This window comes from Parasteatoda tepidariorum, chromosome 8, assembly GCF_043381705.1.
Source record: "Parasteatoda tepidariorum isolate YZ-2023 chromosome 8, CAS_Ptep_4.0, whole genome shotgun sequence".
NCBI lineage: Eukaryota > Metazoa > Arthropoda > Arachnida > Araneae > Theridiidae > Parasteatoda > Parasteatoda tepidariorum.
Window position 1 is genome coordinate 15726545 of NC_092211.1, and position 72089 is coordinate 15798633.

Here is a 72089-nt window from a genome sequence, read left to right on the forward strand (position 1 = left end):
TCAAAGAAGATGCTCTTTTTTGAGCAGCCATAACCCTTATTCTTTTCAAATAAATCAACTGAACTGGATCAACATCATTTTGACGTTCTAGCCAATTCATTGCAACATCCAATGAATTGCATGCTTCTATATGAGAAGGTCCACTATCTTGAACTTGACCACCAACTTTTCTGTCTGCGGAGTTCCGATTTTCATTCAAAATTTCAGCAACAATTTCATCCTCATTTAAAATTTGAAATACTGGGCCGTTTTCAGTGTCTCGACATCAGTCTTCTATTTCTTCTGCTGTATAGCATGACCTCTTTACATCAGGAAAATCTACTGGTTCAGAAACATCAGTTTCGTTTATTTTACTCTTAAGAATTTTATTCCAAGATTTAAGATTCCAAGCACTGTAATCACTAATCATTAACCATAAGTAACAACTACCCATCCCCTAATTGTAGAACTTCAGAACATATCTATTCCTAAACTCCTTCCTCATTCCAACCATTGTAGATAATTTTCTGTTGAAAGGGGTATGTAGGTTTAACTGTATAACTAACTACAATACATGTATGCATTGCTTGCTATAAGAAAACTGCTAAAAAAGGTTTTAAATTAAATATGGTCTTCAGATGTAGTGGATATTATTTATTCCTCTAAATTTAGCAAAATTGTAGATAAGTTAAAAAAAGTATTTTAAACTTTAAAAAAAAAAAAAAAAAAAGAAGAAAAAAGAAGGAAAGAAAAGAAGCGAATTCGGACGTAGTTCGGATAATTGGACGTTCGGATAATAAGGGTTCGGATAATCAGCGCTCTGCATTATATTTGATATTTTCTAGGAAAATAAAGCTTTATCAAAGTGCAGATATTTTGTTTATTTTCTCTCCTGTTGCTGGTTAATTATTTCAAATTTATTATTTTAATGTACATTTGATGTTTTATAATAGGATCGAATTACTTTTTTGAGTTTTATATAAAAAAAACTTTATTTTGTACCTGTCCAAAGGGAAGCAATAAATGTTATGATAAAATTTGACTTGGAAGATTTTCTATGTAAGACAAAGTTAGAAAATTTGCGCACATTCGACAAACAAAAAAAAATATTATTTTTTTCTAAACTTGCTCTGAAAAATGTCAACTAACTGAAAAGTGCCAATTGTTGTTGTGTTTCAATATTAAACAATAACATGTAATAATGCAAAGATGGCTCTTTTGGATCACCAGTCTTTACGGGGTAGGAGAGTAAAATAATAATTGTACTTAAATAACATTACTTAAAGTTTTTTTTATTTTATTTTTAAGACTTTTTCCTTAAGTGATTAAAAGGACAGAAAAATTCCAATTTCTCTATGTTAAGTAATCGTAAGAGCCGCCACTTCTGCTTTAATTACATTGCGTTTAATTTTGCTCAATTTTTAACTAACTATAAACTAAACTTGAAATTAGGAAGGTGTAGAGGATATGTACAGAAAGTGTGAAGGAATAAAAAAAAGTATAGTTAGTTCGAAATTAGTAAACTGTTAAACTTGTTTTGAAAGTACAACACTCTGTAGGTCACAAAAATGCAGCTACAGAGTTGAAATTTGACGTGTTAAAAGGGATATTTTTACTTATGAAATTAACATCATTGTTCAGCAAACTAAGAAATTAACATTTTACTTATATATTTTTTTTTCGAAATCCTAATTTGTTCAAAGGCAATTACAGTTTTAAATGCTTTTCAAACAATTCTTTCAAACTTTTTTTTTTTTGCGTCATGTTACATTTTGACTAGAAAATGCATAGATGTATAGATGATTGTCCTAAGAGGAATTAAAAAATAAGTTTCGATACTTAGTTCGAGAATTATCAATTATTAAGCTTGAAGTAAAAGAAAATCAATCCAGAAGATAGAAATACCTTGGAAGATTACCACCTATAGAAATACAACAACAGATTTATCTTATCGTAGTTAAAATTATAATCACCAAAGCAATGAGACTCAATAATAATACGCTTGCCATAAACAAACTTATACATGCCAAATAATATTTTTTCACAGTTGTTGAGACAGACTTTTGTTAGACTTTTGTTATTCGTAATTACAGACATTACTTAGAACTTTTTCAAGACATTCTTTAGTGTTGTTTAAATAATTTTCGTCTTTTTCTTAGAAAAAATCAGTGCATGAGCTCTATAGCAGGAAAGAAAAAATGGAAAAAGTTTTAGTATTCTTTGCATGTAATTATTGCACATATACTTTTTATTGATACATATAGATAAGTTAAAAAGAGCTGTGGAAATTCAAATTTGATCTCATATTATATCAAATCTCACTATATAACTAAACTTAAATATTTCTTGAGAATGTTTAATTCTTTCTATTTTGAGTTAGTTTATAGTTAAAAAAATCTCCATTAATCCATTAATGCTGTGATTAACTTTGCATTTCTTTGATTTCATATTTTGATTACTGGGTAAATTTCCGTCAAATACAATTGGTTTATTTATTACATATTTCACCAATGCTAAAAAGTTGTTCTGGCTAAAAATTTTTGCTGGAAACAATTTAATCATATTACTAGAGTTGGCAAATTGTTTGGAAAGATAAAATTCTTGTTCAGTTTATTTTAAATACTTTAGATAGTATATTTTGAGAATTATATTATTCAAGTTTGTTTCTTACATTTTTTCAATTCTAGTTAGAACCAATGCTAAATAGTTGTTCTTACTGGGGTACTTTGCTTCCAAAAACTATAATTCTAAAAGGAAACGATTTTGTTGAATCAAATTTCAATATCTTAGTTATCTTCTTTTCAGAGATCGTATTTTCAGTATTTGTTCAACATATTATTAATTTTAAATTGTACCAATTTTAAATAGTTGTTCTGTCATTTATATTTTGTTCTGTCTTTCATATTTGTCTGATTATTTTGGTTCAAGATACCAAAATATACAAATTTATTAGAAAGTCAAAGTTCTTTTTGACACAAACTTAAATATGTTAGTAGGGAGACTCTCTACTTAACATTTTCTGATTTTACGGCATTTCTACATAGCTATGGAAGCTAATGGAAATGCCGAATTCTTAGAAAGGGGCAATAAATGATGCGAAAGTTCGGAGAGAATCAGCCAATGAGGATGAGGAATGTGGTATACTTTACGACTCAGCATCATCGAAATCCCGCCTACCAGGACATCGTAAAAATTTTTTCATCCCAACACATAAATCACATGAAGTTGACGCCAAAGTAACTTTACCAGAAAGCTTTGGGTTTCTTCCAAAAACTGCTGAGTCAACAAAAGGATAGGAGGGAGGAGAAATTTCAGGGATTTTTCATCCTCCGCATCCCTTTTAAAATCCCAAAATAAATCAAAAGAATGCTGCAGTCATACGATAAGGTTCTCCAATGATTCCCAAGATTCCCTTCTTTTCCTCTTGCAACAGATTTATGGCATTTTTCTCCTATTTCTTCTGCCAAAAAGCTATTTACTAATTGCTTTGTAGTGCAACAACGACTCTACAGCGACTACGCTATTTTTAAGAATTTCACAAATTGAGACGTTGGAAAATGCAATGTGCATTGTAAATTCTCAACAATACATATTGTTGACAGCTTGAAGTACTTATTATGCTTAAATGCTTTTAAATATCTATTAACAAAACTTTTTATAGCAATATTCAATTTTTAAAGTATTGCATTGGACAAAAATACAATGGCGTCTGCTGCTGGACCTTGCCTAGTTGCTGGACACGCAATGAATAGACTATTGCAAGAAACCTTCTGTTATATACATTGTTGACGGCTAGAAGTGGCAATTATACTGAAATACAATTTGATATCTATATTAAAGTAATATATTACAATCTAGGTTGGGTTATTTTCAACAAAATAAAGCGTAGCTTTCAATTGGAAGCAGAAGTTTCTGTAAAACTCAGTATACTACAATAATCTGAGTATTCAGGTTAAAAGCAATTTTAGTACATAAAACTTTGAAAATTCCATTTGAAGACTACATCATACTTTAAAAGCTATTTTCAAATTTAAAAGAAAATAATTTTATTTGCTGTCGTAAAAATCTATTTAGTTCCTATATAAAGATTTGAAATGTGATAATGGTTTGAAAAGGTATATTTAAGGGATCTAAATTTAAAAGCATCTAGCAATTAAAAATTTGCAATATAAATGCAATGGTTTTAAAAAATCTTTATAAGTCGTTTCTTCCCTGAATTATCAAGGTTTTAATACAAAGGTTATATGTAGTACAATGATGTGTGGTGTATTACAATTTATGAAGCATTGAAGCAAAATTAAGAAAAAATTGCCGAATTTCACAAAATATAGCATTCAACAAATTAAAATATTGCCGAGTGAGTTATGTGTTAGGTTGCACTGAGTGAAAAAATAGCCAAAATCCGTAAAATGTTCTTCAAAATTTTAACTGAACCGTTTCCTAAGCTAGACGAACATTTCGTCAAATTGAGAAAATATTATTTTCAAAAAGTGAAGATTTCGTCGAAGCGTTAGGCTTAATCATGTATATTAATTAACATAATTTGTTAAAAACAATAATAAATAGCTTAAGAGCGAATAAGATATCAGTCATCAGCAGAAATTTAACCCTTAACTAACATGTTATATAATGCTGACTGTTTTAAAATACGATGAAATCAGATTAAAAAAATATTCGAAAACTCCCATACTCTAAGTTAAATGATGAGCAAGCAAGTGGTTTTCTCAAATGCATCAGAGTTCAAAAATCACTTTAATTAGTGATGAAATGCTTGTGTAAAATAATTAAATACAGCAAAAGAATTGATCATGGAGAGTGGGATTACGACGCTACTCAATTCATTCGGAAAAACAATTCGGGTTTTGGCAAAAAATTGATAAAAAATTTGGTAAAATAAGTAAACATGAGGAAAAAAAATTCAACTAGTTACTTTAGTTTTATTTTTGATTTTGAAAAGCTAGTTATAACTCAATAAATATTTACAACTCAAAGCAAGATTTTATAAATTAAAGCTCTATTTTTATCGTGTGTTGTTATAATATTTCATAAATCCGAAAAACAAACATCTATATCTTTTATAGCATAATTCTAGGGTAAAAATATCTGTGGTTAGAAGAGCGGTTTCTTTGAATCTTGTTTTATGATTCAAATAAAGCCTTAAAGATAAGACTTATTTACAGAGATTATTTATATTAAGAAATAAAACCACGAAGTTTCCTTGAAAAGTAATGAAGAAATATTCGGCAAAAATAACTTTTTTTTACTTTCGGCACAAATAACTGAATTTGAAAATGAAAATGTTAAGCTACTCTTTTACAAAAACGAAATTAAAAGTAAATATTCACTTTTATTAATTTGAACTTTTGAAAAATTATTTTACGATATTTTCAGTTTTTAAATAACTTGGTTTGTATTGAGAGCTTTTAATCATACGTCTATGATTACACTAAGTATTATCTAATAGATTTCAATTCAAATCATATATCTTAAAATCGCATTTTGAAATTTTGTAAATTTATCATTTTTGAAATGTGATTGATTACCATGCATTTATAAATGAAATAAAGTATTTAAAAATTAAATTTTTAAAAATTTTTGAAAATTAAAAACTTTCCTAAAAAGTAACTATAAAGTTTTTATACTTTTCGCTTATTAACACTTAAAACATAATTAATATCACACTGATGTCTAAAAGTTGAGCATACTTATACATACACGTCCGGTGTAAATGTACACTTTACTTTCGAACGTAAATGTATACTATCTTTATCAGTAAATTTAATTATTTACAATAAACATTACCAAGTAGAAAATGAAAAAAGGAGAGTTTCATTAAAAACATAGATGAAGCTAAAGTTTTAGAAAAATATAGTTTAATGCTTTATTTTTAATGTTTATTCTTTAATTTTACTGTTAAGCGATTTGTGGTTAATAATAAAAATATTATCGAATGCCTCATGAGAAAAATTGGAAGGTCAGCCGAGTAATAAAAAATTTTACATTTTAGAAAAAAAATATAGATTTATTCATTATTTAAATTAAGGTGAAAGAAATTAAGTGATTCATTTAAAAACAAGATTTTAGAATTTTTTTTAGAGAATAATAAATGTTTTATCTATTTCTAATATATGCATACCGTATGTATAAATACATGTTAATTGAAAATGTATACTGTAGGATAAAAACAATTTTGATTACTTTTGCATGAAATTTTTTTTTATGTAGCAAATTCTTGATTTAAAACTGTCTACATTGCAGCCTACACTGAAGTTCCTTAATTCTAAATTAATAATTACTATATACTGTACTTGAGTTTGTTGTTTGAATCTAGAACATTTATAGCGAATCACGAGAAACAATTAATGACAAAAATGAATAATGTTAATGCTAATAATTTATATACATGGCAGGTACTTTGATACATAGTGAAATTAAAAATATTATATTTCGTTTAGAGTTTACAATTTGCATGACAACAGATCTGTAAAAACTATTGAAAACTTCTATTTAATTCAATATCAGATTTGAGTTAGAAGATAATAGTTTTAAGTTACAATTAAATCTGCAGAAAAATAATCTTTAGCATCCTTAATATTATGATTTTGAGAAAATTTTCCTTGAGGAGCAAGCATTAAGCCTCCTTAATAACATAAAAAAGCAGGTTTTTTTAATGAAACAAAAACATTCTAAAGTTTAGAGAAAGGTGGAACTGAAGCTCATGCTATACAAATTGAATTTCATTAATTAAGAAATGGGATAAACATAGAAAAATTGATCTGATAAAAGTATTTAAAAACAAAAGAACGTATTATTTTAAGACTTTCAGAAACACTTTTGTCAGCTTTTGTGTAAAATCATATAGTTATGACGATCTATGAGCTATATTATGATTTTTCTGCACAGATAAAAAGAGTACAGTTTCTTTTGTAAGAAAATATTTTTATACTAATGCTTATTTTGTTTTGTTATTAGTTCTCTGAATGAATCATGAAAGAATGATTTTTATTGATGATCATCAGTAAATGAACTCTGAACGAATTTGAAAGTCCTTCGATCATCTGCCAAATCTTATTGCTGTACTGCTACTACTCGTCCTCCATAATTGGCTTTGAAAATATCAATGAACTTATTATTGATCAGAAAAAAACTAAAGGAGCCAGCTACGAGTTATCGAAAACAGCAAGAATACATAAAAAGTAAGCATTCTCACATATAAATATAGTAATTCATCTGTATCGATGAATCATCTGTAACGTAATATTTCTGCATCGAAAACTAAATACGATTTAATTTTGATACAACCCAGAAGACGAGTAAAAAGACTGAATGAAGTTTTAAATTGCGAATAACAATACTGAAAAGTAAGTTTTTAAATTCTGATAAAGTTTAAATTAATCTATTATCAATACGCCAGTTATTACATAGCTTTTGTATAGAAATAAAAATAAAGGAAAATCAACTGAAGCACTGCAAAAAAACTAGAAATTTTTATTAATTTCTATCTAAGAACTTTTTGTTTAATTTGAAAAACGCTAAATATCTATATATAAAAATATTTTAGAACTTACTGCAAAGTTTCAAAAAAAAATCATAATGTTAGATTCTAACGTAAGATGCTTTTACATTATATTTACTATGCTCAAAAATATTTTTGCGTTTGAATTACATGAACATATCAGTTATTTTAAACTAAAAAACTTCATGTTTTATTTAAAAAAATTAAAAATCAGTAAAATTTTAAAACAGAACGCCAAAATGGAAAAAAATTTAATATCAGCATCATTAAGCAATAATACATTATCCTTTTATTTGTATTCAGAAAATCATTACACTATCTTAACGCATTTTGCTTCGCAAATCGAAATTCAAAATTAAATGTGAACTACCTTAAGCAATTTAAATAATAAGTTAGAATAAAAAAACAAGAAAAAACGCAATTCTAAAGATATGTGTGTTAGCAAAAACGGCACTTCATTTGGAGTCACACTGTCAGCAAACAAATTGGAGCTTTTCTGCAGTCAGTGGTTAAGCCAAACTGACACTGATAAAATTTAAAAGAATTCGTCGAAATTATGTATAAATTTTTTTTTGAGAGTTTAAGTTGGAATTTGAGAACCGCATTTAAAAACAAACCATAAAAGGGAATAAATTGAACAATATTTTCGATCGAATCGTGATGATAATATCGTGCATAAAAGTCGCTATATGATTTTTAAATTAAAAATAAATTACAAATTGAGTCAGAATTTGCAACAAGTTTGAATACAGTCATAAGTAATTTTTTTTTAAAATTATGATCCACTAATTAAGCAGAAACTCTGTTTAAAACACAGGTAAAAGATTTTCAATCCTTATACTTAACTAAGAAACATTTAATTGCAAAATTAGAGTTTTTGAATTAATAATTAAAAGAAATCACTCACTCTTTCTCAAGAATATTCTTTGGTGGCCGTCGAGGAAGGCAAATGATAAGACAGGATGTCCGACCTTTGCTTGCGTATTTATATCGGCAACACTCTTTTACGATTATTTGCCGAGTAACTGACACAGGAATAACCCTGGAACGTGATAAAAAGGGAATATTATGAAAGTGTGATAATAATTTCAGACTTCATAAAATATATCATATTAATGTGTGTTCTTCTTCATGTTATGAGTAGTAAAATCTAAAGGTTCAACACCCGACTTCCTTAAACACCTCATTTTAAACCTCCAATGATATTGACGCGAAAATTTCTCATTGTTAATTAAATGTTCAGTTAATGGTTTTAAATTATTACTCATACAACTCTTTTTACTAGTACTTTTCTCTTATCATGATGATGTTTGATTGAGAGTGTGGTTGAAGTTGGTTTAAAACTAAATAAAGAAAGACAAAATAAAACATTCCTCAGATCTATGTTGATAATTACTCAATTCTAGATAATTGCTGATAATAAGATCAATTACTGCCATTAATTTTAGGGATAATTTATCCTGAGAAGCAAAAACAGAAAAAAAAAAGAAAGGAAAAAAAACTGCTCAAACATACATTGTTCTACGTCATGTAAAATCCACAAAAAAGGTTTATATACGCTAATTTTTTTGCTTATCTTTTTTATTATTTTGTGTAGAATAAAATCAAAAGTGTATGCGTTATTTTTCTTCATTTAGTAAATCGTCGAGGATCAGTTGCTTTTTTTTTTTTTTTTTTTTTTTTNTTTTTTTTTTTTTTTGCCTGTTTTGTTCTTACCTGTTGCAATTTCTCCTGCTCTCAAGGTTAAGACATTCTGTTTACAGCTCCGATTTCAAGTTTTCCTGTATATTTCGTACCTGCTGGTTGAACATTTTCATTATTCTCAAAATTAAGACACACTGCTTACAACTCTGATTTCACGTTTTCTTGTATGTTTTGCATTTGCTGGTTAAAATTTTTGCTGTTCACCAAGTCAGTACTTTCTTATGACTGAATACTTTAATCAAAATAGTGTAGGGTTAATTAAAAACTGTCGGTTTTACATTTTTAAATATTTATCTTTGTCATTTCTCTAGCATCGGTTGCTTTGTTTTTTGCCTATTTTATGCTATCATTTGCAATTTTCGTAATTCTCAAAGCTCAGTCATACTGTTTACAACATTAACTGTAATTTTTCTTGAATGCTTTATGCCTAGTGTTTGTAAATTTTGTTGTTCAAAAAGTTCATTTATGCTGTTTAAAAGCACTTATTGCAATATTTCTTGCTCGCCTTTTACTTATTGATTGCAATTATTTTTTGTTTATAAAGTTGCACTACTTTTTGCAACAATGATAGCAATGCTTCTGGCAAGCGTCACTTGATTGTACTTTTTATTTAAGTGGCTTCATTTCCGCAATATTCCCTTCGAGTAAATGTGAATAAGGTCAGTATTTTTAACAAAATGTGGCTTACTTTTCTTTAAAAAAAGCATTAAGCTTTTTAAAAAAACAAATACATTAATAATTTAAAAGTATTTCGATTTGGAATTGGGTTTTAGATTTTTGGAATTTAGATCCAAAAACAAATTTGTTTTTAAATATTAAAAAATCATAATAGTATTCTTTTAAATATTTTATTAATGTAACTTACGGATGTGTGTGTTAACTTCAATAGTTACTTCACGTTACTTTATGTTACGTTTCTTATATTACGTTATGTAATTTACTTACTTTATAACGTCTAGTTTCCCATCATCTTCTAGGAGAATAAAAACAAAATTATAATTAAAGTGCTTATTTAAAAAATCATAAGCATCATTGCTTTGGTTTAATCGAGTCTGTCACTAATTAAAAACTATTGCAAAGATTTAAATTTAGTTGAGATTAGTATCAAATATATAATAAATCATTTTATTACTTTTAATACATTTATTGTTGTGGGAAATAAGAATATGTTGTGGGAATTTTCGGATCAAAATCCTTCGGAACTAATACTCGACCAATGCGGCTCCATCCAAGTCATGTTCCGGTCTTTGCTGAAAATGTTTGTTCTTCTCACTCAAGTTAAGTTCTCGAATATGTCACCAGTTAATTATCGATAAAAAAAATTTAAACAGTCAAATTTTAATTCCGCTAAAAATTATTAACATCCACCTAAAATATTTTTCGAATCAATAGATTTTGAGTTTTTGAAATTTAAAAAAAATCACAGTATTTTAGATAGTATTTTGAAAAAATATTCAATTTTTTATGTGCATTTATGCTTATTAAAAGTTTTTGCTGTGTGATTAAGAAGATATTATTCTCATTTGCGTCAATATTATGGCTTGCTTAAATACAGTTACAAAAAAAAGAAAAAAAACTAACGTTATATTCTTGTTTCCTTTTTTTTTTAAACAAAATGTATCAACAAGATCTTCCTTGTGACATTTTTTCTTATTCTCAGCGTATTAAAAAACCGTTATAAATGAAAATTAGATATGGTTATTCAAACTGTTTGGCTATTCTAACTGTAACTTTTTATAATGAGATATAGTTATTCTAACTGTATCTAAATTTCACCGTGATTGTGGATCATGTTCTCCAATCGCAGTCAGAAAAAAAATAAACTTCTTTTTGGAAAATTTAAACTTTTTTAGGCAGATTGTTTTCTTTTCCCTTGTTTTCAGAATTGTTGAGTTCACAATTTAGAGCTTTATAGTTCAATATTGTTATGGCAGCAAATAAGGAATTGATTAGCCCTTTAAAAATAGTTATGCATTTAAAAACACGTTTCATTATCAAAATTTATATATTTAAATATTGTTTTGAAGAAAATAACTTCATAAATTCGTTTAATGAATAATTGAATTCCGAATTCTGTTGCTAATAAAAAAAATCATGTATCTTAAAAACGTGCGAGTGCGTAACTATGCATTTTTATCCGCTTTCTAATATATTCTTTAAAGATATCAAACATTTAATGTTGTTTTGTCTGTATGAAAACACTTTAGAGCAAAGTTTGAACCTATTTTTTCAGTGTAACGAAGAAATATCTGCTTTAATCAAATTTTATCTTCCATTCAGTCAACAAAACTGATAAAATTTAAAACTTAATTTGTTTGGCAGTGATGGTATTGAGTGTTAAAACATAGTTTTATTTTTTTAGCATATTTATTTATTATGTTTGTGATTTTGGCAGAAAAAAAGTTTCATTTTAAGAATTGCTTCATGTTTATACCAAAATGATACACTTGCCACTCATTATTCTCTGAAATAGTTACACGCTCGAAATACTCTTACAAATTATAATCTAGTCAAAAATACCTTTGATTCGTCATAAAATAAAATACAATAATAAATAATATAACTTTTCTCTTTTAGAAATATTTAGAACTATTATATAGCAAGATTTATTTCTAATTTCAGGATGATGCGTTTAAATTAATAAAACAGTAAAAAAAGCAAAGAATCGATGTCATAAAATTCTAACATAAGTAATATTTTTAATTATTTCTATTTAAAAAATCCATAATAATAATTTAATTTGGACTACACTGGCCTAAATCAATTAAAAGCCATAAAACTCCATATTGTTAAAAAGACATTTGAAAATATAAAGGAAATGATTTGAAAATTTACGGTTTGCAACGATTTGAAAATTTAAGGAATCTAGGTATTACCACTGATTCAATCATGAAAAATGTGTAAAGATTTATCAGTTTCAAGATCATCATTTGTATGAATTGCTACAATGACACGTGTGAATTTATACACAATTGGTGCATCAAAATCTTTGAAAATGAATAAATGAAATTACTAACCTGTTTTGACAACTTACATTTTTAGAAAGTTTCAGGTATATTTAGCTTTGTCATTGAAATTTACTTCAGCCTTAATACGTTACCTATTTAAACTATATTATCGTAGTTATTAAATTGATAGTAAGATACTATTGTAAACTTCAGAAAATTTGAGTGACAAACTTGAGTGAAATTTGAGTGACATAATGCTTACGAAACAATTCATTTAAGAATGTAGTTAAGACACTGCATGATTCGAATATTAGATTTAAGACTTTAAAGTTCTCTAAAATGATAAACTATAAATGAAAACGTACAAGACACTTTTTTGAGGTTCTTTCTGTTGTATATTTTTTATTTTGGGAACATGTAGCTCTGTTTAATACAATTTCGATCAAAACTATTAAACAAAGTAAATATAAATTTCTTTTGTCATGAATTTATCTATAGTAGAAAAATGTTATCTTTATTTTTTCAGGGAATAAATCTGCTTCATTGTTCCCTAAGCCACAAATGATTGAAAAGCATAGAAGAGATATGAATTTAATTTGTAGTCGGCTTCATTTTCAATAACGAGTTTAAAAGGTAAAACTTGCAGTTCTATGTAGCTTATTTAATAATAACTAGCAAAATATTGTAATGAATGTTATTACCAATTAAAATATTTTGAACTTTTTTCTATCAATTTTCAAACATATTTTAAATTTTTTTCTGCTTTGAATAAGAATTCAGGAAACGCTAGAAATGTAGTGAGGTTTTAAGTTTGTAAATCACTGTCAAGAATATAATATTAATGTGTGTGATATAAAAAAGCGATTGAAATATTCACAAAAAAAGAGTGCAATATTTGGAAAAAGGAAAAAAAAATATTTTAAATTATACAAGAAAAGGTAATGCATTTTATTCTATAAAACCCATGTTTTAGTATGTCTAGAGTATAATCAAGCCCATTTCAAGAGTATAAACAAATTTTTTAGCAATTAAATTGTATTATTATCATAATTTAAAAAGAGAAAGCAAAAGAAACCAAAAAATTATTCGGGATTTGTCCAGAATAATCAGTTTTACATTTTCCTGTGCTGCGTCAAAAATTTCTCATTCTTAATTTATTTCTTTTTATTTTTTAGATATTGATTAATTTCATCATAACAGACGTACAAATTTCCACAAGCAAAAATTTATAAGGTTGATGTATCTAATCATTTTATTTACTAACAATTATAAACTTATTATAATGTATCCTTTATTTGAAAAATAACTCTGTAGAAGTGTTTTATGAATTGAAAGTTTTTTTTTCCACATTATACATGAACAAATATTTTTACTGTTACATGTAGTTTAAAACTTTGTTTCACTCTCCCTATTTTAGAAAAAAAAATTGGTTGAGTACATTTTATTTTCAATGCATTATTTAATTTTATGAATTTTATTTATTTATTTCTTTTTGTTAACATTTTCTTGTTTGTACTTGCTGTTTAATCTACGTATAATACTGTATTTGAAATATAAGAAGAACTTTAGATAGCTTTAACACAAATCTGTGCACAAAAGAATATTCCCTCAGATTCGCAAAATGTAGTTTTATAAGTTTCTTCATTTTATTGATAGAAAATTCAGTTTTCACACTTTTTTAATGGTACAAGAAAAATTTGAAATTTGAAAACAGGCTTTATAATTTTAATTTAAATTATGTGATAAAAGCGTGTTTTAAAAGCATGTTAAAATAATATTTTTTTATTTAATGAGCGTTAAATTTTAAATGGAAATATGGAAGAAAATTCATGAAAATTTCGATAAAATTAATGAAAATGTTTTGTATAAAATTTCTAAAATGGTAAAAACGTTTATTGTTCATTTTGTTCATTTTATTACAGTACGTCTTTCAAAAAGAAATTAATTATCAAATATAGTTAATCTACTATGTATGACTAAAAGCATATAAATTAAACTGTGTATGTTGCAATTTCAATAAGTTAATAATAGTAAGTAATAAAATTTCAATTTCAACTCAAAAAGTTTTCTTCTCAAATTGAGACATAATTATACTTTTCTTTAATTTTTAATAAAAAGGGTTGTCAATTGGTAAAGTTTCAAAGATTTTTATATAGTTATTAAACTTTCATTACAAACTATGGATTCAGAAAACACAATTAGTAAATAACACTTTCTTACAATTATTTATTGAAAGATTCAAAACATTTCACTTTCCTTTAAATACTAAGGTATTGAAGATATTTTATTTCAATACCTTCATTGAAGTGTAGTATAAATTCATAAAATAAGTTGCTTGTAAAGCACTAACAACTTATTTTATGAATTCATCTTTCATTTTAATTTGATATACATTGTTATTATCAGTTAATTTATCTTTAGATTATTATTATTATTAGATTCATCGATTTATCAGTTAAACGGTCAAACTTTATTTATGGATTTTTCAACTGATCGTAATTAGTGTTTGTTATAATTGATTATGATTATCAGAATTGATAAAACTGTAATGGTTACGTTAAATGATTTTTTTTTCTATTTCAGGGTAATATTTTGGAATCCATTGAAATATGGCTCTGAAATTACAGACGTGATAGCACTTTTAAAAGAAAATAATGAAATCTGAGTGCACTTTATTATTATTGTTTAACTTTAACTTAAAATAAATATATTTTCATTGAAAACAATTTTGATAGTTCTATCTATTTCTCTATTGAACGTGTTATATTAAAAAAAATCAAGTCGTGAAATTTAATAAATTATTAATGTTTATTTTTATATTTGGATGTTTGTTTTCTTGAATGCTTATATTAAAGAAGTACTTCCTTAATTACTTAGTTAAAAAGTATTTTAAATAGCCGAAAATATTTTAATGTTTTCAAACTTAAAGAAGCACTAATTGTTTCTGGCTTAAAAATAATTAAATATTTTATCCAAATTCTACATATTCATTAAATCTGTGATAACTATTCGAAATGTTTAGTTTTAAATAAACATCAATTACTAAAGAAGTTAATATAAAATCTCCAATATTTAGAGAAAACATAAATTAATTAATTTATCATATAAGTTGAAAATTCTACATTTCAACTATATTTAAGTAAAGATATGCTTAAAATAAATATAAAATTTTATGAATTAATGATATTAGTTGTAGAAATATATACAGAGGAAATCAGAAAAGCATGCAGATTTATGAATTAAAATTAAGATGCAAAAAAACTAAATTATTAACCTAGCAAAAGCTTATTAAGCTAGAATTTAATTATTTCAGATATTTGATAAATATCTGATTTTTTCATAGACAACATTTCTTAATACATTTCTTTATCAACAACTGGTGTTGTAAATTATAAATCTACCATTATTAAATGTAAGCATTTTATGAAATTATGAAATAAATGACGTGTATTAATTTTACCTGGCGCATCATCTGCTGAAGAAACATTAACAGTTGGGGGTGTTGGTATCATACGCTTCATCACAATGACATACAATCAACAATACGTCACAACATTATTGTCTGTTGTATTCTTTGCTCCGATTGGTTGTTGGTGGCAGGCGTCGATATCTTTGGATCATTAAATTACTGATCATAGAATACATGTGACTAATAGCTGATGTGATTATGCCCTTTTATCGATTTTTTATAGTTTACCCCCCTGATTTTATTTATTCTTTTTTTTTCATTTCACATTGAGTTAACGGCAAATATTTGTTCATTTTTAAAATTGTTAGCCCAAGCAAAAGCTTCTTCTCCTAAAAAATGAGAAATTTTGTTTCCAGATTCATATGTAGTAAGTATTTTACTTAATATTGCTGTTATTTGATTTATAAAAAAAATTATAGGGAACTAATTAGAAATTCAAACTATTCCCTATGAAGTTGCAGTATAAAATATTTAATTGCAGAAAATAATGTTAGATTTAAATGAAAATAACATTTCTTAGCAAGTCAGATAAATATTAATTTTACTAATAACAGATAAATATTTTTAAATTGATGCAATTAAAATGTATATTTTTTATATTTCATAATCAAATATTATTATTATTTTAAACTACCAAAGTTACGAGATATTTTTTAATAGAAAATTCGTGTGATTCAAAGAAATAACGTTGATTTATTTGCATTTTGATAACGATATACTTTTCAATTTCTATTCCAGTTCTTTAAAATTTTTAATAGGTTCAGCTGTTGTGAACGCACACTTATGACATGCATTTGTAAAAAATATTTGTTACTGAATTTTTTTAAACGTAATAAGTAATAAACTCTTTAATAGACATCACCATAATACTAGAACGTTACTGAAACCCTTTAATATAACTTATTCTAAATAATTTCTAAAAGTAGCAATGAGCAAAACGAAATTTCAGTTCATTGATTCCTAATTTTCATGCAAATTGTTACTGACTGGAAAACATTTTTAACTCGTATATTATTGAACCTACTTTTAGTAACGTTATTTTCAACCTTATTAAAATATTGCTTTGTTCGAACTTACTTAATTGATTACTCTTCATAAACATTTAGCAAGAATAGCGCTTATTGAAAAGAGATCAATTTTTTAAAATAGATTCCACTAAAGCATTTAAATTATAGAAAAATTTAGATAATTATAAATATATTAACTATTCTTCATTATCCTTTAACATTTTTGAATGAATTGCTTTTTAACATTGAGTAAATCTGTAGCTGTAGTTAATTTCTAAGTGTACAAATTTGTGAAATTAAATAAATATATTGAGTTTAACAAATCTGAATGTATTTTCATTTAAAAATTAAAAAGAAATTAAAAGGCATTTCATATTTTTAATGAAGAAGTTAAAGGGATTATAAAAGATAAAGCATTTTTCTCACATGCATTGTACATTAAATGCTAAATTTGGAATGTGGGTGAATTTTGAAAATTTTGATTAGGTACTTTACATAATTTAGATAAAATTTTGATTTAATAATTTAGCGATAAAATTTTTAAGCCGCATGAATGCATGAAACTATTCAAGAATCATGTCTGTTGATACAATATCTAGCAATATATGTCTGACTGAATTTACAAATATAAAAAGTTTTTAAAACAATTTTTAAAAAAAAGAACGTAGTGTGTAAATTACGCTTTAAAAAATGAAGCGTAAATATTCATTTAATACTTAACTTTTAATGTTAAAACTGGAATATGTTAAAATGCATTTAAAAAAACGTTCAAAATCGCAAATGGTAAAATTCTTATAAAAACCTATACACGTTTTGGTTTTGATAATAACAAAAGATACCATTTGTTTCTTTAAACGTTGCTTTTTTTTAAATAAAAATAAAACATTGTGTAAAAGCTCTATATTTATAATTTATCATCCCAAAATAGATTTAAACTATATAAAATGACATTAGAGACAAAAAAAGTTTTTTAAAAAATAATTATTACATAATTATACATAATTATACATAAAATAATAAAAATTCACTTTTTGATTTTTTTAAACATTTTTAAATTATTTAACATCGCTGTAACCAAATATGATATTTTATATTGTTATTGCATAAAATGTAGAAATTACAACCTGTACACATGTACATGTAATTTCTGTAATGATATATTGTAATCTCTGCTCAAATATTAAGTTATGTGTTGAAGTATTATTTTATTAGTTTTCGTCAAATGATTAACGCAAGCTTTGACTGTGAATCTAAGTGCTTTAAATAACTTACAAATGGTTTAAAAATTCAATACTTTTTTACAGCATTTCCCTTTAAAATGAACTCATTTTTAATTCCATTTCCAAATTTATTATAAATATATATAGTTCATATTCAAAAACTACAATTATTTAAAAAATGTTAATAAGGTCTAAATTTATTGATACAATTTGAAGAAGATTAAAGTTTTCCTTGTGCATCAAACTTCAAAGAAAGTTTTATGAAAACTTGAAATCTGTTATTTTCAATTATTATGAAATTAAACATTTGTATAAAGGAATATGGCTATTTAATACATTTTTTTGTAAGTTTTGTTCTTTGCCCTGTTTAATTTAAAAACAAGCATTGATAAAAAAAAACTTTAAGCATTTTCTATTATCAAACAATATGTTGCTATACGCTTGAAGTTAAAATATCTTTCAATAAATGCAGATTTTGTAAACGTTGAGAAAAACTTTAACAAGTAGAATCAATATAAGTTGCTGCCAATAGCACAGAGAACAAAGTGTTAAAAGTTAATTCTAATTCAAATTTACCAGTATTCAAGTCAGGAAAGCTCATAATATAAAAATTTACATTAGCAACAGATATCTTGATATCACAGAAAGTTTACCAACTTCAGAGATACTGACAAAACGCTAAAAGAAGAATAAAGTCCGACGTAAAAATAAATTTTTGACGTTAAATTAGTTCATTTTAGTTTAAGGATCTTCTTCTTTATATAAAAAATTTGTGTTTAGTGAAAAAAGCTATTGTTTCGCAGAAAACGCTTTAATAGAGATGTTAAAAAACGTTTTCGTCAAATATTTCAAATCTATTAAAAAATAAAATCGTTAATGAATTATAATTTTGCTTCTTATTTTCAAATAACGAATTTTATAACATAAAATTCATTTTTTATTACTATTCCTCATCAGAAAATAAACGTAATCTATTCGTCTTATCAATTAATATATCTTATAATTAGAAAATTTAAAGATTAAATTCTAAGTAAACTTATTTAATCGAGAATTGAATAATGTTGCTAAATGCTAATCACTGCACTGAAACTGTATCAATTCTACAACTTAAAACTGCTAATTCTTCACACCAAATATTTAATTTTGCTGTTTCATTCATTTAAAGGAGTGAAACAGTAAAAATATTTTCTAAACGATTAAGTCTGGTAGTTTAATCATGCATGTTTATAATTTTGCAATTTTTTAGTTATTAATCTTCATTTTTTGATACACTGTAAAAAAATTCGAAATCAAGTTACAATTAAAAGCACATCAAATAGCAGTTAAAATGGATTTTATGGTAAAAATGTATCAGCACTCACAGTGCTGATACTTTTTACCTTAAAATCCATTTTATTGGAACATGTCACAGGACCAAAAATCTAATATACCCTAATTTTTACAGTAATAACTATCGTAAAATCACGAAATCACTCTTATTAAATAAGTACTTTATGGTAATAAAATAAGTATTATTTTACAAATATTTTACTGTAAAATGGAAAAAAAGTACCGGCACTCAGGGTGCTGATGCTTTTTACCGGAGGAACATGTAATGGAACGAAAAATCTGAAGTACCATACATTTTACAGTAATAATTTTCATAAAATCACTGAATCACTCTTACTAAATAAATATTTTATGGTAATTAAATAAGCATTATTTTAAGGTGAAATAGATTATATGGATAATGCACCAAAATTACCGGTACTTTGTACTGTAATTTTATACGGAATTTCTTACAGTGTAGTTGACTAATTTATTTGAATTTATACTTGTAGGTAATAAGATTAAAAGTAGTTGCTTCTATTAAAAAACTTTTTTTTGAAGTCTTTGTTGAATTATTTACTAGTTTAGATTACATTTTTAAGTTTAAATACTAGTAATTTTTAGAACTGAAAATTTCTAGTAATTTTTCATTAAAGCTTGTTAATATTTTTAATAACGTTAAATTACGTTATATTCAACAAAAAAATTTCTAAACTCGTTAATTATTTGATTAATATGTTTTATTTTCCTGAGATATTTTACTTAAAATTTTAATGAAATAAAAATTTATTATATTTTTTTTATCTTACGGTACATTATCAGTACATTATTCTTAAATTTATAATTAAAGGTTTTTTTGAATTATAATGCTAAATACAATTTCTAAGAGTTAATATCATTCTCTTTTTTTTTCGAATACATTCACTAAGTTTTGAAGATAATTGAAAGTATTTTAACTTTATTATATAATTATATATTAAAAATGTGTGCTATGTTTCCCTCTATAGTTTTTATATAATAATTTACAACTACACATTTTACAATGAATTTAAATGAAGTAATAGCTGTATGCCTGCAAACAATAGATTTTTTATGAAAATTGCTTTAGGTTAGGAGTCAGATATATTTAATTTCGCTTCACTTGATGCTGAAATTTTTCTTTGAAAACTTGAAAATCTCTCATTAAAATTTCAAGACCTGCTCTACTGTAATAAATAAAATCCACAACTATTAAAGCTGTAAAATTCTCCAGAAATTTAAAAATATTAAAATTAATTTAAATATCAATTCTCTATATGAGTATATATCATATGAATCAGTTATTATATAAAAATAATAATAAAACATGGAAGATATTCATTTCCCATGTACAAGGTTGTTCAAATAATTAGAATCATTCTTTAAACTCGCTTATCCTAGACGCACGTAATAAAGTTTTAGGTCTTGTTTCCTTTACTATAATAACTTTTTATTTTATTTTATTTCACTGATATTTATTCAAATGCTCAAAACAAACTGGATCATCTTTCAAACAGCAGAAAATATAACGAACTTGCTCTTTGAAAGTAATGTAAATTTAGTAATATTTTTTTTTCCTTTTAGACAATTTGGAGAGATTTGAAATAGCGAACTTTTTCTCAAGTAAATGTTTGAAAGTATTTAATTAGGAAATTCCAATAGTCTTCTTTGATTTAAATTTCAAATTAATTAAAGAGTATCTTTTGAAACTTCAAAATACATTTTCGTTAACTACATTAAACTTCCAAATATAATAGACGAAAGTTGCCTAATATGTTCGTTTCAAAAATTTTAGCAACGTCTTATTTCTGAAGAATTATAGACTGAATAAATTAGAAGGCCTTTTTCACGAATAAATTCATGGAGAAGTGTCAACCTACTGTGTACATAAGTTACTAGGCTTCTCAATTTTTCAATACACTTTTCGAACATCCTGCCTAAGGATATAACGAAATTAAAATTGTGCACAGTTTATTAAATAAATCATGTAATCTTTCAATAACTAAGGTCGGATCTCTATTAACGAAGTCACTAAATCCCGATAATAAGCTCGCTGTATGAAAAATTCGTTAAATGGAAAATAACCTTATGAAATACTTGAATAACTCAAAAAAGGTTTTAAATTCATAAACACTAGGCATAATTAAAATAGCAGTTGATGCACCTTTATTTTGTAAAGTAGTACAGTACAGAACCCATTATCCGGAAATCAGAAAACCGGAAACCAGAAATTCGATAAATTTTCCCGCCATTTTTCTAAAAAAATGTTTTTTTCCTCATAAGATTTTAGGATTTTTCTTTCTTTTTTGAAAGATGTTTACCTCACCATCATTTTGGAAATAATCATTAGTGAATTACTTCATCGTTTTTTCTTCTTTTTAAGATTATTTCCCAATTTATATATATTTTTTAGTTGGGTTTAACAATAAAAAAACAGCTTTTTGTAGCGATTCAGAAAACCGGAAAAATCAGTTATCCGGAATAGCGAGGGTCCCGATCGTTCCGGATAATCGGTTCCCTACTGTATTACTATTTATTTTATAAATCTTAACCATAAAAGAAACTTGCATGGAAAGCAAGAATAGAACAAAACATTATTCACTGTTACACTATCATAATACATACATTTTTAACTAAAAAACTAAATTTATGTATAAAATTACAGCTGCATTTATTATGAAAGTAATTTTAAACATACTGCATGCGTTCTTAAGTTTAATTGCTGCTAATAAAATCCGTTAATTTTGTCTGAGTTTTTCGTTTAAAATGCAAACAAAAAGGAAAAGGGGAAAAAAGGTAAGTGGCTTCGGCTTTCTCTAAAAGTTAAGTGACTTCGAAGATCAATTCAAGGTCGTTTCCACCATAAAATGCGTTAATAAGTTTGAAATATTCTGACATATTTTTGGAAGTAGAGAAAGTGGATCTCAAATAAAAACTCATTAAATAGAAAATTCATTTTGCTATTCGGAAGCTGTTTTACCAAAAAAATTTCCAAAATGTTCTTGGTTCCTAAAAAAAAAAAATTCGCAAATTAGAGAAATTCGCAAAATGGAAGTTAGTTAAATAGAAGTCTGACTGTAATTCTGTTATGTTCGATTTCTTTCTTTGGTAACGAATTACTGTTTGAAGCTTGGAATAACACTTTATTTAATACGTAGTAGCCAAAATCACACCTTGCGTGTTGTTTTAATCTTCTGATATGTTAACCTATCAACTCCTACTGAATTGTTCGTTTATTAAACTTTTTAAACTTAACTGTACCCAAACGGTGGAAAAATGGTTAGAATATTTCTGAACTAACTTTTCTCCAATATTAGATTTCTAATCTCGTGAGTAATGTTTATAATAAGTTGAACATAAGTTGAGAATACAAAGTTAAGAATATAAAGTTGAAAATAAGTTAACATAAGTTGAGTTAGCATAAGTTGAGAAACATAAGTCTGCTTAAAAGAATTTAACTAGTATGTTGGGTCAATATCTTTTTAAACTGATTTTTTGACAGCAGAAAACATCAAACTAAGCTTCAATTTATAGCAAAGAAACAATGAGACTTAATACCCTTACAATGAGACTTAGTTTCCTTTAAAAAAATAATGCCAAGAAACTGAAGTGGTAAAATATCACTTGATTGAAAACTTCCTTCTCTTCAAAAATATACAAATAGGACGTAACTGTCGTCAGGTTTCAAGCGCTCAAAAGCAGGCACCCATTTTCAAGATTCGCCAGACGAGAACTAGAAGAAACAAAAGTGTTTTGGAATATAAAACGTAAAATTGCCAATAAAAAAGGAAAATAAAGGTGAGAAACAAAACATATGTATATTTTTGAGGCGAAGGAAGTTTTTAGCCAAGTAATTCTTAGTTTCCATATTACCAGGAATAAAAAGGTGATGAAAAACATCTAAGAGTGGAACATTCTGGTTAATTAAGTAATGATATAGTATTGGTTAGCAATGTGATTCGTCTCAGGGGTGCCTTCTACGAAAATGCCTTCCATCTAATCATTTTCCCTATTTTTCAATCCCAAGAAGAAGAAAGTTATTTATATATATCCCAAAAAATACAATTTTAACAAGCTACGCTTGTAAGGGTTACACTTGAACTTTTAAGCACGTAACATCATGTCCCATTACATTTTACAGCCATATAATACTTACTGTTACTAAACTTGCAACAAGTTTATAATATTACATTTGTTGTAATGCTATTAAGCAATTATTTTGGGTTACTCATTGTTTACTTATTCACTTGATCATAAATGCTAATTATTTTAAGGTTATACGGTTTATGGATCAGATAGTATGAATTAGGCAACCAGTTCCAAAATTTTACCAAACCTTTAAAAAAAATTAATACCTTCTGCGCAAATATTATTACCAAAGAAATAAGAATACTTTAAGTAGCTGAATGTCTCTATTTCTTATTAATATTTCAAATATAATTTTCAATGATTTCTAATTAATATCAAAATTTCTTTATGAAAAAGTGGTAAGATTTAGGCGACTTTTATCCATATTACTCAAATATTGAAGTTTAAATGTCTGCTATATGAACTTCTTTATGACTTTAAGACATTTTTTGGTTTGCAAATTATTCTACTACAATAGAATAACTTCAAAAAATTTAGCATACTTTTAATTTTATTTTTAAATTAGATCCCTTACCACGATTTATTATTTTTTAGGACTTTATCCCCAATTTTCAAAAAAACTTTATCAACTATTTTACTTACCTTATTTGAAGTATGCTGAATTAATTTTCAGCTACCAAGTGATTCTCCAATATCCACTGTCATTCTACGTTTTGCAGTTTTTTTCAAAACGAAATTTGTTTTCAAACTTGGATGACAATAACAAACGTTTACTTTGGTTTTAAAAGAGTTTTATACAGCAAATAAACATTTTAATTTAGAATTTCAAACCGTGCAAAATTTAAAATGATGTTTTAAAAATAGATAAGTTAGAATAACAGCTATTTTTTTTAAATTTTTAAGAATATCATAAATAACAGCTATTTTTTTAATGTTTGAAAATATTATAAACTAGAATAATAATTATTAATTAAAATTTATTAGATCTATTTATGTTATAAAAATTTACAATAAATAAAAGAACGTTCGATATTTTGATTGGATTTACTTTGAACTGAATAATTTATCAGGAAGCACTCTTTAACCATTTGCGACTAGTCAAGATCAGAAACAGAAAACAAAATATGAAGTCAGTGTTTTATAAATCTTACATAATGTAATTGGATACGATTTATTAAAAAAAAGTTAAACAAAAAGGTGAAATGAAATAAATGAATATTGTAGTAAATATACAATAAAGACTATAATGAACACATTTTATATTATAGTTTTATAAATAATATAAATTAGAGAGTGTAATAAAAACATACTATTGTATAGCAGAGAAAAAGGCATTTTAGAATAAATTGAACACATATTAAGCTGAAGTGTTCTTTAATATTCTGATCTTAGAGGAAATTTACTTTCTAAATCACTAAAAGTTATTTGCAAATGCATTTTTTACGATTGTATTGTAGCAATCTCCTCGCTAAACAGGAAAACAAAAAGTTTTTTAAAGGTATCGAAAACTGAATATATAAATTATTTGAGTGTGAAATCTCACTATATCTTTTTATCTGTGTTTCCTTAACCATATTTGTTACAAGATCAAAATGCAAAGAAATAAACTCTCAAAATTGATTAAGATGACAAGCATTTAATATAAATTTAATATATCATATCCAGTATTCAATATATTATTTAATATATTACATATTATTTAATATATCACACAGTATTTATAATGTATGCACTCGTGGCTGCAACCGGTATGGAGGTTCATAAACTAAAACCGTCTCTGAAATATACCAGTGTTATAGCGTGGCCTTAGTTTAAAACGTGCCTGTTCTTGTTTCAAGGCAAGTACATCAGAATTATTCAATATAAATTTAATATAATTTAATATAAATAAATAATGCACATATAAATTATTCTTGCTTCAATATATATTTTAATGTAAATAAAAAAAAATAATTAAAAAATTTAATCTATCGCATCCCGTGACAGTATTTATAATGTGTGCCCTCGTGTCTGCAACTGGTGTAGAGGTTCATAAACTAAAATTGTATCTGAAATACACCAGTGTGATAGCGTGGCCTTAGTTTAAAACGTGCCTGTTCTTGTTTCAAGGCAAGTACATCAGAATTATTCAATATAAATTTAATATAATTTAATATAAATAAATAATGCACATATAAATTATTCTTGCATCAATATACAGTTTAATGTAAATAAAAAAATTAATTAAGAAATTTAATCTATCGCATCGCGTGGCAGTATTTATAATGTATGCCCTCGTGTCTGCAACTGGTATAGAGGTTCATAAACTAAAATTGTCTCTGAAATACACCAGTGTGATAGCGTGGCCTTAGTTTAAAACGTGCCTGCTCTTGTTTCAAGGCAATTACGTCTGAATTATTTTACATTCCCTTGGAAGCCGCTACCTTCACAGGAATCTGTGGCACACGCAGACTTTACGACGGCCGTATAATTCAACAAAATTAATCTACCGACAAATCACGTGCGTTACCAGTTAATCAGATGGCAAGCGCTAAAACCTATGGAATGTCCACATTAACATTACACAGTCAGCCACTCCGAGATACATTCCATAGAAGCAAACTCCGCCTTTTATAAGCTCTGAACCAATCAGAAAAAAGTAAGAATTAGATTTTATGGCCAAACTATAAAACTGGAGGACGCCTGGAATAGCTTTTTCCCAACAGAATTCGGTTCTGCAAGGAAAAGCCATTAAAAAGCCTAGGCTGGGAGAGGCGGACAATGGCATTGTTAATGTTCCAGGAGCCATCAAAAATAGGAGCGATACGTATCTCTCTCACGCCCCCCTTAACTCTAAAACACGTAAGCTTTTATGGCTTATATTTTTGATATAGCCGCTGAGTTTGCATTTTTGACTAAAGCCCTGGTCTGTGACAACCGCAAAATGCATGGCCTTCTTTCAAATTGAGACCGAACCTCTGCAAAGAAAAATCAAACTTTTATAGCTTACTTGATCGCCTTGAGGTTAAAATTACATCCCGTCGTTGTAATGAGATTTGGGCGTGAAATCTGAGATATAGTAAAAGTAGGGCGGCAAAAAAATGATACATTCTTCACGCTCCTGGGAACGAGGTTTTATTTTTTAATGCAAATCCTTTAAATCAATGTTTGAATTCAAGCCAGTTAGGGCTTCTTTTTTAAATAAGATTTGAATGTTTAAATTTAAAGCTTCAAGGAATAAAAGCAGTAAAGCCGGAAAAAAATAACTGCTTTTCAAATTTGTTCAACGATGCTGTGCACTCATTCAAATCTTTTTTAACCATATACTCCCATAAAATTTCTGCGGGATAACTTGAATGAGCACTCCTATGTCTTGAGCGTGCATACCAATTTGTGAGACATTTTACATTCACATGAATGCTTTATCTTTCATAATTTTTACGTGTACTTCATACGTGGTTTCATTCGTTTATAGTATTCTACTACAAAGTGCTACTATAATTATTCTACAAAAAAAACCTGACTCTCACTTTTCTGACAACCTGATTCTCACACTTAATACGTTCTTCGAACAAGTTTTTATAGTTTATATTTTTGGTTTGGCATTACCATCGTTCGTAATAATTGATAGTGTATTGCTTTTTGAACAGAGACCAAACCCTTCCAAATATATAGCATGTGGATCAAAAGTTTCATTGAACTTTAAAATTTGAGATACTTTGTAACTAGGTCGGTAAAAATAAGTATTTTTTATACTTCTGGGAACGAGATTTTTTTTTAAAACAAATCATTCAAGTGAAGGTTTGTATGCAATGAAATTTCAACATCTATTTTTTAAAAGGAGATTTTTATGCCTAAAATGTAAAGGTTTCATAAATAAAAGGAATTAAAACGAAAAAGCTATAGTTCAAAGGTGTGGTCCATCAAATCTTCTACATCCACATTCTAGGTAGAATTTTATAAAGCAAATCGCCCGAAGTCTTTACCTTGGGCATGAATAGCAACGTTTTTCATAGTGAATATCCGCTTGATAGTATTTGATTATATTTTTTTTATTCCTGCTTTAAATGCTGATTGACACAATTATTATATTCCTGCACAAAGTTATTTTTACTTTCTTTGAATATATGAACGCTTTCTAGAAGCAAGTTTTAATACCTTATATTTTTGATTTAGTCGTTGAGCTTGTTATTAACTAGATTTCTAATAGCCGAATATATATTTTTCATTAAATCCTTCCAATGAGATGGCATGTATAAAGAGTATTTTACAGGGCACTGAGTGAGAGAAAATTTAATCTAGCTAACACATTCAGAAAATTTTTCAGAGAGGAATATGTAACCACGTAATCCAATACATTGTCAGATGACTTCTTATTGTTAGGTAGCAAGCTACCAAAACCAATCAATCTAAATAAAATCTTTTAAAATTTTATTTTTAAAAAATATACATGAAATATTCATTCACTGTGATGTGTTCCTTCACTGGTTGGTTTACCCTACACGGAAAAATAATTATATCACTTATACGAGTTTTTATAGGTTTCTCTATCTGTAGTAATTTAATTTTAAAACATTTCGTATAGAAATATCGTACAACTTCGTCAAGAATATTGAAAGTTATAGCATTAGCATTTTTGCAATTGAAACTTAAAATTCTATTACTGTCTTATATTTTTCTTGGAAACTCTATCATGAAACTCATCGTGCTCTGATTCTTAAAAATTTATAAATATTTGAGTAAATTAATAAGCTCATAGCTACCGTACCATACCATAATTGAACATTGTTTAATTAAACACATTATTAGGGAAGTCGTAAATTAGCTTCGTATTCCGGTGCAATGTTTAACCAATTTTTTAAGTTGTCTTTACTGGTCAATGTATTGTTGACTTTATGTTCTCTTACTGTATATTTTCTTTGATATTCAAATAAAATCGATAATAATTAAGATTAGAAAGTATTCCCACAACAATCCTTTAGGGACTAGAAGAAGAATATTCGTAATTCGTGACCAACAGCAGGATGGGGACAATGTATTGTGCGACTTTCAGGTGAACTAATCTAGACATCGGACTCACGTGGTGGCGTGGACAGTGGTCAAAATGGTCACTTCGGTTAGGGTTGTGGGATGAATAGTTTTGTCTTAATCTGGGTATATAGTTGGGGGGGGGATCTTAGTTTTGCGCAAATCGACTCATTCGTTCCTCCAATGCACTACAGTTAGAAATGTGCTTCCTTGGTACCGTAGTAGCAGACTAAAAGTCTGGGCTGTCCTTAAAGCCGAACAGTATGCAGCATTTACTTCTGAGACAAGTTGACACCCATGAGTCTGAAACTGAGAGGATTTTGTGTCTCCATTGAGGTTTGAGCCCCAGATCTTTGCAATGACAGATTATGTGTCTTTAAGGATTGAGATACAGCAGTTAAATAAAGTTCAATAAATAAAAAAATAGTCGTGAGTTTCAAAATTAAGAAAGTTGCAGAATTTTGCATTGTTATGCAAAAAGCGAAATTAATGTCACCATTTTAGAAGGAAAATAAAGACGGAAACAAACTTGTTTTAAGGTTTATAGAAATATTTTAAAAGTTTCATGTGAATACAAAATGTTTACCTTGATTCATATAGATAAAAAAAAACATTAAGTTGATTTTTTAAAAATAATCAATTAAATTCTTAAGGACATTCTTTTTTTTATGCTTACATTTTATTTGAATTTTTATTTATTTATTCATAATTGCGAGTACCAAATATTAAAAATTTAAATTGCTTTCATTTTGATGAAAATAATTCAGTCATTAAAAAAAAGACGGATGCTATTAATGATGATCTGAACTAATGTCACCGGTTGAATTATTAACTAATTGCTTCTGTTAACAAACTTTTCCTCCTTTTTTAAATTAGTTGATGTTCAGTTTTCTGGTAGTTTAAAATCATTTCGTCAAAAACCAAACCTAATTATAAGAATCAATTCAAATAGCCCCAGTTAAAAAAGTTTTAATTCACCTGTTTCAAGTAGGCCTTGTTTTACTAGCAAAGAACCTTATTAGCAAATTTTCTTCGACAAACAATCATTATTTGCGAAAAGAACTAATTTGTGAACTATAATTGAAATTCAAAACTCGATAATAAAAGGAGGGGAAATATTAACACTTGAATTTGATTATTCAAACCTAAATAGATGAATGAAAAAAAAGGAGTTTAAAAATGCGATTGAAAGTGTTAGAAAATAACTGAATCTAAATTCAGTTATTTTCTATACTGAAATTCGAAATTAGCACTTCGGCTTTTATTTTTACTTCAGATTTCATCTGCTTTGTTTTCTTTTTAAAAAAAATTTAAGAAAAAGAAAAAAAACGAAATTTGTAGCAATGTTATTTTTATAACATCACCTTCTGAAACTTAAAATAAACAGCTTTTATCGATATTGTATGCGAAATATTTAAGATAGAAGAATGAAAAATGCTGCATAATAATACAAAATATTTCAGCAAATGATAAAAATAAAAAAAAAGCGTCACGAGAAAGCGGAAGGAGGGATTAAAAATATAACGTTGGATATGCAACAATCTATTTAAATTAATTTTTTGTTTTTAAATATTATTCTAGAATTATCTCTCGTAAGAAAATAACAATTTGGTTATTATTATACTTGCAAACTGAAATGCAAGAAATATACGATGGAAGTTAGTGCATTAGTGATCATCACAATGTGCAGAGAAACTTTCAATTTTACATTTAGAAAAAGAAAGATGCTAGTATTTGGTTAAATTTAACGGTTCCTTGCTTTAAAGAACTCCAAAAAGCTCGGTGCTTCCTAGCGAAGTTCCTTGGTAGGGATTTTAGAAAAAAGTAACAACAAAATAAGGTTTTATAATTTAAGATAAAATTTGTTAGTTTTATCATGATATCTCAGAGAATGGATCCATTCAATCGTTTAAATTTACTTTTTAGTTTCTCTTTACAACTTCCAACGTGATTTGTTAGGCTTATTGCCGTGAGCTTGCCAACGCATCACAAGAGCCTATTTTAAATAGTAGCAAATCTACCACATTTACGCAACTAGAAATTTTGGAGCGAGAGATATCATAATATCATTGAATTTTGCAGCAAAATTAAAGTGGTGCTAGGTTGAACCTATGGTTGAATTTGCCTAATTATATTTCATGAACTTGACTGCTCGAATTTTGTACGAGCTTTGAACACCTTATTAAGGTTGCAGAATATGTCCACCGTATTATTATGCTTCAAGATACTGATAATATGGTTTAATGTTGAAGTTATTTCTTAAGAGTATAAAGAACATATAGCCGGGTTACGGAAATAATCACATTTTTCTCAGTAAACTGATAAGAACTTTATAAGTTCCACAGATATACGGATGCGCATCAGTTCAACGCACTTCTGGGATTGAGTTCTATGCTTTTCATCTTCATAAAAATGTCAATTTTCAGTAAGCGATGTCTTTTATGTCTTCTGCTCCTAGAAGTGTGTGTAGTGTTTGCGCGACTTCATTGGTGGGACAATCCGCAGATGCGCTAGCTCATACCAACTCTTCAACTCTTTTATGTCCACTGTACTTACAGCATTTTTACAGCTATTATTGCACACAACCGATGGAATTCTGTTGAGTGCACCGAGATTATGACTCAAGAAAGCCTTTTTATTGGTGGAGAGGATCATAATATTAAGCGATGATAGGCCAGTTTATGAGCACGTACTTCATATGAGTACCTTCATCTAGTAAGCTCTATAGGCTCTTCATTCGATTGATTTTGGGCCATAGATTTGGCCATAACGATCTTCTCTGAGATGTTGTTAAGCAAACATTGTTACAGAGAAGAAGTTTATTTTTTTTTTATAAATTGAAAACCCGAAGGAGAAACTTTAGATTTTAAGTCCCCTCTTTCCTGTACATCTTGGATTTTAGGTTAAATATTTTATTTCAATGCCTTGTTTACTTTTTTTTTTCTTAACGACTTTTTGATAATAAAATACCATACGCCAGTATTAAATGATGATTTTTCAAAAGAAGGGAGAGATAAAGTCCACGATTGATTGAAATAGCAAATGATTACTAAGCACTACTCTCATCCCTATAAATGATTTTTTTTTCTCAGCGATAATAAGGAAATGTAATAAAACAACGCAATTTATTAGTTTCTGATAGATAATTATTATGAGTACGTCTACTTGTTTGCAGTTTATTTTGTTTGAAAAGTATGCTCTACTTTTTCATTAAAAGGCAGCAAAAATCAAACATTTGTTCCCTTATTTTTTTTTTCACTTTTTTTAATATGAATTTTATGTTGGCTAATGTTTGCTAGAACAAATCCGGATCTTTAGAGTTTCTTTCCCTCCCTAAGAAACTCCGTGAATAAAATTCTAAAATTTTCAATTTCTAAATTCTTAAATTACCCAGGAGAGTGAGAATGAGAAAATAGTAGCTCCAAAAATGAAAATTATTTAGTGCAAAAAATACATATTTTAGAGGGTAACTTAATTATATTTCACTGAGAAAAATACTAGTCAAAACTACCAGAATATGGTAAAATTTACCGTGTTTCTGTCCTTAAGGAAAAACCAGAAAGGTTCCGTAATTTTTACCGAGGAGGTTTGAAAATGATTTGGTAAAATTAAAAGTAAAATATGGTTCTTTAATACGTGATAAAATTTAGCAAATGTGATAAAATGTGATAATTTTATCATGATATCTTGTAGCATGATATAAAAACTATTTAATCAACTATCTTTTTTTACAAAAGATGCGATAATTGGAGCTATTATTTTGAAACCAAAATTAAGGGTTTTTTTTAGAAATGTGGTTACCCTACAGTACAGAAATTTCAAAAAAGTTCTTCTCTTGATGTTAGAAGAATGCTAAAACCAGGAATTTTCCCATCTAATCGGATGAATTCTGGTTTTTCCGATTGGATCGGATAAATCTTATACCTCCGTATAACTAGATATAATGCAGTTTTCTCATTGAAATTCTTATTTTTAGCAACAAGTTATATCATGATCCTCGTACATTGAGAAGTAAACATAGTAATTTAAAAAAACAAAGAAACTAAGGAATACATTTGGATTTCATCGTAAATTAAGTTAGTTTATATGAACGTAAATCACAAAGATATTTTTATCATGCTCATCTGCTTTGCCTGCCCGCTGTTTACACAGTATCCAACCTTGCAGAAAATGAGGTAGGGCAGGAACATGCAGCTACGACGTATGATATTACTTATTTTTAGTGTTTGTGACATTAGTTATTTTCACTTAAGAACTTTAACTTTTTATTAACAGAAGTTAAACCTTAATTTCAAGTAATACGAAAAAATTGAAAGAAAGCTTTGCTAAGTTTAAAAGCGATCCCGTTACGTTATATATTAGTCAATTGAAACACATATAAGTTAATTGCGAAAACATCCATTCTATTAAACCCTACACTGTAAGAAATTCTTGATCAAATTACGGTAAAAAGTACTGGCACTCAGGGTGCCACGACCCTGAATGAGAAAATTCTAAATTAATTCTCGTTATTACTCTTACTTTGATTGGGTGTTATCCCTGTATTTTATGTGTTTAAAAAGATAATTTTAATGAGAATAATCAATAATTTTTAATCGTTCTTTAAAACTAAATAAAAATAATGTCTGAATTATATCAAGGAGGAATATTTATTTACATTTTTACATTTATTTTTACATTTTTACATTACAAATATTATTACATTTTTTTAAGTTATTAAGAGTGAAACAGATCAATTATTAATTTTAGATGGGTTCAAAAAACGAAAGATCTACTAGAAAAAAATTTCGAAGTAGTTATGTAAACTATTTGATATTTATAAAATTTTTTTTAAAAAAATGGCAGTTTTTAGGAATTGAAGAACTTTGTTGCTTTATTCTCTAATAGCAAAAAAGTTAATAACGTTTTGTTCCCGGAGTAAAAAAGTCTGAAGAAATTACCATACTGTATGATAATGACACTTCTGATGAAATGAAAAATTCTAGCAAATCAGAATATACTCCATTCAAACCATTCATTTAGTAATTTTTCCGTTCATATGGCAACTGTTTACCGGAAATTCTGATTTTCAGAATTATGGTTCTTGTTACCACACTTTTTGTAAAAAATTCCGAATTGAAAATTAAATTTAACCCAATAAATTGTCTTTATGTCGTCCTCTAAAGTATGAATTACTAATTTTCACCACATTTACCAAATTTTATCACACATTATGAATATATATTTTATTGTTAATTTTACCAAAATCGTTATCAAAATTTATTGGTAAAAATTACTGAGTTTCGAATGTTTTCATAGTGCCGAAAAAGAGCTTAATTTTACTACATTCAAATAAAATTAAATTATTAATTATTAAACTAAAACTAAACTTATTGGTGCGACAAATTAAAATCATAAATTATTTATTATTTTATAATATTAATTTGACTATACATTTTTTCTGCAGCAATTATAAGTCTATTATTAATAAATGCAACAGTTAATATAACAAAAATCTATATTACCAATCAAACAAAATTTTCCCAAACAATATTTTGTACGATATTATCTTCCAAAACTCCCCTTATTATTTAACTTGATAAAAATTTATTGGCTTTTATTTATTATTTCTGACTCAACAAACTCGGACTTTTTTGTTCTGTATGAGTTAAAAACTTCTGTTTTCAGTATATATTACTGTTTTTTATGATGCAGTTACGAAAATAGACTTAAACGAGTACAAGAAAGTATAGAACAGAAACTTCCTCCATATAACGGAAAAGTGAGTTTCGGAAATAATGTTTTTAGATGGTAATTTTACAAATTTAGAAGGTTTCAAATATTTTAGGTCCAAAAAAATATACTTTTATAGATGGATTTTGCAAATAATTTTCAAGAAAACAAATATTATAAAAGCGTAAAAAAAGCTGCTATTCCTCCTATTACATTACATCCTATAGATGGATTTTGCAAATAATTTTCAAGAAAACAAATATTATAAAAGCGTAAAAAAGCTGCTATTCCTCCTATTACATTACATCCTATATTTTCAAGAAAATAAATATTATAAAAGCGTAAAAAAAGCTGCTGTTCCTCCTATAATCCAAAAATTACCATGTTAAAAATACTGCCTTTTTTTAGAGGGGGGTTGGTATTGAAAATAGTCGTAATATATATAAAAGTAAAAACCATTTGTTAAAAAGCAAAATATTAAAGTAAACTTGTTAGAAAAACGAAATATAAAGATCAAAAATCTTGTAAAAAAGCAAAGAATAAAAGTAACCTTGTTCAAAATCAAAATAAGGAAGTAAATACCTTATTAAAAATATGAAGGTGTATCAAAAAATTGCACTTTCGTTTCGCTTTTGCTAGATAATAAAATTAAAATTATCATTTGAATGCGTTGTTTTCTCAAAACATTATAATAATATTCCTCAACAGACAAAAAAAAAAATATTTTTAAGTTAAAATAAACACGTGAAATTATGTTTTCATATTTTGTTAAACTGCTGAAACACCCTTCAACAAATAAACAAATCGTTTGANACGCTGTATAGCTGTATAATATGCTGACAATGCAGCTGTATAGTATCACCTGATAATTATAATTTTTCATAGAATCTTATAGTGCGTCTAATAATACGGCCAGGAAATTTAGTATCGTAGTTGCATTTTATGAAAAAGAGGGTAATATTGACGCTGTATAGCTGTATAATATGCTGACAATGCAGCTGTATAGTATCACCTGATAATTATAATTTTTCATAGAATCTTATAGTGCGTCTAATAATACGGCCAGGAAATTTAGTATCGTAGTTGCATTTTATGAAAAAGAGGGTAATATTGACGCTGTATAGCTGTATAATATGCTGACAATGCAGCTGTATAGTATCACCTGATAATTATAATTTTTCATAGAATCTTATAGTGCGTCTAATAATACGGCCAGGAAATTTAGTATCGTAGTTGCATTTTATGAAAAAGAGGGTAATATTGACGCTGTATAGCTGTATAATATGCTGACAATGCAGCTGTATAGTATCACCTGATAATTATAATTTTTCATAGAATCTTATAGTGCGTCTAATAATATGACCAGGGTAGTATCGTAGTTGCATTTTATGAAAAATAGGATAATATTGACGGTAATTTGTTCGAGTTACTATTTTGCTAGTGACAATAAAAACGTTGCTTTTGACATTCAATGAAACGTTACTTCTGTATACATTTAAACATTACCGAATTATCGCACAAAAAAAATAAGGCTATGACGCTATCATTTCTTAAAGTTTCATTCAGAAATTGATCATCAAATCAATTGGTCAGAGATTTTTCAGTCAAACCCCGCTATAGTGAACAGGATTTATAGTGAACTCCCGGATAAAGTGAATGAAATGTTTGCAACCATGCTTTACGATACACGTATAATATTATTTTTTGCTGATATAGTGAACCATAAAAGAGAGGAAATTGGATATTATGAATTTTTTTTACTGTTTTCGACTCATTTTTCATTCATTTTATAGTAATTTTGAAATTTCTACGAAAAAAACATTTACCGATTTTTAAAACCATCAATTATGTAGAATGTAGCCATAAGCATTTTTCTTCTTTTCTTCTTCTACCTCAGTTTTCCATCCCTAAATTTTTTGCACGCAAGACAAGGAATAATAAAAAATAAAAGTTAACACATTTTTTGTTACTACATTATACCTTAATATTATGGGTCAATATTAAGGTAAGATATCGGGCTATGTGTTAATTCAGAATATTGTCTTCGAATTTCTTCATTTTAACGCTATTCAACACGCTATTGTATATATATACATACATAGTAAACTATAGGGCCTCATTGTGTACCTCCTAATAAGCCAATGATTATTTCCTCTGGTATAGTACACTAGTATCCGGTAATATAATACGTGATCCAATATAAATATTATGCGTCAATATTAATTTAGATATTAGACTATGTGTCAATACCGAATAACGACTTCGAATTTCCTCATTTTAAAGCTATTTAACACGCTTATATATATACATACATAGTAACCTATATAGCCATATTGTGTACCCCGTATTAGGCCTATAATTATTTCCTCTGGTAGGGTACACTAGTATCTGGTAATATAGTACGTGGTCTAATATAAATATTATGGGTCAATATTAAGGTCTGATATCGGGCCTTGTATTAACGCAGAATTTTTATATCAGTTTTGTATTTCTTTTTATTGGTCATTTATTTAAATAATGTGTATTAAAAGGGAGCAGTTCAGACAAATTAGTTAAAATTGTTTACAGTATGGATATAGTGAACTCCCGGTTATAGTGAACCGAAATTTTGGTTCCATGAGGGTTTGACTGTAGTAATGAACAATACCGAAAGCAAACTCACCACAGCTCTTTCGATTATTACTATTTTGTTTGCGACAGTTTCTTTAAAAAATTTTAAAAAAAATAAAATAGATAAGTAAAATGCGTCTAAACGTTACCGACTATGTTACCGAAATGCTATGATTTTAGTTTTTTTTAAATCAATTTTGTATTTCTTTTTATTGGTCATTTATTTAAATAACATGTAACAGAAGGGAGCAGTTCGGACAAATTAGTTAAAATTGTTTGCAGTACGAATACAGTGAACTCCCGGTTATAGTGAGCCGAAATTTCGGTCCCATGAAGGTTCACTATAGCGTGGTTTGACTGTAGTTGCTCTTTCTGAGAAATGAATAATACCAAAAGCAAACTCACCACATTTCTTTCAATTATTATTATTTTGTTTGTGACAGTTGCTTTAAAAAATTTTTTAAAAAATATGATAGATAAGTGAAATATGTTTAAACGTTACCGACTTAGCAATTATATAAATGTTATGATTTTAGTTTTTTCTTAAAGTTGAGTTCAGAAATCACTTGTCAAATTGAACTATGTTGTGAAGTGAAAATTATAATAGTTTCAATTGTGATACGCAAACAATATGGAAAGAGATTTTCCATTAATTTGCGTTTTTACCGTTTATTAACGTTTACTATAATTAAAAATAAGCTCACCAGGAATAACCAGATTACTCTAGTAGAAATGAATTAAGTGTGTTGCTTTTGTAAAACTTAAACATCGTTATAATTACAAATACGGGTCATTTTCAGAACATTGGCACATAGACTGTCTTTTGATTTTAAGTAATTTTAATTACTGATATTAAACAGTTAATCGTTTATTAATGACAGTTGAAAGATTTAATTGCATTTTTTCCAATAAATTAATATTTTCTTATGCTTTAATGTGATCCAATTATTAAACAATAAATAAACGTTTTAATTTAACCTTTTTTGAACGTTTAATTCGAAAATGAATTGATATTGAGCAGACACTAAATAGCAGCCATATTTTTATAAGAAATGATCAATACAAAAAAGAAATCTTTTGATTTTTTTAAACCATTTTTTCAAGAACAGTGAAAAAGCATATTTTTTTTTTATTTCTTGTTATTCGTTTAAAGGTTACCAAACTATCGAAGAATAAATAAACGTTGATTTATAAACTGTTTCGAACGTTTAATTCAGAAATCTTGTAATTCCCCTATAACTGAATAACTGAATTAATTGATTACTATGTATAAAGCTAATGGACATATTTTTACTTAATTATAGTCTGTAATGAAATAAAGACTTTTCATTAACCATGTTTAAAATTGAGCAAAACATGTGCCTTAGTAGATGATAAATATTAATATAAATTCCACGCAGGCGACAAATATTATTTTAATCCACCAAGGAATAAATCAAAGTAAATTGTTTACTATACTTAAAAATAAGCTCACGATGAATAACCAGGTTACTCTAATAGAAATGAATTACATGTGCGGCTTTTGTAAAACTTAAATATCGTTATAATGACAAATATGGATCATTTTCAAATATGGGTCATTTTCAAAACATTGGTATTTTGGCTGTCTCTTGATTCCAAATTGATTGATTGAAAATTCCAAATAACATTTTTAGGCACTCAAATTAAATAACTGTATTCTTAGTAATTGAATATAGAAAAAATTATGGTCAAAACTACCAGAATGTGGTAAAATTTAAGGTTGTTAAGGGTTTTAGGGAAATTAGCAATAAAATATGCTTTAATAATTTCTGGTAATATTTGTCATCATAGAACCTTAGAACATGAAATAAGAACCACTTCTAAAACCATTTTATTATTATAAAAAAGGTTTGAATTTTTCACTAAATGCATGGTAATAAGAACTATTATTTTGTAAACCAGACCAAAAAATAATATTATTAAAATACAGTGTATTTTAATGCTTACATATTAACTACAACTTTAAACATATAACTTTAATATTATCCGGTATTAAGTTACGGAAAAGTTACCAAATGGTATCTTCTCCGTAAATTCTCCACACGCTACAATTTTATAATGAGTATTATTTCATTATTTTGTTCCTAATTTTACCAAAAATCAATTCCAAAGAGCCTTGGTAAAAATTACCGAGATTTTTGGTTTTCTCAACCGTTACACTGTTAATTTTACCATTTCCTTGTACTTTTTTCTCATTGTGCGAATCAAACAAAATGTTTTTAATCAATATATTTATGGGACTATTGACGAAATTTGAATGTTGCAAAATTACTTTTATTTGCTGGAACTTAGAAGAGAGAGTAAAAGAAATTTAAATGCAAACATAGTTTAAAGTATCAGCTTTAAATAATTTCATCAAAATGAAAAGATCTTATAAAATACAATTATTCTAGTGAATTCCCTAACCCGAAATTATACTCGACACTTTTTCAAAATAGGTGCACATCTAATTGCGTTGAAAGTTAAAACGTCAATTTCACTGGTTTCACAATCTAATGGCAATTTTACTGCTTGTATTTTTAACTATATCATTGCATACCAGCCAATAATACGAGCCATGCATTAATTAAAGGTGAAACAATTGATATCCTTCTTTTTTTGTTCTAAAACTAGTTTATTAGCAGTTTTCTCATTACTCATATGACTATTCGTTTGCATTTAAGTGATTCCAACTCAAAACTACTTTTTTTTAAAGTAAATAAGTATAATTAGTGGCAAAGCATTTTCGAGAAGAAAGAAATTTAAGAAGAAATTGCACATAGAAAGAAGTGTGAAAAAAATTATTCCAAATACAAAATATTTCAATCACTGTTATAATTATTATGCTTTTAATTATTACAGCTCTAAGAGAAAATGAGCCATGTTCCTTTTTTTTCAAAGATATCTTTGCCCCAAATAATTTTAAATTTAAATAGCAGCATAATTTGTTTCTAAAACCTTAATGCCTAGACTATCTAAAAAGACATTGCAGCTTCATGTATTTTTTTAAACACCAAAAATCATCTGCATTGATTCCAATACCTATAAGTTTTGAGCGTAACTATAAGTAAATTTGCCTGTTTTTATTTTTAAAGTAAAAATTACTAGAAATGAGCCGGAATGATTTTGTAACTTACATATTGTAACAGTATTACATACTATGCATATTTACATATATTACCTATTTGTGTGTAATAGTATTACATACTATTACATATTGTAACTATTACAAATATTCATAACTACATATCTCTTATGTTTCCTAATTTATATTTTCAGGTTTTTAATGGCCAATTCCATGATATTAAGGTGTCAAGTTGGTCATTAGATAAAATACAAGGAAAATACATCGACCTGATTCCATACATGAAAAGAAAACTGTAAATACCAATAGGCATTCCATGTGACCTCTTTTACCGAAGGACGTCCCTAATCTCCGAACAATTCATCGGACACTACATAGAACACTATGAATGCGAAATGGAATAAAATTGGTCACGTTTTTCTTTTTGGAAAAGAAGACCAAACACAACGCCCAAAAGAACACGAAGACGTTTGGCATTATTTTTCTAGGGTCATCGTAATTTTTGTAGGTGTTTGCATTTCATATATCGGTATAAAGTTTATGAGGGATTTATGCTATTATTAGAGTCAATCAGAAGTATTACGACTTATAAAATGCTTAGAGATCACGTTTATATCTTTCATTAAATTGGCAGGTGTTTTAAGGAAAATGTTTTTTTCTTACTTAAGAAAATAGCAAGTTACCCTTTGTTTCTTATTTTTAATATAGATACTTTTTATTTTAATACTCTATGAACATTACGGTATCTTATACAAATAAGGGCGTGGAATTATATAGACTATTTGACAAAGTAAATGTAAAGCATTTGGTCTTTTATTACTGTCTGCTTTAAATATGTGACTCAAAAGTTTGCGATTTATATTATCTAAAACAGAATTAATCACTAAATTGATATGAGTTTCGCAATAAAGAGTCTATTGAAAATCAGGCACTTTGAAGGCACCAACGTCAATTTTAAATGACAGGCTACAAAATTTTCTAGTATTATAATCAGTCTAATAATTTTTAAGCTCTTTGCATTGATGCTTAATTTCAGTCCAATTAAAAAATGTATCGTCCATTGCTCAATTAGCCTCATTTATTTTAAGTTGTTTGCCATGAGTTTTGCAAGGTCATTGCGAAACGCCAGAGACTGTAATTTTGATCCAGAGACTGTTAATTGTAATTCGACTGCCAGAGGCCAATACTGTAATTTTTACCTATTTTTCTTTCATAATTTATAGATTTAAATGCATAAAGAAACAGAGATTGGACAGAGTTATAGCAAATATATAAAGGTATAGAAAATATATAGACGGATAGATATTATTTTTTTAAAAAATGCTCAACATAGAACTACTTACTAAATTTACACTAAATTTTTAAAAATGTATGGATATACAATGGTAAGATATATTCCCTGATCTGGATATAAAAAATATTAACTTTTTTGTACAAACAAAACCTTGGCAAATTCGTTAGGAAATGATAAAACTCTTGCTTTTATCAATTTCAGCTTTCAAAACTATATATTTAATATATAAATATTTAATAAATAAATATTTAATAAATAAATATAATGATGCGTTTTTTGATAACTCCCAAAAAAATTTCATTTTAATTTTTAATGAAATTTTATCGCAAAATTTGTTTTTTGGATTCGTATCCACATATGATAGGAATGCAATAAATAGTCAAGGTGACAAGATACGCCATATTCATTGCGGAATTTTTCCATCAACACTTTTTTCATTTTTTGTTTATGCAATGCAATGTTTATTTTTGTAAAACAATATAATAATGTTTTAAAAGTTATTAAAATGTTATTAAGAGAAAAGTTACTAGTAGAAAATTGGCAACATATATTAACACTCTTGTGTCTCAAAAAATATGAATTTTATTTCAGACATCGCAGAAAATACCATACAGTGACACTTTTTTTTTAAATACATTCTTGTAAATGTTTTATTTTGATTAACAAAGAAACTTATGTGGTATCTTAACAGGGTCAAATCAGAAATATTTTAAAAATAGTTTTAAAATGGCTGCAGAACAGTGGACTTTTTTATGTTTACAAAACTAAATATAAAGATTTGTAATACTTTTTTTGAGATGTCTCAGTTGCTAACTTTTAAATCATTTGTAACTTATCTGAAGCGCAATTTAGACATCTCGTGCTGTATTAGTAGCAGTTCTAAAAAGTTGCATAACAGAATACATATTACTAAAACTATCTCACAAGCCATAATTATAAGATTTTGTTTTAAAAGAAAACCTTCACATTTTAAAAATAGTTAAAAAAAATAAATGAACTATTTTTTACTAAAAAGTATAGATATGTATAAACACAGAAAACTCAAAATATCTTAAAATAAGCTGAAATAAATATAAAATGTAAAAAAAATATTTTAAAAGACGTCTTAATAACTATTCGTACAGCTTGAAATAAATAAATTGTTAGCACTACGATGTATTTAGGAAGCATTATTTAAAGCCATACATATTTAAAATAAATTCAATAAGGGCTGTGAATTATAACAGCTGTCATTTGTTATTTATTTTAATAGTAATTATGCTCCGTTACAAAGGTTAATTTGAACATATTTTATCATTTTAATTATTCTACAAGATGTAATATTTTTTTATTTTGTTAAAGTGTTTAGCTACCGGCAAATACCAAGTGCGTTAGACGCTCTATTAAATTATGCTGCCGAGTAGCTGGTGAGTCTTACCGTATAAAGCAAATTACATCATCGAACATACCGTTTCTTACGTTAAGATTGTCCTATAAAGCTTGTAAGAATTTAGGAAAAATTAAGTTTTAATAACTTTTTGTAAACTAACATTTGATTTGTGATCAAAAGGTTTAATACTTTATTTATAAAATAAAAAGATATTAAATAAAATTTTAATAAAGTAATGACTATATTCTATAATTTCTTCTACGAAATTATGTGTTCAATTCTAATAAAAATATAATAAGTTAAATTTAGTTCCATTATCGCACTAATTTTTAGAACACAAAAAAATAAAACTACGTGATTAGGCTATTTATATTCTCCTTAATCACGTTTACTATCTAGTAGAAAATATACCTTACCACACGAACACATAAAATTTATTGTTACAAGTTTTTTTATTTAAAATTCTGCTTTATCACTATCACTTACAGATACATTAAAAATTTATAACCTGTTAATATTTTGTATAACTTAAAGTTTTATAAATGTTTTTGAAAAAAGAGCTTCTCAGAACGAGAAACTTATTTAAAAATTCTTTTATAACAAAGATGTGCAAAATTGAAGCCTATTTAAAAATAAACACTGTTTTAATATAATTTATTTTTGTCTCTAGTTTTGTTAAACTTTCAAATTGATTTTGAAAGTAATCTTGGGAATTATTTGTAATACGAAAGTGAACATGGTTAAAAGACATTTATGGATAAGAAAAAAAACGGAGAGGAGAGTTTGTGCATAAATAAATAAAAAAAATTTATATTATTTAAAAAAATTAAAAAACTAGTTTTCCTTCTTCTTATGTAAGTACTCTATTAAAAAATATTTATTAAAAAATAACTAGAAATTTCTTTTTGCAAAGAATTCGACCTTTCGTTTACAAATAGTTTTACATAGCATATCTTAAAAAACGAATTTAATTTTCAAAAATGTGAAACAATTTACTTTTTAAAAAAATTACTTAGAGAAGTAGAGTAGAAAAAAGTTGTCAATATTTTGATTTTGAGTGTGTTACTAAAATATTTAAGCTCATATAAAAAGTTACATTTGAGCATTATTTACACAAAAACAGTTTAATAACTAAATCAAAGCAACTTTACAAGTATAGGGGAGAAGGAGGTCTCTTTAAACATCTTATATTTTATCATTGAATTTATTAAAATCGTTGAGATGAAGGAGTTGAATAAATATGTATACTCGGTTTAAGAGTAAAATACACCGATTCTTGTGTATAAAATATTATTATATTCGCAAATGATGGAATTTTTACAACAATTGTAAAATAATATTTTTAGTATTAATCAAAATCTAATAGCAAAATATAGTCTCTTTACGGTAGTATTTGTATTACAATACATTTAAAATCGCTTGGGATCTTATGGACATAACAGTTTTAGGTTTAAATTATTATTAGCCAAGTAATAAATAACATTTTTACGAAATTCTTCCCTCAAAATCAATGCACTAAATTCAATTTTAATACTTAAATCCGTTACAGTTAGGTTATGTTTTTTGTTCCTAAAATTAATTTTCCTTTGAATATAGGTAATACTACTACAATAAATAACCAATCTCTGCTTACTAAATATATTTCCAGAAATCAATTGTATTTTTATGCTACTACATTTTCACTGAGATGCTTTGCTCGGAAAATTACGTTTTGTTTTTGCTATAGTTTCGTACTCAATAGTATTCATTTCGACAATAATAAGTTAAAATATTCGAATAATTAATCGCAATTCATTTATTAAATAAAAATTCGAATGTGAAAATGCATTTTAAATAAAATATTCATTTATTTTACTTTAGTCTCAACTTTTATATGAAAACTCTGTAACATTGTATATCAACGCATATGATGTAACATTAAAATAAAAAATCGAAATCAAATTAATATGTGCTTTCAGAAATAGTTGCAATGTATTATATTACATTTACTAGAATCAGTTATATTTTTTGAGTGCATAAAGGAGTCCAAGTTTATATCATTTAAAATATGATGACAATGATTTTTTATGGATAAAATATTATTCTTATGACACTTTTGTGAAAAGTATTTTTTTAAGAATAATCAAAGCAAATTTACTAAATATATTTTCAAGTTCTTATGTGTCGTAGATTTGAAAAAGTACCTTTCTGAGCATGTAAAAAATATTACCTATGAGTAGAATACAATAAAATGAAATATTTTCAGTCAAATTAATTTTTCTTTACTTATAAAAGAATATTTTTCGATATTTATATAATAATAATTTTTAGTAAATAATCAAAAATAATTAACTAAATAGATTGAGCTGTTACACAGCATCGTGGTTATCATCGTTTAAAATATTTTAGTTCACCTGGAAAGATTTGTGTATAAATAAGCACTAAGTTGAATTACTTTGAATAATAACAATTTATACTACCGTCATGTGGGGCTACTTTGTGCAGGATTTCGCAGTTTTTGAACTTTGAAATATAAAAAAAACTATGTTAATTCAAACTTTAGTAAAATTTATCGATATTATATTCATAACTGAACTCAGACGAGTGAATTTGATCAATATTGGCATTATTTGTATGTAATATTTACAAATAATAAGTCAAAACATACCTTGCGCAAAGTAGCCCCCAAATGAGGCTACTTTGTGCAGCGATAGGAATTCAGTTCAATAATCATGTTTTTAGTAAATTATTGATATAAAATTGTTAAAAAAGTTAATTGTTGACATTTTTAATAACAAAAACATCAAGATATGTAAAGATATTAGTTTGAAAATAATTTTCAGCATTAAAAAAACATTTTTTATAAAGAATTTTTTCTTAAAAAGAATGTTTATTTCAAGACATTTGAAGCTTAAACAAAAGGAAACCATTTACATTTTTGAAGATTGAAATGGATGAAATTTCAAAAATAATAATTATTACATATTCATTAACATTTTTAATATTGATAAATTTGAACATAACATGATTGAATGAACATGACAGAACTTGCTCTTCAGTTTCTATCAAAATCATCTGATGTCCTATAAAATATATTTTTATTTGTTAAATCGTTTGATTAATTCATTAGAAAAATCTTTGTAGAAGAAAAATAATAGTTTTCCAGCACGTTTCACGTGTTTCTTGTGAATTTTATTAAAGATAGTATTTCTGTGGATTTTGTATTTCCGAGAAGCTTCTGCAATCGACATACCACCAGCAACTGCTTGCAAACATTGTTGCAGCTTTTCTAAAGTGTAATCACGGTAGTTTCTCGTTCAAGATATTTTTTTATAACATCTGACAATTTTTCTGTCGAAAAAAAAAACGAATGAAATTTTGCACAAAGTAGCCCCACAGTGCATTTTTTTTTTTCATTTTCCGTTTATTTGTTATTAATTTTCACATTTTTTTAACGCTAACATGACATAATTGTTTATTAATATATAATTAAAAAATTTTGCACTTACGACAATTGTTTTATCAACGTCTTCACAGCTAAAGTTTCCACGCACAGTTTTCGACGTTCTCGGAAAGTAGTTGACATTGGATAAACAAAACACACTCTGAGATTGTTTTAAAATTCGAAAAAATGTTTGTATCAATAGAGGAGACTTAATTCCACACATTTGTAACGTAAACAAAAAAAACATAATACTGAGTAGCAGCACTTGAAAAGAACCAAATTCGAATTTGCACAAAGTACCCCCGATGCATAAAGTAGCCCCACATGACGGTATTAATAAATTTTTTTTAAACAAAATTAATAATTAACTTATTTTTATGATGGAATAAAATACTAAATGTATTTTGCATATTACATTTGTTCTTGCTTTTAGTTTATAAGACATACTTAAATTAAATTGATGTCATTTTATTAAAAAAATACTTCGAAAAAATAAAGTCTTACTTACCAATTCTATTTCTAGATGTCAGTTGCTTAGTGGCTTACAGAAGTTACAGCTGCATAAGCAAACGAAAACAACATTTAAGCTATCTGCTACCTACAGAAATGTAAGTATTTTTCACAAACTTATAATCCAATGTCAGGAATGCGTTCCTGATTGGATAGCTAAAAAAAGAACATTTATTCTGAAGTACAATTGCTTGAAATCTTCCATTTACAGTATAGAATTTGATGTATACTGCCTGGTCGTTATTCGTCCGCATCAGACCCATTAAGCATTTTATTTGCACATAAAACTCACACCACCGATTTTATAATGAATGCGCACATTAAAAATTCATTCAATGATTTTAGTTGCTTTCAGAATTAATTTTTCGGGTATATAGCAAAATGCGTTATTTTTAATGTGCTATTTAATTTTCAAGCATATCTCTATTTTTTTTCTTTCAAATTAGAATATTCTAAAATAAAATGCAAACACGAACTTATAAAAATGAACTAAACAGTGTATTAAGAGTTATGTTAAATATATAAAAACAAAGTATGTCAACACTTTAATGGCAATTATTGACTTTAATCAAACATTATTTCATTATTTAATAGACTTAATTTTGCCCGATTTTCAACAAATTTCTTTGTTTGATTTACATATTTATTTTCTAAATATTGACTCTTCATTTTCTAATTAAATTATATTGAATTTTTTCTTCTTGAGACTTTTTTAGCATAAATTAATTTTAAATATCAATTGAAAATATTTTCGGCTCAAAAAGTATATGAGAATATTCAAAGCGAGAAGCGAAATGTGCAAAATATTTTCACTCAACCGAATGCATTTCATACACTAATATTTCAAACATTTCAAATAAATAATATTCCTATGGGATTTTTTGTTTTTAGTTTTACCATGAGTATTCTGTTCTGGTGTAAAATATTTAAATTAAAAAGAGCATAGAACAGTTTTAAGCGATTTTTATAAACCGTCGTAGAGGATTGTGCCTCATTTAATCCTGTAAATTAAATATATACTTTCATCTAGAGAAGAATTTAATTAAAGTCTAAAAAAATTTATAAAATAAAATAAAAATCTTGGATTAATATAACGAAAATCTTGGATTATTATGCCTTTTGGGTGCTTGTTTTCTTTACTCCTAGAGCCCCACGTCTCAAAGAATCCTCTGAGTTTTTTTTCCCCTTTCTTCACGGGTTTTACTTCAGACTCAAGACTTCAGACTTCAGTTTCTAGCAACATTTTTTCATTATACCTAAATTTTCTAATTCCAACTCGAGAAGTATTAGCAGCATTATAGATTAGCCAATACTCATTTCACCATTTATGTTTCATATAAAAGCTTATAAAAAGCCACACTAAAACACGACTAATTTTTCTTGCACTTTAAATTTCAACTCCAGAAATAAATCACGTGGGTGTGTTTTCTCTCCGGTAATCTTCATTTGATATTGCTTCCTCATTCACTTGATACATACAAAGTAATATTTCTGTTCAGATGTCAAATTTAAAAAAGAAAACAATGTTAGCAACAATGTACTTCGTTCTGTAAGATTTCGTTATTAGCGAAGAACATCAACTTCTTTTAAAAGAGTCTAAAAAATGTAGCTGGCTAAGAATTCGTGTTAAAAATAAAAAGAGTATCGATTATTTTCACTATAATGAGCATGCATTTAAAAGTATAAAAAAAATTCGATAAAAAATTCCATAAAAATTTATTTTCTCATCAAAAGGATTATGACCGTTGCCTTATAGAGATATTTAAAAAATAAATGAATTTCTGAAATATGCATAGTTTGATTAAAAGTTATGCAAGATGCTTTAATAGGAAAAAATTTTGAATTATGAATTTAAAATATTTCTAAAAAAAACAAAGTTCTATTTTAGACATACGCCAAGCTTATTTTATTCAATTCTAGTATAAATTTCGTTTGTATTATGCACTATGCTTTTCTGTGTTCTGAAGTAAATATTTTTCTAAACTTAATGAGATATGACTTATTATATAAAAAACAGGAACTGACCACGTTTGTTTTATTAACTTATTAATTTTTTTTCTCACTTAGAAGAAAATTTTTATATACTAAAATGGTAATTGGACATGCTGTTTAAAACACAATAGATATAATACATGAATTTTTCTAAAAACTACACAGCAAAATTCTTACCAGTTTTTAGTTATTATTTTCAATCGTGAATTAAATACGTTAAGAACGTATTTAATTCACAAGTGACTGTTAAATTCTGTTAAGAACGCTTTTCATGATTTGCTTATACACAGAATTTATGCCACTCTTTTTTTTTTTTTNTTTTTTTTTTTTTTTTTTTGGCAATAACTTCTCTTATTGACCAAATATAAAAATTACAGTTTTATAACCATTACTGTTTATTCTTTTCGAAATTTTTTATTAAAACTAAACACTGCAATTTCAGTGCATTGCATTATATCACGAAAATTAAAGAGTTTGCTCTAATTTTTTTATTAAACATTTTAGATAAAATGTAATGTCTTGGACAATTTAATTTAAGTTTGTTAACACAATGAATTTTCCTTTTAGTCTTAAAAAAATACTCCTTATCTAAAGTTTACAGATTTTCCGTAGCCTGAAAAAAATAATATTTTGAAATTTTGACTGACTTATATTGTGCCAAACAAAGATTGATTTTGAAGTCCAACTTCATGAAAATATTCAAAGGAAAGACATTTTTTCTTTTAAATATAATCTTCTAAATTTTGTTTTAAATACAGTACATCAAAACAAGAAAAGTTAAATACTTAAATATTTTATATAAATACTGGGAACACCGTTACATTAACACTTTGACATTACTTTGTAGCTCAGCTATTAACGCTTTGCTCGATCAATCATTTAATAATTCTTGTTTATAACTTTGCTGTTTATAAATAATTTATTAGTGTTAACAAAAATGTTCTTCTTATATTTTTAAATTTGAAAACGGCATTTAAAAACGTTTATTAAACATTAGTTTGTTATTACCTAACTTGATTATTACACATCTTAATTTATTATCGCCCTCTTAAATTGTTCATTAAAATACTTTGATATTAATAAACGGATCTTTCTCCATTAAAATAATTATAAACTAAAACAATGGATTAGTTCGATAAAAATTTGAATTATAAAAATTACCTTAAAATATCCTTTTCTGAAGCTTTTTGAATTTTAATAAATTAAATTTATATCTAAAATTTTCTATTATTGCTTTATCAAAAAAAATTAGTTACACGCTGAACGAGGACATTAGTACTTTAAACTACAATATATTAAGTTCCTGCAACCTAAATAAGTGGTTAAATTGAACTATGATTCACTAAAGGTTGAGTCATAGAAACGTAGTTCAAGTTTAAAAATAATTAGTTTAGATTTCTGAATAATTAGCTTAGGAAATTGCGACATAACGTGCTTTAATTTAATACCGTATTTAGGCTGCAACCAAACTGGGTGACATTATGAGTCAAAGTGCACAGAAACGTTTAACAGTTTACTCAAGATTTTTAAATGGTGGCAAGAACAAGCATTGGAAGTAGAGTCAAAGTATGTTTTACTAAATGGTGCCTATTTTTAGTAAATGACACATTAAATTTTTTTAATATTATTTTATATCTTTTGAATTATATTTTAAATCAATGGGAAAAGAGCCACTAAGTACAATTTGCATCTCAGAAGACCCATTCAAAATTTGTGAAAGCTCATTCTATACGTTAGTTTTTCTATACATGACTGTAAAATAATGTTAATTTTTCTTCATTTTCACCCGACCTTGTAATCATAATAAATAGGAGCATTACTGGCAACATAGGAATCAAAATTTTATATTTTATACTTTATAACTGTCGTTTTCTTTTTTTTTTCTCTTTTTTTTTTTTTTTTTANTTTTTTTTTTTTTTTTTTTTTTTTTTTTTTTTTTTTTTTTTTTTTTTTTTTTGAACAGCTGACGCAATTTTGGATTTAAGACTACCAATGTTCAGCCCCGTAACCTTGTAATTTTGAACCCAATTCTGAAGACAGGGGAACTCCTGGATCAAGTATTAGGAGAAATTTGCCTTTGTGGAGGTCTTTTTTTTTTTAACGAACTAACCTGCATTTGCGTTACATGGAGAGAAAAATATCGAAAACCACCAAAAATTAGATTAATGGCAAAGGCATCTTAATCCATAATTCCTCTACCAGTGGGAATATTTTATGTCAGTGTGGTTGGTGTGTTTCGGCGCGGAAATAGTATCGACCAGCCATTGCTGGTATTTGAACCCGGCTCACCTTAATGGAAGATGAACGCTTTATCCCCTGAGTCACCAGAGCTCAAGGATCGAAAGTGAACAATCTGACTGCATTTGAAATAAAATTGCAAATAGCATTGGCTTAATTATTTCAATAAAAATAATCAAGTATTATTGATAAGCAATAGTGTATATTTCTAGAAATTTTTAAGCATGGTGAACCATCATATCATTCAACCGCTAAATGGCTCACATTTGCACCATTTTATCCTACTTTTTAAACTTTAACTGCACGAAACAATGGTTTAAATTGAACAGGGATAATGTTCACTTTAATACCCAATTACAGTTGCTTTCACGATATTAGAAGAATTTTGCATTGAGTAACAGTTATATGTAACCTAATGAAAATTTCTGACAATCAATTAAGTGTAAAAAATAAGATTTGTGTAGAAGCTAAAGCGTAGACTGTTAATGCTAAATGCTGTATGAAATCTCTTTGTTTTAACATTGAGCCAAATATAATATAAGAGCTTATTGTATAAAATGTATTTGTATATATACTATAAATACATTTTAAAAAGCATATAACGGTATCTTTAAATGTTTTGAACAAAAGCCTTTACGAAAACTCAAAAACTCTGTACACTCTGATTTTTATCAATATTAACTTGTTTCCGTTTTTTTTTTTTTTTTTTTTTTTTTTGTTGGCAACATTGGTAATTTTAAGAATGGAAATCATAGCTTTAATTTATATAGATGATAAGACGCCTTTAAGCAGTACAAAAAAAACTTCTATATCAAACATTGAAAGAAGTTATCATGTCTTTTTGAAATTGTACAAGGGAGTAACATGGACAAAAAACTGTTTTCAATTATCTGGACTATTATGTGAACTGTTACCCATCATGATCCTTCATTACCGCTATGGTCAATATGCTAGGGCATATATATCAGAATGCAAGTTAACCAAACATCAAAAGCTTTCGAACGCTGGGAGTCTTGATTTTCTCTAAATGACTTAATAAAAAATTTTGTATAAATTGAATGATTTTCTACGTAAGCTGTTAAAAAAATAAAAAAATAATTAAAATAAGGAAGTATTCCAAATACTGAGAAAGTGTTTTCATTCAGAAAATTTGTTGAAGTATTAAATTTTATAATAAACTAATATCAAAACGTTTTAGCAAATATTTATATTTAGTAAATATTTATATTTACTAAATATTTATGTATAGAAAATATTTGTATTTAATGAATATAAATATTTTCTATACTTATAAATATTTTCTAATATTTTTATTTCCAACAAATATTTAACATTTATGTTCAGTAATTTTATATTTATATTTAACAAATATTTATATTTAGCAAATATTTAAATAAACAGAATATTTTTGTTAAATAAATATTTTTGTTAAAAAAATATTTTTATTAAGCGAACGATTATGTATAGTACATATCTATATTTAACATGTTTTTGCGTTAGGTAAATCTAGTTTTTACACAAATTATTGTACTGTAAAATATTCTGAATCAAATCACCGGGAAAAGTACTGGCTCTCAGGGTGCGGGAATACCTTTTACCGTGAAGTCTATTTTTTCCAAAACATGTTATGGAACAAAATAATCTGATATATCGTATTTTTTACATTAATAATTACCGTAAAATCGCTGAATAATTCTAGTTATATAAATAATATTGTTAAATCTACGGAATAATATTTTACGAAAAAAAATTGATTTTATGGTATAATGGATTTTATGCATGATGCACACAAAATGACGGTATTTTGTACCGGAATTTGGTCCGGAATTATTTGCCGTGTGCACTTTAGTTTTAGCAGCACTTCAATTAACTAGTATATTTTAGGAGGTATTTTTGCATTATGCGTGCACATGACTGATGATAATGGTGCACAATAACGCAGTCGCAAATCACAAATTCGGTAAAATCATACGCTATATTCTTAGCATGCACTTACTATATAAGTCACAAAAAAAGAAAGATTACCGATTGTTTTAGAAAATGAGTGCTGTCGATTGTCTGCGTTGCTTCAAAAGTAAAATTTCGAAAACTGTTTTAATAAAACATTTTTTTATCGATTCATAAATTCACTCAATAAATTTACATTCGTGCTGCCGATAGCTAATATAAGGTTTCCGGTACTATTCATAACAAGAATCAATACCTTGCAGTTGTAAAATATTTGATATAAATCATCCCAAATACGAAAGGTCCACAATGAAAAAATAGTACTATAAATCAGTTGATAAACACCACATTAAATTTTTCTTCGATTAATATGTTCTTTATGTTTGCAATAAGGCGCATTCTTTAAGAAAAATAAAAATATTTATATGTTTCAGGAAATAAGTTGGTGTATGTACCAGAACTCATGGACACAGTTATGACAAAATTAAAAACGACGGATATGTGTGAATCTACTTTTTAAAATAATCCCTTATCACAAACTTAAAAAATTTTAATTAGAAAATTTCAGACAATTTTTATAGGTCTAATAGCATTCTTTAAAAAAAATAAGTAATGAATATAATGTATGCATTAAATAATTTCATTGTTGCGATTATTATACAATCATTACAAATTTGCACAGTTTTTATTATTACGCATAGCATTGTTATCTGGTTTAATTATTATAATTATTATGAGTACAAATTTGCATGTAATTGCAGCATTAATAATTTTAATAAGATGTGACCAATGTATAAAAAATATGACAGCAATTTTCACAATTATGAGGCTTATGATTATGTATGCTATCATAATATAAGCATAAGCAATATTAATAAAATATGAACAGTGTTTACAAAGTGTATAGACATTGATTTGATGAAATTTAATCTAATTAATGTACATGAAAGTGCAATTGATGCAGTTTCTTATAAAAATTTAAACAACGAGTACAAAATATGGTTTTTATAAAATGCAATTCGATGCACAGTAGTGTAACTAATTTAAGAGAAAAATTCTTATAAAAATATAAGGAAAAAGTAAATTTTATTTTTAACTAATAAGTGAGTTCTTATAAAAAAAAATTTTCCTGATAAAGTTTTTTAAAATGTTTTCGTTTTTTTTCTATCACATTCATCAAGAAAAAATATTTGAACAAAAAATATCTGCTGTACAAGCAAAAATTTGAGTTTGATATTTTGCTGTCAGAGGAATATCAATAAATTTTCAATTTTCTTCATTAAAATATCAAATGAATGAATCCTTCTATTTTTTATACCTTTTTCCATAGGCAATTATCAACACATCCTATTAATTAAAGACGTTTATTATATATGAAAATAACATAAACGCGATATTTTCTGCGTTTTTCTTCAAATAATTAAAATTTATCTTCCTTAAGTTAGTTAAAATTTTTTCCATCAAAAAATTTTTCAATAACAATAATGACCATTAAAAATTTTATATTTATTAAATTTTGTACAGTTATTATATAATAGTAAAATTAACTTTTAAGAGAACAATGAAATTATTAAAGCTTTAAAAGTAAACATTCTTTAAAAAAAGTATTTCAAGCGTTTAATTGAGAGGTTTAATAAATTTGCATCAATAAAATTATGAAATATATTACTTACAATTAAAAACTTTCAATAATCATTTTCTTAAAAATATAACTAAATCTTCTTCAATATAAAATAAATATATACATATAATATAAATATATAATAAAAATATAATAAAATATAAATATATAATATAAATATAAAATAGCTATTAACAGTTATTTAACTGTTAATAGTCAGTTGGTTACCTATAATTTTCTTAACAGAAATTATTTTCATTCAATGACAATATAATATTTCGTATTTACAAATCCTATACAATTTTATATAGTTGTAAAGCTGTATAGAAATACTAAAAACATTGGAAGTTCTTAAAAAATAATTAATAATAGTTATTTTTCATTTTCACTTGTTTACCTATAATTTTCTTAACTTAAATTCTTTTCATTCAATGACAATTTAAAATTTCGTATTTACAAAACCTATACAGTTTTATACAGCTGTAAAGCTATATAGAAATTACAAAAACATTGGAAATAGACGCAATTTTTGAAAACGAAAATAATGAAAAAAACAATAATCAAGCTTTATTTGTACCTTTAAAATTTTAAAAATTAGCACTTATACTTTGAAACATCTAATAATAATTTCCGTAAAAATTATTAATTATGTTTTCATTTTAGGTGGCTGTAGGTAATTTTCAATGAAAAGAAAAATCTGAAATAAACAAGAATTCCTTAATGGTCATGTGCATACCACGCCCTTAAGACAAGATTCAAAGAATGTGAAGTCAAAAAGATAAAGAAGAGCATCTTGACAATTGATCGATCATTATACATAGACTGATATTTATGTGTTCATCTTTTACGAGTCCTGCGATTGGCTGAACGAAATTCGTTCTAATGATATCTTAATTGCAGTGCACGGAAGCTCAGGAATTCGAAGATATCCAAGATTTCAAGACATTTTTTGAAAACTTAGATAACTTAAATGCACAGTGTTTATATTTTGATAAGATATTTGTTGATTTCTTTTCAGGTATTGATAATGTTTTCCATTGTTAGTAAGTATTGACGAATTATTGTAATTAATCTTACTTAACGTAAAATAAACTTATATATTTTTCTGAAATTATGTTTATAATTATAGATTTACGCACACTAAAACTTTATAGTTTGCACAAGAGCTTGGAAATCATGAACTAATTAAAATTTTTTGGAAGTAATTTTTGCCCCCTAATAAGCTCTTTAAATGAGTATTGAGGGACAATTGTCATTTTTTCGAACTAATTGACTTCTCAATCCTTTTTTTTTAGAAACGAAATTGCGAACATTATGTTTATATTACCAAAATTATTTCGCAGAAATTGAAAAAGTAGAGACAATTATCATCTTAATATTATAATAATTACCTTTTCTAGTTTTTTCTTCAAGAACTTGTCAAGTTGGAACAAAAATACTTTCTAAAAGTCGTAAAGATACCACTGTTCCAAATAAAATTTCTTAAATATAACGTTTTTGATTAGTTTATTCAGAAAATTTCGAGATAAGTTTTAAGTTTTCAATTTTATGATTAAATATTAATTTTTTCAAAGAATTATGTGAATAAGTATTACTTTCAAAAACGGAATCAATTTTTTAAAATACAAAAGAGTGAAATTATTTTGAAAAATAGAGTTATTATTTTTTGAAATCATAAAACCAAGTTTTAAGTTTTAACTTTTTCGCTATGTATGCACAGAATAAATACTGTTAAAGATTTCATAATACTATTATTTTATTATTTTGATTAAATATAATGGTTCTATAGCAGCATGTGAACAGCTGCTGCAGGACCGCTACTTACAAGAATACTTTTTGTCTATAAACAAGTATGAAGTACTTGTTTATTTAAATCTAATTTTTTTTCAATATATTGAATTAGATAGTGCTTTGACTTTTTTCTTAATTAAGCTAAAATTTTAAGTCACAATTTTTTAATTATAGAAAATTTCTACTATTTAAATACAGATTTTCTTTTGTTAATTTTAGTATCTTGATAAATTGAGAAAGATTGTTTATTACATAGTCTGAAGAATTAACGATATGTTTTACTTTTTTTTTTCCTTTATGATGCAAAAATTCCTTAAAAGAAACCTAAAATATGTACCTTTTACATCAGTTTTCCACACGATTTCAAAGTATCATAATGTATCAAAGGTTTCATAATCATAAAAAATACGCGGAGAAAAAATGTCTAATTAAAAGAAAAACATAATTATGGTTAATACAACCAAAATCGAAGGTATTTAGACCATTCATTTGGTAAGTTTTCTACTCATTTGTAACGGTTTAACGAAAATTCTGGTTTTTAAAATAATTATCATTTTTACCAAATATTTAGTGAAAAATACAAAACTAAAAAGAAAATTTGAACAAATAAATGGTTTTTATGGTATGCTCTATACCATGCAGTATCATAATAAAAGTATCGAATTTCACCGCATTTTCCAAATTTTATCACATATTATAATATCATATTTTATGATTAATTTTACAAAAATCATTACCAAAATACTTCGATAATTTTACGAAAATCATTGCCAAAATACTTCGATAAAAGTTATCAAGCTTTTTGGTGTTCCCATAGAACCAGAAAAGCGTAAATGGTAAATTTTATCATATACTGGTAGTTTTGACCGGCAGTAGATTCTGATAGCATTCTTAGTGTTATTAAAAATATTAATTTGTTGTTAAATTAGTAAACAAATTACGGACACATAAAACTCTATAAAAAGAAGAAGTAAAATGGTTTTTCCGTTTCAAGGAGATCCTTAACGAGGTTAAATATAATACAAATTATTACCTCTAAATTAATTTTAAATCAGCAAGTTAGTCTCGTTGGTATTAAACTTTAAAAAATAAAATAATTCAAGTTTACAAATGTTATTTTCTGTGGAAAAAAGTTGTTCTCAAATTAAAATGCTAACTTGAGTTTTAACCAATCAAATTTTAAATGTACACTTTCTGAAATTTTAGAAATTGTTGTACAATAATACCTGACAAGTTTGCTGCAACCTGAATATGGTTTTAAGTTGAACCACATAATCCTGTAAAATAAGCAACCTGAAATTTGAATGCATTATACTTTATTTCAGTTTAACGTCTTATTGAGGTTAAAATAAATATACCCACTTTTATGGTTCAAGGTAACTTTATTACAGTTCAATGTTCAATCATTAAATCCTATTATGGTTCACTACTTACTTTTTATAAATGTAAAATAAAAATATTTTCTTGTTTCAAATTCAGAATTCCATACGGAAGATATAAAAACTGAATGAATTCTCAATTTAAACCCATTTTAAATATTTGATGAGCATGATAACTAAGTATTAAATTGGTAATTACAGTACTTATTGCTACTAAAACACAAAAGCTTTAAAATTTTACACTAAAATTTCATTTTAGGCAGATATATTTATTCGGAAATTAATTTAAAGCCTTGTACTGTATAATTAAGCACAATTTCTAATGATATAAAATTCTCGAATAAAAAGAGTTGAAAATTATAATTTTGAAACAAAAAGATTATTTTAAAAATTAGATCTGCAAAATTGATTTTTTCCTGATTTTTTTTTAATTTTTCTTTTACATTTTATCATGTTTCTACAAAATAATTGTATTCTTAGCATATGATTTAGAATTTTTCGAAATGATTTTATGTAAATATAAGAGTGATGTTATACTCTTAATAACGATACGTTTAGAACACAAATAAAAATCAACTAAGGATAAAGCTACAGCCAATCATCTGAATATCATTTTTTTGAGATTTTTTTACTGTGTTTTTCTTCGTATTCCGCACAGATAGTTTAAAAAATATAGATAGAATATCGATAGTCTGAAACAATGGTCTGCAAATATTAGTACGTTTTGTCAAAGGTCAAAATGCGAAAGTTTTCTAAACATTATAATAATAGCTAACACGTATCTGTAATATAACTTTTTATAATAGATGGTACACCAAACAAAGCGTCACCACTCTGATAAATTACTTCAAATCTGCGATATTAATTTTTTTTTAATTTTTAGTAAAATTTTCCCACAAAATTTAGAATAAACCGCTACATACAATTTTGCTCACAAAACTATATTTTATCCTTCCCATTCTGTCAGCTTAGTTATTTGTTTACAAACTATTTTAATGGTAAGGTGCGTTAGACACAGACAACTTATATAAAAATTGTTTATATAGCTGCGTGTCATGTATTGTACATTTTAGTATTTTTTCTGAGAATTTTAAAATTTACTGCCCATTTTTAAGTTCAATTATTTAGACATTCTAAACAAACATCGTTTATTTCATTGTAAAAATACAAATAATTTTTTATGAATGTCAAATGTATATGATTACGAACAAATAGTCAATACACACTTTTAAACTACAACTAAGTGTCAGTTTTAATGTACCTCTTATACGATTTTGTTTAACAGCAGATAATATATCTCCCATAAACATTACCTTTCCATAAATCTCATATTCAATACACATCAAACAATAAAACTATCCAGTGAAAGGGTTATTATTTTTTATGTTTTCAATAAAACTTCTCTTTCAGCTCTTTAAAAAAAAGGGTTCCAGAGTTCATGAAAGTGAAAGGGAAGCATTTTTCTTTAACTCATGAAGCTTGTCATGAGCGAAGTTTTCGTCAATATTTTTAAGGCTCTAACAAATCTTCAGTCGTAAAAAGCGTGTAAATCAGTTAAAAGTATTCATTTGACGCATTTAGTTCGTCACTAAAGTTACCTCTAACATAAAGCTGTTAAGTAACCACAATGATGTAATAACACGTGTTAACAACTGCTACGGAAACACATTCTACGTATTTATTCATAGTTTTATTTTTACAGTTGGTTTGATGAATCATATTATGCATTTTGATATCGTTTATTTTGAAAGTGGTTACTAATATTACTAATTTTTAATGAATATTAATAAAAAAGTTAAAAATATTTTATATTGAAAATAAATATACAAACATGAAACTGTTTCTAATTATGACCAACTAATAACACATGCGTAAAATAGCTATGATAGCACATTGTATGTAGTTATCCATTCCTTGATTGTTAAAATCAGGCATACAGGCTACTGAATTGTGTCATGACTTTAATTGAATTTTATTAGTTTTGGAAAAAAGATTTTTTTCCCCAATGTCCACAGTGTTAACATCCGTCAATTCAGGCATATAGAGGGCAATTTTGTTGGCCTCTCTTTCAGGGGCACCATATTAGGTAGGCCAACGTCGCTCCCACAGTGAGGGCAGATAGTACAGCGAAGGAAAGAACATTCATGTCTTGCCCGGGATTTGAACCCAGAACCTTTCTAAAGCAAGGACAGTTTCCTGCCTTGATGAAAAAATATAATATGTTTATTAAAATTCCTCAAACTTAAAGCTCTTAAGTAATCACAATCTTGTTATAACGCATGTAATCAAGCTTTTGAAATACGTCAGATACATTTATTCATTCTTTTAAACCTATAGTTAAGTTCGTATTCTATAAATCGTATTCTATATTTCAATATATTTTATTATTTTTTTAAGCGGAGGCAGTTACTAACTTTAAGTAATTTAGAACGCGGCCAGATATAATAATTAGATAGGTTTAAAAAGTACATAAAAGTTACCGCTGTTAAATTATCACACAGATGTAGCAATGACTATGGAAATATATTCCATATATTTGTTCATTTTTAAATTGTTATAGCTATAATGATAAGTCATGTCATATGTTTCAATACATTTTATTCATTGTTTCATTCTTATAGCTAAGCGGATAAATCATTTCACAAATTCTAATATATTTTTCTAGTTTTCCGAGAAAGAGGTAGTTATTAGTTTTAAATAATTTTCATGAACATTTCTATGATAATTAGATAAGTATTATATGTTTACAAAAAATCCATCAAACTAAGAGCTTTTAAGAGTATGCAAAGCATGGTAACAATGACTTCACTATTAAATTCACAAATAGTTATAAATTATAGTTAATATTTCTATACTAAAATAATATCATATGTTTTCACTATTGGTACAAATTGTGTTGATATTCTACTAAAAATATAACATAGCAACAAAGTCCCTCAGATTTCCTACAACCAGTGCAAATTACATACGCAAGAATAGAAATCATAGCAATACATCGTTACATATTGTTATTAGCATTCAACACATTGTTAAACCTTCTAATATCATTGTTTAATCATAATATGATTAAAAAATAAATATATTGTTGAAAAATCCGTAGATTATTGCAAAAATCATAATATCATGGTAAAATGAATATAGAATTGAGAAATCAATATATTCCTTAAAAAGCGATGCATTCTTGAAAAATAAATCTATCTATCTTATCATATAAAACGCTAATACGTACGTATATATCAAGAAAACCGATGATATTTCTTTTCTCACGTTGGCAGCAGTTTTCATTTTTAATTGATAGGCTTCGGCGAGCAAGAGCACGTAGTGAGCATCATATGGCTAATCTATATTATATAAAATGCTAATACGTTTTAATCGATAGGCTTCGGCGCGCAAGAGCACGTAGTGAGAATCATATGTCTAATCGGGTGAATTCTCATCGAATTATCAAAAAATTTCTCACAAAATTATCTTCATCGAAGCCGATGCTTTACATCCGGCGTTCAGTACTATTTCATATTGTTTTACAACACATGGTTTTAGCCCTCTGGTGGGAAAGACTTTAAAACAAAACTTACAACAGTTACTTTTCTCAACAACTGAAATTTAGAATAGTGTGATTAAGAAAAATATGTGAACTGTTTGCAATTTCAAATTAATATTGAAATGCACAGGTTTAGAATTTTCTACAGTGAAAAGTTTTCGGAACTTCAGTGTTCAAAAAAGTATACAAAAGCTAGACGTTAAGAACGTATCCAATGAGCGAGTAAAGCGAGCATCGGATTGCAAAGCAATCCGAAATGAACTGCAAAAGCAGTTCCGAGGGTTGGCGAGCACCAGCGAGCAGGGGGCAAAGCCTCCAAGTAGATTATTAAAACAAATCAATATATTCCTTAAAAAAATTATTATTTCTAAAAATTCAATATAATATTACAAAATCAATATAATTATGAATAATCAATGTATTGTTACAACATCAAGGTATTATTAAAAAATCGGTATATTATTAAAAAATCAAAATATTAAATAAAAAAATTGATATATTGCAGAAAAAACAAAATATTGCTCGGTGTTATACTATGCTATATCATTTGCGTCATCTAGTATGTTATTAGTATATTATTACGTATATTAGCTGACAATGTATGTAAATAAACATTGTTATCGATGCTAGAAATTGTTCTACTATAACAAAATTAATCCTACTGTAAAACTTTTCAGTCGTTTAATTTTTAATAATCGCAATACTTACTACTAAATGGTTAGATAACATAGAGAAGTGGCTGAGCTAAACAGGAGTAAATCGGTTGAGAATACTGACGCTAAATTCATCTGTATGGAATAAGCTGCATGAAACATCCGAGACTGGCAACCGGCAATAGTACTGATAAAGCAGGCAGAATACTTATTTACATAAGTTTTAAATTCATAATTATTTTGGATCAATATGCTCTTTAAATGGGTGATTCTCACGAAACATGACAAGTCGGACCAAAAAATTTCTTCAAATTTAAAGTCTTCAAAATAATCTAATTTTTTTGTATACTTCTTTAACTACACTTATTAATATTTTACATACAGCAGTGTAGTTTATTGATATTTGTTCGAGAAAAAAAATAAAATAGTAATTCACCAAATCTTGAATACCAGGAAAATGACATATTAGAAGTTTAAAAAACAGTCATTTTAAGTTAATAGTGAGTAACTTAACTTAAGCCTTTATGTTAGATGGACCATAAATTGCTTAAATTAATTATTTTTGTCCACTGTAAAAGGAATAAAAAAAATTTTGTTGCTGATATATACAGAATAAAATTTTTTAGAATAATTAATCATTAAATAAATAAAAAACTTTGATTACATCCAAGCATATTACAATCATACATTAACTTGGTATTGGGTTAATATTTGCTTTCCCTCCTTACAGTATTAGCAGTTTAAAACAATTTCTGGTAACACTTCAATGTCCTGGCATTCATAAACCAGGAAAATGACAGCCATTTAATGACAAATTCGCCATTTCATAGCATATAACTTTATTTTAATTTAATATTTTTGCCAAAGACGTTTATATTCTACAAAAAAAAAACAGGATTTCTTAAAATAACTCTGATAAATCTATGTAGTTTTTATTATTAATGATTTCAAGAAGCCAGGAAAACGACAACACAAAAACCTACTCCCCTTGAAAAAATTTTTGAAATAGATTTTGACCCGAAAAATTGGTTTTTTATTCATGCAGCAAGACATATTCATATAGGAGGATATCTAAACAATCTATTGACATAAGATATTGATTACTGGCTCGATCTATTTCGGTTATAAACCACTAAATAAAAGTAGCCAGGAAAATGACAGATTTTCTTGGGACAAACAAATTATTGACAGAAAAAATTTATTTAAACGAAGTTTTTGTATTCTAGAGATACTTACACCTGTTGAGATAAAAAAAAATTAGATATTGAAAAATTTATAGGAAGTTTTGAAGCTAGTTATTATTGGTAACATTGTTTGAGACATGCCAGGAAAAGGGCATTTTGATATTCAATTAAATTTTTTAACTATACAAAACAGTCAATGCTAGTGCAAAGTCATTTTAAAAGGCCATCAGCAATGCTATTTATTAATTTTTTTGAAAAAAAGTTTTTTTAGTATTATAGTATTAGATCTTGGTGCAAGGGACAGTGAATTGTTATGTCTCGTGAGAATCACCCTAATGCTGCCCTTGCCGTTAACTTTAGAAATTCTCATTTTTGAAATGATAAATACCCGCATACTTCAGATGCTGGAGTAATTCAGTAAAAGAGAGTGAAGTTCAACAAGAATAAGTTTGAAATTCTGTTACTAATTTTAAAATGCAAATTACTAATTTAAAACTTGTTGATTAGTTACTTGAAAAATCAGCACTTTTCAACTAATAGTTTGGAAATTAAAACCAAGTTATGGTTACTATTAAGCTGAGCCCCCAACTAAATTCTTAACTGCACAACATCTCATATCACATGATAAAATGCGTTTTGAGGAAATGATAATAACTTTATTTTGATTTAACTCTTCTTTTTTTTTTTAAATTAGTTAACTAAAAATTATCTCTCATTCTGCCTGAAGGTTTTGAAACATATAAAACAGAATAACTTTCTTTAATCAGTAAAGATATATTAATACTTTAAATTTTGTTCCAAACTCTATAAAAAAAATTTATACAATAGGATTACGCTACCAGTGTAGAGTTTTAAGCAGATCTCCTCTTAATTAATCTTCTTATAATTTTATACATCATACGTAAAAATGTAATTCACATTGAAACAGTTTGCATCCAAAAATTCAGCTGCGTTTGATTGCAATAAATAGGGAACATAGTTTAAACAAAGTTAAATGGTTCAGAACTTATATAGTACAAAAAATTAAACAAACTGTAAATGTGAACTATTTCTACTATTTAAACGTGAAAAGTTTGCATTGAACGATTGTTTTATGATATTCGAAAGCAGTTTTTAACGATGAAAAAACTGTTTCAGTGGTTATATTATTTTTAATGCAAAATGGTTTTAATTGATTTTATTAATTTTGCTAACTATTTGCACCATCCAAAAGAAAATATTTTTTCTTTCAAAATAAAAATTAATTTGGGACGCAATATCATTTTATGAATAACATTTTGATTATATTTTAATTACATTACGGTTTGATTACATTTTATTACGTTTTATGAAAATTGCAAAACATAAACACGATTTTAAAAGTAAATAAATGAATAAAATGAAATTATTAAATATATAAAAAATTAAATGCTTGAAAAACAGAATATTTTATAAATTAAAAACACTTTCGTTAAAGGAAAATAATACATATATAAAATTAATAAACAGTATAATTTTATTTTAAAAAAATTTTAAATTACGTTACTAAAAAATTCCATAAATGTTAATATTTTTATCCCTAAACTTTGACATATTATGTCCCCTAAATTCCTAATCCATTATTGCATCGCTCTCCTAAAAGATAGAAAAGCGAAACATTTTGCAAAAGGTTCTTCATAGAAAACAGCTGAATAAATAAGCAAAGACAAACACTGAGAGGATTAATAACGGGTAAAAATGTGTTTGAAACGTGACATGCATTTCATTCTTTCTATTTTCTCTAACTCAACATGTTTTTTAAGCCTAACCATCATTGTAGCTATTATCAAATGCAAACATTTTAATGTATCGAAAAATTAATTTCATTAACTACTTATTTATAGCCTTACTTGCTGTACTGTTTGTCTCAGTAATGCATAAGCGAAGAAAAAAATTTCAAAGTAAATTGCAAAAAAAAAAATTTTGTGAATCTTAACACTAAAAATGGTGGCAACTACTTTACTCCAAATTGATATAGAGCCAAAAACAGTTCCTGGAGTAGTGAACCACTCAGAATATTTGTTGCACTACTTGGTGTAAAGTAACTACCACCATTTTTGGCGTTCAGTAACACATATATCCTTAATTACAGTAAGATAAGATATACATAAGAGCCAATTAAGTTAATTTTACTATGTAATATACAGTAAAAATCATAATCGTTAATTTAGAATCCCTGTATAGACAAATTCTTGTAATAAAATTAGTCTGTAAATCAAGCATGTGTTTGGTACAGAGAGAATATCATAAATTCGAACTAGGCTTAGCAGAAACAAAGCAGATAAAAATTATACATTATGTAATTATTTCATAGAGCTTAGAGATTTAAAAAATCAAATATTGATATCTCATAACACAACTGAAAACCTACATGCATATTTAAAGGCGAATTTTTGTTTCAGTAAATGCATTAAAAACAACAACAAACTCTGGTCAGCTTACATTTAAATATAAAACAAAATATTAAAATAAATAAAAATTATCCAAAGCTCGCCAACATTTATGTATTCATAAGCGAAAGTATTTAACGCATGATGTGAATGCGTGTGAGCTTAACTTAAATTTTTCCCACTTTAAAAAAAATCTTAGATTTATTTAGATCTTTTAAAATATATATGATAGCTCAATTAGGTATTAACTAGAAAAGGCAAAGACAGAATTGTTTGGACGGAATTGTTTCCTGACAGAATTGTTTGCCTTGTTCGACCTTTATCAAGTTCGGCTAAATAGTACACCCCAGTCTTTACAGTGCACAATTCTTGAAAATTTCATTATTCTGAAACTATTCGGTTGGTTTCGTTAAAATTTTAAATTTTGTTGCTAAACATTACAAAGCTTAGAGTATCATAAAAATTTGTATGCCTAACAATTTAAAGAAATTCTGACCATTTTCATATTAAATTATAAAAAAAAATTAACATTAAATTATGTGTCGATAAATGAGTTTTATAATTATGAGGAAAAAAATTTTCCTTTTTCTTAAACTTTTTTTTCAGATATTATGATAATAAACATCCTTTTTAAGTCATGAACATGAAGTGAAGTTCTTATAGAACTAGATGCGTTTCGGCGTCACATGTTACATCTTCATCAGTAGGGTAAAATAGCACGGATGGTCAAAATAGAGTCATTTATCAAGACTCCTGCCATTTTATCCAACAATTATGGGTGTACCACGTGGCCAAGAAGGATTATATAGGCGACAATTTATTGACACTAATGGTCTTTTTTCTATCAGTTTCTATAGATTTATTTTTATAGAAATATTGTTCGATTTCAAGCTCCTGTAAATAATAAGGAAATATTTTCTCTTTTTCTTAAACTTTTTTTTAGACATTATAATAAACAGCGTTTTAAATCGCGAACAAGTTCTTTAAAACCTAAATGAGTTTCGATGCCACATGGTACATCTCAATCAGTAGGATAAAAAGGCATCGAGCAGGTAATAAGAGTCATTTATCAAAACTGTTGCCATTTTATCCAACAATTCAGGGTGTACCAACGTGGCTCCAAAGCGAGTAAAAGTGTTAATAAATTCTTACTAATCATGATTTTAAAATTTTGTTTTTTCCTAATCATAATTAGCATCGCAAATCGTAATATCTAATATAGTATTCAAAGTGCTTGAACCAAGAAGGATTATTGTAGGCGACAATTTATGACGCTAATAGTATTTTCTCTATTAGTTTCAATAGATTTATTTTTATACAAATAGTGTTCAAAATTAAGCTCTTTTTGTGAAAGAATACTGCAAACAAAAGATGGTCCTTACTGTAGACTTTCTGGGGCAAATCCTTTTTAAATGTAGATATTTGTCCTAGAATTTTAAAAAGGATAATCCTGATATAATCGATCAAATAACTGGTATTGGTGAGGTGTAATCGGTCAGATCCTCGCGTGTAAAATCTATAATATAGTATGCATTATATGAATTATGATTATTATTATCATAATTCATATTACAAAAGATCTCGCTTATTATTTTCGTATTGAGTTCCAGCTAAATAGTGAAATACGCAAAAGAAAAAATTAAAAAAATTTTTTAAAAAAGTTAAGAAAAATAAAAATACAAATTATTTACATTATTATCAAACTTTCGACTACATTCGTGACAAAACTATTAGGGCCATATTTTCAAAACTGTGACTCTCCTTTGAGTGTGTGTCCCCAGTTTTAAGGGTCCCGAATTCAAATACGGTGAAAACAAATATGTTTATCAAGCGAAAGTTACTTTGTTGCTCCTGATTTTGAAATTTACATGGTATGCACAAATATAATAGAAACTCAAGTCAATACTAATTATTTAGAAGAAAAAAAGTAGTTCTCTCAGTGAACTAATGGAACCCATAACATTTGACAACGTTATCTATATTTTTTTAATTAACCATTTAATCATTAATCTTCATATTTTAGGCTACATTCAAATCAATTAATTAATAAGGAGATGAATTTTGCCAAACTAAACGTGCGTAAATAGGGATGTAAAATTCGTATGTAAAAATAATATTAAGTTTCGTAATGTTCTCTTTAATATTTTACGAAAAGTCAAAATTCCGTCAGTGTGTATCCAATTTACTTAAAAATTTAAGAAATTAATTATAATTTTTGCAGTTATAATTATTTCAAAAAGTTAATTGGACAAAATAAGGTCCTAAATTAAACGCAATAATAGAAACAAACTACAAGAAATTGCTGCATGCATAATGAAAAATCAGACAAAAATTTTCTATAGTAATGATAAAATTTTTGAATATTCATGTACACAAATTCTCATATAATCTAGAATCATACTTTTTTTTTGGGATAATAAAGTCCATATTCTGAACTAAATCAGTCAAATTAGTTTTGAGTAGTAAAATTTCTGAAGAAATCATATTTTTAGCTTCCTTTTCTCGGCAACTAATCGTCCCATTTTTTTCCACAATTCGAACTTCATCTAAAATTTAAGAAGAAAATAACAATAATAAATAACTAAAGTTTGGAGCTTTTTGGTCCTTATAAAATTAAACAATATAAATTTGTAAACATTTGTTAAAAACTATTATTGCTTGTCTCTAATTATTTTCGGATATTCGAATATTGTAACCGCACCAAAAAAATATTACAAATGATTTAAAATAACTATTTAAGCCTCTTATTCCGGACTGTATTGATCTAAATTAGAATTCATTAAAAAATATTGCTAAATAAAATAAATTTCTCTTTCAAATTTCATTTCCCAAAATATCATCTACACTAATTAATTTTTATACTTAAGGAAATGTCTGAATTTGATTATTGCTCCAAAACTTATTCACGGTTCAACTTCTTTTTTTGAGCTCTAAACTTGTGAATAATCATAGTGTATAGGGCCTATAGAGTCTAGGAAACGAAAAGTATGTTTGTTAAATGAATCTTAGACAATATATAGAGACAATCGATTATCAAGCTATATTAACAATGTAGCGAGACACTTTAAGAAAGGAGCGATGATAGGCGATCTAGATTTTCATTATTTAAAAATCTTATTGTGATAACAGCATAATAGTACTGTGAAGATAGGGTTTAAACCTGACAACAACAAAAATGGTTCTACCCAGAGTACCCACTTTTTAGTAAATAACACATCGGGTTTTGATGGAGAGAGTGTAGAAGGAAGGGGAGGGTAAAGAGGAACCATACTACCCAGCTCAGAATAACAATAAAGGTGTAAATGGGTAAAAAGTCAAATATATAGAAGCAACACTGGTTTTTGGTATATAAAACCAATATTAATTCTAAATAATTCATCTTAACTCTCCAATTTGATCTCAATCAATTCAGCGTAAAAAAAAATTTTTTAAAAATAAAAAAATAAGAAAAAGGAGAGAAAGAGTCTGAATTTTAATGGTTTTTGAGCTGAGCTATCTTTAATAAACTATAACAAAAAAAAATTATAATTTAATGAAGCTATTAGTATCAACCGAATATAAACAGACCGGATGAAATACCGGGTGATCAAGTGGATCATAAAATCGATAGGCGAATAATCGAGAATCGTGTCTTCGTATATTAGCGTGTCTTCGCTTATAGTTTTGCGATAGAAAAGAGGTTTTTCTTTTCCTTCTTATCGTGTGCCATATTTTTCAACAACAAAATAATTCAATCTAACTATACCAGAACTTAAACAAAATTACTTCACTTAAAAATGGTTCAAAAAATATTACTTTAATTTATTGAAATATTTACATTGATGGTGTTGCATAGTTGCGTATTAGAAAGTGTTGATTTTATATGGGAGATTGTAAACAATAACTAAGTAGCTAGCAGTATTTAAGCTAAACGATATTAAGATGGCAACATTTAAGAATTCTCATTCTTCAGCTATCCCCTTTTTATCCTCCTACCAAAACCTAACACCTGATGACCAACGCATCAACTTTTCACCTCTTACAAATAGGAGAGTACAAATCGAAAGGATAGACTTTTTTTCACTGTTTGAATTTTAATGGTTTACGAGCTATCTTTACTGTATAGCAAGTTGCTAAAAAAATAATTTAATGAAACAATTATTATCAACCGAATATAGACAAACATGATGAAATGCCGGATGATCAAGTGGGTCGAAAAATTGATAAGCGGATAATCGAGAATCTATTATATTAGCGTGTCTTCGCTTATACATAACTTTGGGATAGAAAAGAAGTTTTTATTTTTTTCCTTATCGTGTGCCATATTTTTTTAAAAATAAAGTAATTCAAACTATCCATTCCGAAACTTAAACGAAATTACTTCACTTTAAAATGGTTCAAAAAATATAATTTTAATTTTTTTTTAAATCTTTACACTGATGGTGTTGCATAGTTGCGTATTAGAAAGTGTTGTTTTCGTATGGGAGATACAGTAATTTGGACTTTTTTTAAAATAAATAAAAATTATCATAATTTTTATTAAGATCATTTGACTACTTTTTTTTTTATTTTAGAGGTTCACAGCCTGTGGTTCGAAGACCCAAACGCAATCCTAGAGTTATCAGTATGCGGCTCTCTAACCATAAATCAATCAAAGAAAAATTGAAAATATGTCATTACAAAATTTTTAATTGTTTTTTCAACTAATTTAAATGAAATTTATGAAATGATAAGTATATAAACTTAAAATATAGAGTCATTAAGATGTCAAAAGATTTAAACACAAAGACAAAAAGAAAAAAGAATTTTCGAAACTATTACAGAGATTGACCAGAAATTTATTTAAATAATTCATTCCTGAATCATTATATGAAAAAAATGAAATCTCTATCATTAAAAAAAAATTACTATAAATTGATCATTAATTAAATCTATTTTATTTATCGCATGAATTTTTCTAAACCATTAAAAAAATTATAATAATGACATTAAATATAATAAATGACGCAAAGTTACTAGAAACAGATCTCAATTCAATTTTTCCCATTAATCCTACCAAGTTTTCCGAAACATCTTCTCTTTAATTTAACAGTAAAATGACTATAAATGACTAGAAGTTTATCTATAATTCAATATGTTCTTTTTACATCGATATTTTGACTCGATATCCCGAATTTTATATTTTTAAAGACTTATATTAGAGTTACTCTCAATGAGAAAACTATTGAATAATCATCATGCCGAATTCATCACGAATTAAAATTACTCATAATTTCATTGAACTACTATCAATGGCAACATTTGATAATAAAAGATCTATAATTAAATATTTTTAATTCAAACCAAATCCCCCACATTTAAATCAGACACGCGTTATGGTAAGTCCAAGCTAACAATACAAAACGGAACAACAATAAGAACCACAGACCGGGGCTTTTTGCCATAGATGCTTTTATTCAGCACTCTGTCGCTCAATGTTATCTATTAGGTAACTTAGAAAAGGACCCGAACTCTGAGGACCATTACTTGTGTCAACTTTTAACCGGCTAAATCGGAATTTACGAGAAACGATACAAAAGGGTCGAACTCAGCCTGCAAAACAGGTGGAGGTTTGGGGCTGCAACGCTTTGGCCTTAAACTGACTTGTTTGTTCGGAAAGCTCTGAGTTATGAGACACATATTTGACTTGTTTTTGAATGTAAGTACGCAATGGCTGTGCATTAGAAACTGAATAGCTTCAACATCTTGGTTTCCTGGATTAGGAATCGTTTATGAAATGAAACTTTTTTTTTAAAGTTTTACTTTATCCAGTGTTCTTTTAGTTGAATACGATTATTATTACCTTGATAATTAAAAACAAACAATTATTTTTCTTTAAAAGGCTATGTTAGTAACACTTAATACAATTAATAATTTTTACTGACGTTTTTTTCGGGGGGGGGGGAAAGAAAAAAAATTACTTCAATTCGAGTTTTAATTCACACAGTGTCTAAACAAAATAAAAAACAAAAGTACAATAGTGGTGACAGTAACATTTATTCCTAAAACACAGACACAAATCATGATAACGATATATTTATATATATATTTACAATGGAACATGAAGCTTGAAATCCGAAGCAGCCAATGAAGTGATTCAGTACTTTACCAAATCAATATATTTCCTAATTTTCGGACAATATAATATTTTTATTTTCTGTATTTAATACTTAGACATTGTTTGACTATATCTTACACTTGCATATTAGTATTAGTATTAATAATACTAATATTACATATTCATTAATATTACTTCGTAGAAACAGATTTTTTAAATTAATAATTATTTTGAAAATTTAAACTAAATGATTCCATGGAAACAAAACATTTTTTCCTTATGCCTTAAAGTACTAAAATTATTGATCGAGTTAGATATATTTTTTCTCCTGTGAATTTTTACAATAATGGAAAAAAAAATGAATTTGAAACTTATAAATAAATGTTTTCTATAACTATCAAAATGGATAAAGCATTACATGTTTTGTCTTATTTTTAACAAATTTAAGTTTAATTCAAATTTAATTTAATTTTATAATCTGATTCATAATAAATTCAATTTAAATTCCATTTAACTTAAACTCTGTTTAAACTAGAATTTAACTGTATCTGAAATTAGAATTCAAATTTCTTTAAATCCAATTTATTATAAACTAAAATTAAATATTACAAATTAAATTAACTTAATATAAATTACCTAATATATATTAAAAATTAAATTCAATTTGAGATTCGCTTTATTTGAATTTGCTTCGTTAAAATATATTTATTTAACGAAACTTCTACCACTAAAATACCCCATTGGCTGCCTCTTTCGGATTTTATTAAACAAAACTCTGAGAAAACATTAATAAAATAGAAAACAATAATTTTGCAATGTACATAACTATGCAACAAATAACGAAAATATGTACATACTGAAGCAAATACAAGGTACATAGAAAATGAAAGAATGTTGCACTTTCCGCGCGACATTCAACTTCTAATTCTAGGCTATGTTACAAATTCCAATCGTGAAATATCGTATTTCAAATCTACGACTATTCTTCAA

The 72089-nt window shown here is 26.6% G+C and overlaps 2 long non-coding RNA genes across 2 annotated transcripts; both read left to right on the forward strand.

The window, feature by feature from the left end:
* The first annotated feature begins 6119 nt into the window (after nt 1-6119).
* Nucleotides 6120-14899, forward strand: LOC139426298 (uncharacterized). The gene is made up of 3 exons (XR_011637521.1): nt 6120-7175; nt 12674-12780; nt 14731-14899. It is a non-coding gene; the product is annotated as an uncharacterized lncRNA (long non-coding RNA).
* Nucleotides 14900-15750: 851 nt separating this feature from the next.
* LOC122269152 (uncharacterized) lies at nt 15751-55178 on the forward strand. The gene is made up of 4 exons (XR_006225004.2): nt 15751-15983; nt 39867-40176; nt 46283-46367; nt 54731-55178. It is a non-coding gene; the product is annotated as an uncharacterized lncRNA (long non-coding RNA).
* The last annotated feature ends 16911 nt before the right edge of the window (nt 55179-72089 follow it).